The 72,089-nt window shown below is 44.5% G+C and overlaps 1 protein-coding gene across 3 annotated transcripts; it reads right to left on the bottom strand.

Moving 5' to 3' along the window:
• Positions 1-24,676: 24,676 nt before the first annotated feature.
• Positions 24,677-56,164, bottom strand: C2H16orf72 (chromosome 2 C16orf72 homolog). Of its 3 annotated transcripts, XR_006733347.1 has the most exons (6): positions 55,229-56,164; positions 54,520-54,600; positions 44,710-44,985; positions 32,180-32,576; positions 26,416-26,637; positions 24,677-25,020 (listed from the first exon to the last, which is right to left on the bottom strand). XR_006733347.1 is itself a non-coding variant. In XM_045542561.1 (4 exons), exons 1-4 carry the CDS (start codon positions 55,992-55,994, stop codon positions 32,332-32,334), a joined length of 1,368 nt encoding a protein of 455 aa, XP_045398517.1. In that variant the 5' UTR covers positions 55,995-56,164; the 3' UTR covers positions 30,168-32,331. The 3 variants fall into 3 exon arrangements, 1 of the variants encoding a protein (XP_045398517.1); XR_006733348.1 differs by lacking the exon at positions 32,180-32,576; XM_045542561.1 differs by lacking the exons at positions 24,677-25,020; positions 26,416-26,637 and having other exon boundaries at positions 30,168-32,576.
• Between the last annotated feature and the right edge of the window lie 15,925 nt (positions 56,165-72,089).

Genomic DNA, 72,089 nt, shown 5'->3' with positions numbered 1-72,089 from the left:
TGAGAAAGTCCCAGGCAAACCAGGACAGGTTGGTCACCCCTAGACATAATCCAGGGCAGTGTTCCCCGAACACCCCTCATTCATACCCCCACATGCCCAACCACTTAGAGCACAGAGTCTGGAGTCAGGGATCCAGGTTCAAATCCTGGCCCCAACCAGTCATGGTCATGGAACTCGGACAAGGTGTTGAAGTCCCTGGGCCTCTGTGCTCCACTGCAAAATGGAGCTAAAAATAGAACCACCTGCAACAGTTGTGAGGATTTAATGAGTTAATAAATAGCAAGCACTTAGAATCATGGCTGGCCCAGAGCAAGCACTCAATAAACCTTTGCAATTATTGTTATTGTATCTGCCATCACCTCTAGTATCTATTTAAATATTTTTTAGATCTACACAATATTAAAAGATTTAAATGCACCTACTGTAAAGTGAAATTATACATCACTATGCTAATTGGAAAGCTAGTCCTATTAGGCATAAATAGAAGGTAACTGTAAACATAAACGCATAACTGTTTACCAAGTAGAAGCAGTTCACACCTCACTAATGGGATGCCGACACCCTTTGGAAACACCGATTTCTAGGCCAGTTGCTCCATAAAAGTGAAAACAGGCTGAGAAGCAGGCACAAGACGAGGCAAAGTTGGGGCTCAGGAGCCTGGTCTACGGACTCCAATCTGGGTCTACACACATCCCACCCCAGGGTCATTTAAAAAGGACAGGTGGGAGACAGTAGTTTTCCATGGGTTGGCCCTGCTCAAAGCAGACATCTAAAATGCCTCTACTCTGCCCTCACCTAGTTTGGTCCTCGGCAAGCCAGTTAGAGTTAGGGCAACTCTCTACACTGGCTCCACCCTTCAGACAAGCCTTTCTGAGCCTCAGTGAACCCTTCTATAAAATGGACATCATAACGCCTGCCTCCCGGGGCAGCCGAGAGGATCAGATGGGATAAAGCTAACATATCTCCCGGTAAACACGTCCTGTGGCTTTGAACACATTCAAGAAACGTTCCCGTTCACCATCTGGCCTTTTCAAATGTAAGACTAAGAATTATTTTGTAAAAGTTTTTTATCACTTGGATGGAAACTGTTTCATTCTCCCAGCCCCAATTGTCTGGATGAACCAGGAAGGATATATAAATCAGAAAGCTCTTTAGAAGGCCAGGGATGTTAATTTTACCACTTTTAGGTAATTGTTCTTTTTTTTTTTAGTACTTGAAAACCTTGGCTCCCACTTAAAAATACTTCAAACAGTGAGCTTGAATCGCAGCATGAACTTCAAGTGACAGGCTCGTAATACAATTAGAGCAACTGCTTATTATCTGCCATTATTGAATAATATGTTCATTAATAGCTCTTCCCTTCATTTACCATAACATTCCCCTGCTAAAAATAAACATAAACACCAAGACCCAGGACGGCTGAGAGCTGAACTTGACCACAGAGTGGCCAGCAGCAGCACTGGGTGGGACCTGGAAGCCAGCGTGCAACGGGCATCTCCAAATTCAGCCTGGGGCCACCCCTTTGAGCTGCTGCTGCAAGGGGCCCTCGCCTGCCAGGAAATAAAAGGCCCTGCACGTGTTTTTTTGTTGTGTTTTGTTTTTTTCTGGTATCATCCTCACGATATCCCTGCAAACCAGGTATTATTACAATGTCTTCCCTTTCACAGATGAAGAGAATGAGGGTCAGAGAGGTTCCTTGACTTTCCCAAGCCACACAGCGAGGAAATGTCAGAACCAGGATGCAAACCCCACTCACTTTGACTCCGTTACACTAAGCCCAGGGCTTTCAAAGAAAGATTTTTTTTTTTTCACTTCCCTTTGATAGGTGGTCTTGATGGTCCAAACAATCCTTTCTATGCTTTGCAAATGTGTGTGTCTCTGCATGTATGTCCTTTTTACAAAATAGGTAATCATCTGCATCCTTCTCCTCCTCCTCCTTCTCTCCTTCCTCTTCTTTCTTCTTCTCTCCCCCTATTCTGGGCACCCAAGGCGAGAAAGGGTGTGTCTTTGTAGGATTATGGGGACCGTTTATGTCTATGTGCTCAGGGTGACTACACAGGATGGCTGTGCTTTCTCCCTTCTGGGGCTGAAATCGGCTTCGTGAAAGAACTGGGAAGTCATATAAATAGCTCTGGTACATGCCAACAACCACCTTCAAGCCCTGATGTTACATTCTCCTCCCTGAGATGACTCAGGAATTCGGGGAACAAAAGGCCTCAATGTTCAGGCTCTTCTGTCCCACAACAGGGCGGATGCTCTGCCTAGACATTGCCTTCATCCTTCTCCCGAGCTCTTCCTCGCTCATCCATGGTTCATCATTCCCATTTTATAAAGGAAAAACTAGTAGATCGAGGCAAGTTCTGTCCATTTAACAGAGGAAGAAACTGAGGTCCGCAGAGACTGTATCAGCAAGTGTGACGGTTAACGTTAGGTGTCCGCGTGGCCGGCTATGGTGCTCGGTCGCTTTGGTCAAACACTGATCTAGATGTTGCTGTGGAGGTATGTTGTGGATGTGATTCACATCTACAATGAGCTGACTGTAAGTAAAGGAGATGATCCTCCATAAGTGGGCAGGATTCATCGCATCATTTGAAGGCCTTAAGAGCAAAAACTGAAGTTTCCCGAAGAAAAAGAAATTCTGCCACAAAAATGCAATCTAGCAACCCCACCTGCACCTGCAGCCGGTCTGTCCTGTCCTGTGGATTTCTGACTCAGGACTGCAGCATCAACACTTACCGGAATGCCTGTCAGCCTCCCCTGCAGAGTTCAAACTTTCCCGCCACCACAATTGTGTGAGCCAATTCCTTAAAATACTTTCTCTTTCTCTCTCTCTCTCTCTCTCTCTCTCTCTCTCTCTCTCTCTCTATGTATCTCCAGGTTCTGTTTCTCTGGGGAACCCTGACTAATACAATGAGTAAAGGCAGACAGAGTCCCAGGGGGTGGAGGATGAGGGGACTCGTGAACAAAGCACCTACTATGCACCAGGAGCTTTTGCATGTGTCACCCCGTTAAATCCTCACCCACCACCCATAAAGGCAGTTTTTGCCATTTTCCCAGGATTCAGAGAGCTTAAGTGACTTACCCAGGGTCACCCAGCTGAAAATTAAACCCATATTATCTCCAATATCCATACTTTTCCCATCACTGCCAGCAGGAAGATGGTACCAGAGAGTTGGAAGTCTTCGTTTCTTTCCAGAATTCCCAGGGGAATTCTTCCTCAAGTCCTTCTAGTGATAAGTCATTGAGATCAGAAACCAAGATGCACTTTTTTAGTTGCAAAGGATGGAAAACCCAACTCAAACTCCCGTAGGCAACAAAAGGCACATCTTGATTTGCACGTGGGGGGAGTCCGGCGGTAGATCCTCGCACCTGGCTGAGAACAGAGGTGCTAACAGCATCATGAGTGTTCGGTCTGTCCCCACGTCTTCTCTGGGTGGCAGCCTTCTCAGCCTCCCCCTCTTAGCCCTGGAAGCTTCCAGCTTTCATCTCCTGAACTGCTAGCAGTTTCTATGGAAAGAGAAGTCCTCCCCTGTAGTTCTAAGGTTTGGGGTTAGAACCATGGGCCTGGCTGGGCTCTCTTCTCTCTTGCCTGAGCTAATTGAGATGCAACGCAGCAGGGGCCACGCTGCCTGGGTTCACACCCTGCTTACCTGCTGGTGACCATGGACAGTAACCTGAACCCCTCTGTGCCGCCATCCTCCCTTCTGTAAAACAGAGGTAATGACTGGACTTCCCTCAAAGGGTCGTGATGAGGATTAAATGGATGAACATGCGTTTATAAAATGTTTGCAGTGATGGCATCCTCAGGGCACACAGTATATGGAGGTGACTGTTTGTTAAATTACTGGAACTAGGGATGGACAGGCCTGGCGTGTACACCCTCCCCTGAAACCTGGATCTGCCCCACCCGAGCCGCAAGATTAAAAGAGGCAAAGCGTAAATCTCCAAAAGGAAACAGCTGTGCTGTTAGCAAAAGAAAGGAGAATAGGGGGAAGAAAGGCCCACGCAGCCGCTGTCTGGCAGAGTGGCCTCGATGAAATGCCACGATATCTCTGATTATTTTCTCTCCCATTAGGTACAAACCTGAGGTTGCAACTGCCTTACATTGGGAAGATAAAAAATACCTTAATTATGTACAAGAATAAAATGGAGCAGGTCGTCTCGTCCTGCTGCAACAGCTCTCTTTGTGTTTCTACCCGCCAGAAACAAACCAGGAAAATCAAACGCCTTGACTCATTCATTCACTCTATAAAAATTTAATGAGCCCTAGAGAAGGATTTTCCCTGAAGCTTCAGGGGCCCTAACTCTATCTAATTTGATATCTGTAATTCTGTATCCTCTTACTTAAGGAAGGCTCCCGAATTATAGAAGCCTCAGGCTCCACAGAACCTAGATTTGTCCGCACGAGCTCCTATTAAGTGCTGGGCAAAGAGGTGCTGAAGGTGCCAAGATGAACGAGAGACGGTCCTGGGGTGCAGAGCTCCGGTTACACACGGTGAATGAGCCCTACGGTACAACAAAATGCCTGTAGCTATCGATACTGTAGTGTATATTTTAAAACTTGGCAAGGGGGTAAATCTTAGGGTAAATGTTCCTATCACAAAATGATAATCATATAAATAAATAAATAAGGCAGGAGGACACTTTTGGAGGTGATGGACGTGTGTTTGCGGCATTGATTGTAGCAATGGTTCCATGAGTATGTGCTTATTTCCAAACTCATCAAGTTGTATACATTAAATACGGTTTTTGTACATTGAAGAAAATGTACAAACATTTTTTTTTCTTTTTTGAAGAAAAAAGAAGCTGATTTGGGGGGCGAGGGAAGAAGAAAAAGAAAAAAATATTCCTGTCTTCCAGGAGCTGCCCTTCACTAAGGGACTGAGAAGAAGCATGCAGAATCCTAGCCCTCTGGGAGGCCGAGGCGGGTGGATCGCTCCAGGTCAGGAGTTCAAGACCAGCCTGAGCAAGACCCCATCTCTACTGAAAATAGAAATAAATTATCTGGACAACTAAAAGTATATATAGAAAAAATTAGCCGGGCATGGTGGCACATGCCTGTAGTCCCAGCTACTCGGGAGGCTGAGGCAGTAGGATTGCTTAAGCCCAGGAGTGTGAGGTTGCTGTGAGCTAGGCTGACGCCACGGCACTCACTCTAGCCCGGACAACAGAGTGAGACTCTGTCTCAAAAAAAAAAAAAAAAAAAGAAGAAACATGCAGAGCATTTCACAGGCAAGAAACCCACGTTCTTTTCTACACCAGCAACAGTGTCAACTGGTCAACCTCTTCACAGCACAGGAGAGGACAGGGAGGGCTATTTCAGACTGATCACTGATTCGGGCCAGCCTCGGCCCTGATTTCAAAATCATATTTGCTTGATTCTAAGACACCGTTTCCTAAAAGATGCACCTGGGTTATAATAACAGCTTTTCCAGACTTTAAAAAAAAAAACAACACTACAGTAAGTGTATACCAAAAGCATTCTAATTTCAGATATGTTAAAAGATTTAAAAGAAAGCATCTCAAACTCCAGACGATATGGCTTTGTCCTGCTGTCCCCATAAGAACACTTGTACCCTTCTGACCCTCTGTCCCAATTTGGGTTTAGAAAATAGAGTTATTTTGTTTGAAAATCTGTTCTGGCTCACAAGTTCTGTGATTTTCTATTTCCTTGCAACATCTTTGTCATGGCAACACGATGCACATTTGCATTTCAAAAACTACCTCTGCCTACTTCGCACCTTAAAACAAGAACCAAGATCCCACCTCGATATTTTAAAATAGGCAACTTCAGCCCCTTTGTATCCAGGAACCCTTCCCCTAGGCAACAAAGGGGCCACCGTTCCTTGTTCCCCATTTCAGTATCTTTAAAATGCACATTTATTAATGAGATGCGTCAGAGCCTGGCTAATTTTGTTACAAGGAGAAAGAAGGAGAGCTAACGTTTATTAATGGACTGCTGCTTCCAGACGCTGCGCTAGTGACTTCAGATGTAGCGTTCCATGCAATCCCCACAGCCACGCCACAAACAAAAGAAACTGAATCTCAGCGAGGTTAAGTCACTTGCCCAAAGTCACATAGCTGGCAAGTTGCAAATCTGAGATCACGTGGGTAAAATCTCCTACTGTCATACCCAGCATCTTACCAGGGCTTAATAAACACAAGAACAAAGAGAAGAGAGAGGGAAGAGAAAGAAAAAGGTAAACCGATTCCATCCCCAAAAGATCTATCCACCCCCTAATGTTGGACCACCTGATGTTGCTAAGAAACAAGGACACGTGCATTCTACTCCCCAATGCCTGAAGATAGAGACTGGATTACCACAAGAAAAGAGGAAGAAATTTTCCCTTTCCTTTTCTGCACCCATCTCTTGTCCCCTTAAATATTCTACAGCCAACATCAGCCAACCAAACTCCTTTGTTTTGAGATAATTTTTTTTTATCTGTTCTTGGTCAATTTAATTTAGCATGTCATTTTTTATTAGTATTTTCCTTTCTCCTCCAGTCTGGAAAAGTTTTAGAGAGTAGTAAATCTGGCCTCTCTGTAATCCTACATGAATCTCTCAGACTTTGCCTTTCCACTCTGGGATAATAAAATAGGCGGCTATCTGTTAAGCTGCATTGACACAGCTGTCGGGGAGGCATGGTCTATATGGGGCCACCACGGATGCTCCGGGCCACCCCAGTCCCCAGCATCTGTGCAATCCCTTGTAATAATTCCACCCTTTGGGAGTCATTCCTTTGGCTATTCAAACATCATCTATAAAATCAGGCGATCCTGGGAAAAGTGACACATACCAAATATCCAGTGGTTCTTAACCTTTTCATGGTTTGAGAATGGGGAGGGGGGCATGAGTGTATGGACCCTCTTCGTAGAAAAACACAAATAGACATAAAACTACACACATCCCTTGGACCCCACTGTTTGAATCTGTTACCAGCTGATACCTCAGGAAGGGGACGGAGGGGAAAGGATTATTTCACAATTGACTTCAAGTCAACTGATTGTGGACGTGAACCATAGCTACAAAATACCTTCACAGCAACACCTGGATTAGTGTTTGATCGAATAACAGAGGACAGCCCAGCCATGCTGACACATTCAACGATGACATGTGGTTGTTGATTTTTTGTAAGGCAGAAAAGTGGACAAAAGGGGTGAGAAGCCAGATGTGAAGCCCAAGATCACACCAAGAACTGGATGCTGAGAGTCACCTGTCAGGTGCTTTAACTGACGGGCTGTGTGTGTCAGCTTCCACGCCTCATTAATCAGATCCTTCCGGAGCTGAGCAGAGGGTAGCCTGAGGTCGGCTGGGCTGTCGGATGCAAAAATCCAGTCACCGTCCCTAAGCTTGTGAGCTCTTATCCTCTCCTATCCCCTGGGAACAGCCCGGGCTACAGCCTGCCCCTCCCACAGGGGGCAAGGCAGGTCTCCCTTTGCCACCGGCTAGGACTGCCCTGGCTTAACAGGACTCACCCCTCCACTAGGTCCCCACGGGAGTACTAGTCAAAAGCTCAGTGACGATTTAGGAAAGACCTGGAACCCTGGCTGGAGGAGGGTCCACTGAACTGTCACACCGGGTCAGCTCCTTAGTGCAGCCAGCCAGGACAGCAGTGGACACACCATGGGCAGATCTGGGGTCAACTTCAGTGGACCCATGGGACCACCCACAGAGGGAGGATGAAGGGCTAGATCTGTCAGGCTCCCAGCAGGACACTAGCTGGCCACGCCAAAGGCGTGAGACAAACTCAAGATGGGATGAATAAAGAACTATTTACAAGGGCTATGCAGGGTCTCAGAAAACCTCAAGGGACAGCGCAGCATCCTGGGACTTGTAACCATGGCGCAATTAGCATACTTAGGCCCAGACGGGTGAGGAGGAGGAAGCAGTTCCACAATCTGGACCCAGAGAGTTGCGAGTAGGGGACCCTCACACAGGAGTGGGGACCTTCCATCAAAGGGTGCAGCTGACCCTACTCGACTCTGCAAGGAGGGGACAAAGAGAGTAAATTTCTAGAGCTCATCCCCGTCAAATGCACTTTTACTGTGATCATTCCCACTTGACAGATGAGGAAACTGGGGTTCAGAGGGGACCTGCAGAGCTGGAGGGCGGCACAGCCGGATCGGAGCCCCACGCCTGCCTGGTTCTAGATCCCTGCTCTTCCCATGGCACCAGGCTGGCTGCTGACATCCACATCGGCTAGAAGTGAAGGTCGGTCCCTGCATTGGCTTCCATGCAGCCAGGCCAGCAAAAGCCTCTGCCTGTCTCTGGCAGAGGCTTCCTACAACCCGTGAACAAGCCACGGGACGCTCACGAAGCCCCCACCCAGCCTCTCGCATCATTAGATTCTCATTTCCTCTCCCAGGCCTGCCGGTGGAGCCCTGGGATGCTCCGAATCTGTGACAAAGGGGAGGACCCCCTGTGAGTCTCACCTGAGAGTCACAGCCAAGACCCCCTCCTAGACGGGAAGGAGCCCCAGATTCATAATTGGGGCAAAGGAACTCTGGCCACAGGAGCCGGAACCCTGTACCCAACTCTTAACTGTGGTCCAAATGTCCCCATGAAACACTTCCCTTTTCTTTCCCTTTTAAAATTTATTTTTAACATTTTTCCATTGATATAGAGTAGTTGTACATAGTTTGGGGGAACGTGGTATTTTGATGCATGTAAACAATATGGTTGAGGTGATGGATACTCCGATCCCCTGACTTGATCATTATACTTTCCTTATCTTGACTTTTCCCTTTTCATAAAAGAAGCTCTAACACCCTATGGCATCACCTCTCTGATCTTGGTTGGCCTTTGTTTTCTCATCCCTTGGGTGGAATGTAAAAATATGCAACTGTTCACATCACGGAGATGTTTCGGGGCTCAAAGGGATAACGGGCAGAATCAATGTCTTTGTCAACTGCGATGCGCTATACAAATGGCGGACACAGCAGAGCCTTGTCACCGGTTGCTCTGTTTTCCCAGATGATTCTCGGGTTTTAGCAGTTCCAAAAGCTTGATTCAATGCCCCAAAACTCAACCGTCTTTTATGTGCACTGTCTCAGATGCAGAAATGCTCCAGAAACTATCTGCCCACACTTGATACTCATTTATTTTCAGGCTATAACCTGAGCTCCTTTTTATGAATTAAATCTTTCTGACACCTGGAATATTCATCAACCAGCCAGCTAAAAATGGCACAAAGGAATCAGCCACAGCTCAATCATGTGGCACCCAGCAGATGCCCAGGAAATATCAGATTAACTGGACTGACTCCCAAACACACAAAGTAATCCATTAGATTCCTTGGCTCTTTTTGGCTTGGCAGTATCCACAGAGGGAATTTCCTTTTTTAAAAAAATCAATGCAAAACCCAAACAAGAATGTATGCTCTTAAAACTTAGGAGGACAACAAATGACTCCATGTGTCTACAGTGAGAATGGTGAAGTTGAGAACAGGACAGAAGCAAAACTCATAAAATACATATTTGCATACACTCACGCATGCAGATATGTATACAGGTATACATCCAAATACCCATAAATACCCAAAGTATACGGCGGGATATTCTGGGAAAAATCCTTGAGCTCTTTGAGGCACTGTTTGAGTGGGTTCAAACCCCAGATCCACCACTTCTCAGCGGTGGCTTTTATCACATAACCTACCTTTCTCGCTCTCTATGAAGCAATGGAGCAATGATATTGCCACCCTTTCCTCAGAGGAAAAACACGATAATTGTTGACAATGTGATAGAGTTGTCAAAAGTGTGGCAAACCAGCTTTATGAAACAAGTCACATTTTTGTTATACTAAAGTACAGAATATACATTTTCTCTCAATAAGATAGACAAGAAAAAAAATTAAAAAGGAGAAACTATGAGCGTTTTGAGAACACTCATCCCATCCTTAGGGCCACACCTGCGTGACCTCGTCTAAGCCTCACTACCTCCCACAGGCCACCACGTTGGGGACTAGGGCTTCAACATATGAACTTTGACACAAGCATTCAGCCCATACATCTTCCCTGACCACTGAGCCTGGGTGGTCCCCCAATACTCACCCCATCCTAGCTCTGATCATGCTGAAATGTAACTGTCCCTTGACTTGACAGTTGCTCCCACAGGACTTGGAAGTCCTGCAGGGCAGGGGCTGTGCTTTTTGCTCACTGTTTGGCATGTTGCCCCACTGCCACCCTCTCTAGTGCAGGGCAAGACCCCGTTGCACCAGTCTCCTTGGCTGCCCTGGGGTCCTTGATGGCCAAAGGTTCTTACGTGACAGACTCGTCCCCCGGCAGGGAGGGCATCTTTAGTTGTTGCTGTGCTCTCAGCTGCCTCATTTCCAGTGCTGGGGTGACAGATGCCACCCTTGAAGTCTTGCTGACAACTGTTATTTCTATGGCCAGTGTCATCCTGCCTCATTCCCCATTCACCTCAGGCACTGCCAGAAAGCCAAGGCTAAGTACAGCATGATACTATGACTACCAGTGCTGTGTGTGTACGTGCAGTTTGCTCACAGGGTGGATCTTCCGTGTTCTCACCACACACACACACACACACACACACACACAGCTAACTATGTGAGGCAATGGATGTGTTAACCAGCTTAATCATGGTGATCATTTCCTATACCTACATCAAAACATAAAGTCGTGCATCTTAAATATATGCAATTTCTATTTGTCAGTTATATCCCAATAAAGCTGAAAAAGAAAAGAAAAGGAAATCCAAGTCCTGCTCCTTCCCCAGCTGCTCTGTGCCACCCCTAATCCGACCCCATCCCAGATCCATCCACAGTGTCCACGACCTCAGTCTCCATCGGCAACCCCCACGTGGCATCCTCAACCTGCCCTCTGATTGCCCCTCACCCACTTCCTCGCCCCGGGACTAGGCAGACCCCCAGTGACAACAGAAATGCTTGTATTCAGAAAGGCCGATGTTCTTCTCAAAAGAAATGCTCATGTTCAGTCTCTTCCCCGCTTGCCTCTTCAGTAGATGCAGTTTTGCCCCCACGCCCCTGGAGCTGGGCCCTGGACGAGGGATGAAAGGCCAGCGTTTACCCACCCCATTCTCACACCCAGGCTTTGGGTCTTCTCCCCTGTCTCATAAGCCACAGCTCCTGGAAAGCTCTTGTCCTCCCAGGTCACCAACTCTCTGTGCTGTGTGTCTTGAGGGTGAATGAGAGAAGGATGCTCTCTGGCTCTGTCCATCCCAGCCATCGCCACGAGGTGGCAGCACCAGGCTGCCGTGAGTCGCCCGTGGCCCGCATCCGGGCTTTTCGGGTCTAGAGCTCTGCACCCTGCCCGGGGGCTGAGGACCCCTTTCCCACCCGGCACTCACAGGCCAGGCTGGAGGGGTGAGGAGGCACCGGAGTGCTTGTGAAGCCGGCCCAAGGGGACACAGCGTGGCTGTGTCGGAGCCGAACTGGACCCCGGCCCCTCAGCACCCTGTCTGGGCTCCCTAGTCCTCTGCCCGAGGATTAGCTGACTTTGGGGTTCAGGGCTCCTGGAGGACTGGGTGTTTTTATTTTTTAAATCCCTGTACCCCTCAAAATAAGGCCTGGCACAGAGGGGGAAGAAAGTGGTTAAAGTGTGGGCTCCATCACTCCCACCTGTGTGAGGAAGAGGAAGACACACCGGAGCTTGGTTCCCCCTTTCCCTCTGCCCCATCCCCACGTGAGGACCCAGAGAGAAAATCTTCACCTGCAAGCCAGGGAGCTCCTACCAGAACCCTGAACTCAGACTTCGAGCCTCCAGAACCGTGAGAAAAATAACTCTCTGTCGTTTAAGCCACCTGGGCTATGGTATTTCTGGAGGAGGTAACATCTGAGCCGACACCTGAGAGATGAATATGCATAAGGCAGTCAAAAGAGGGGGAACATGACTCCATCCTCCCACCAGAATGGCTAGAATTAAAAAGACTAACCATGCCATGTGTTGGCAAAAATGTGACGCAAACTAGAATTCTCATGCGCTGCTAGGGGGAGTCTGAATTGATATAAGTACTTCGGAGACTGTTTATAGATTTTTTTTTTTTACAAGGTTAAACACACGTCTATCCTATCACCTAGCAGTTCCACTCCTGGCTTACATCCTACAAAATGCACCCACACACTAAGATGTGCACACTTTACACCCACTGTTATGCTTCAATAGAAAAGTTTCTTTAAAAAGAGGGACCTAGAGAATATGTCCCAGACAGAAAAGCCATGCAAAGTCCAGAAGATGAAATGAGTCTAGTGCATTCTCAAGTCCATAGACACTTCCATGCTGCCGGTGCTCAGAAGGGGAGTGAAAGTGTGCAGAGATGAAGTTGTTAGCACAGAAAGCTCTGTTGTCACAGATCAATGTTGGATTTCTCTGTAGCTTTTTACCAAAAAATCCCAACAGCGGAGCTTCCAGCCTTCGAGAGCTGCCACCCAGAAAGTTTCCATCAGGACAATTTCTTGGAGACTTCATCCAGCAAGGTGCACAAAGGAAATAATGATAAGATTTAGGATCAGGGGGCCGGGAGCGGTGGCTGACGCCTGTAATCCTAGCACTCTGGGAGGCCGAGGCAGCAGGATGGTTTGAGCTCAGGAGTTCGAGACCAGCCTGAGCAAGAGCCAGACCCTGTCTCTACTGAAAATAGAAAAAAACATTAGGCAACTAAAAATAGAAAAACATCAGCCAGGTGTGGTGGCACAGTCCCAGCTACTTGGAAGGCTGAGGCAGGAGGATCGCTTGAGGTCAGGAGTTTGAGACCAGCCTGAGCAAGAGGGAGACCCTGTCTCTACTAAAAATACTGAAAATTAGCCGGGCATGGTGGTACGCACCTGTAGTCAAGGATTGCTTCAGCCCAGGAGTTTGAGGTTGCTGTGAGCTAGGCTGATGCCACGGCACTCTAGCCGGGACAACAAAGCGAGACTCTGTCTCAAAAAAAAAAAAAAAAAAAAAGGATTTAGGGTCAAGAGCTTGGAGGGAAAAGTGCTGAAGATGGCAACAGCAGGTAGACAAGGGGTTACTCGGTGACCCTCTTGCTTTGCATCATCTGACAAGGGTGACTGTCCGGAGGCAGAGAGAAGGGGAGGATGAGAGAGAAGATGACCCTTTGTGGGAAGGTGTGGGCAGCTCAGTGGGAAAGCTAATGAATGTCTGTCTCATCCCATTACACCGCGGCCCTTTTACACGGCACATAAAAATCCAGCCAGCTTCCCCCCGACAGGAGCTCTTTCTGCTTGGCCTGGCTCATCTCTGCACAACTCTGAAGTGGCAGAGCAGCATTTTTAATTAACAAGTTGTGTCTCCATCTCACCGTACATTTATTTAACTGCTCAATGCACCAACCAGGTGCCTTCGGGGAAGGAGGAGAATTTTAAGAGGGTGGGAAGTAGGGGGTGGGTAACGAGGAGCTGCTAAAGGTGTCAAATGAGCAGGTGCAGGCTTGTTAGTCACCGCGAATGCATAAATCTTCGCAATTAATTTCACTGATGGTTCATTTTTTATTAATGTTTTCCTGGCCATAAAAAAAGTAACACTCTATTCCCCTGCACCTCAGGGGACAAAGACACATTCTTGGGAAGAAAACTAGACTCATGGCCAGGCACGGTGGCTGACGCCTGTAATCCTAGCACTCTGGGAGGCCAAGGAAGGAGGACTGCTTGAGCTCAGGAGTTCGAGACCAGCCTGAGCAAGAGTGAGACCCCCATCTCTACAAAAAATTGAAAAATTAGCCGGGCATCATGGTGTGCACCTGTAGTCCAAGCTATTTGGGAGGCTGAGGCAGGAGGATCGCTTGAGCCCAGGAGTTTGAGGTTGCTGTGAGCTAGGCTGATGCCACGGCACTCTAGCCCGGGCAACAGAGTGAAACTCTGTCTCAAAAGAAAAATAAAAAATAAAATAAAATAAAATAAAAATACACCCTCTATACCTATTTATACATATAGATATGTCAGTATCTATACATGTATATCTTATCTATAGCTATGTCTATCTGGGTCTGTCTTTAAATCTGTACCTACATGTCTATGTCTATATTTGTCTATGTCTCCATCTAATCTACATCCATATATCTCTACCTGTACCTCTCTGCATGCCTACACCTACATCCATATTTATATAACAGTCTAAGAAAGGAAATGTCAAGAGACAAGGTGAGAAACAACTTTCACTTTTGACTCTGGATGTTTCAGTGTTGCTTGAGTTTTTCATACATGTGCACTTTACTGATGTAATTTTCAAAAATCAAATGCTCCCAAGCCCCACCTTGCCTCTTAGGGAAGAGGTCTTTCTTCCTGTCCCGGGACCCCCCTGCCCCCAGCCACGATCGCACCCAGGAATGCATGGGTCACCGCGGTCAATCCTGGCCAGGGTCACAGGAGAGACAGAAACAGGAACGTGTGAGAGGCCCATGCAGGAGTCAGTCCAGGCACACGCTGGCCCCGAGTTCTGGCTGCCCCTACAGCCCAGAGTCAGCTCTGTCCCCTGAAGGGAGACATCCGAGCTGGTGCACAGAGTGTGTGGCGAGCTCTCCAGTGTTCCTGAAAGGAGCCCAGAAGTGGTGGGCGGTTCAGAGAGCTTCAGTGCGTTCCTCGGGCCCTTGAGTGTGCAGGCAGAACGGCTGAGCCTGGCAGCAACCGAGCCAGAGCTGGACCAGACAGACGATGCCACGTTGACCGAATGAGCCCCAAAACCCACAGTCCAGAAAGAAACAGAGACATCTCTCTCGTCCTGAAAAGACAAAGACACACACTCGTGACCTTGCCAGGCTTTGGATCCCAGAAACCCCTCTGCCAGAACTTAGACACAAACCCAGGGAGAGGGGCAACGGGGGTCCCCACAGACAAGAGAGACTGTCCACCTGCCCACGGGCCAAGGGCTCTGCACAGGCAAGACATGATCAGAACATGAAGTTTCCTTCCCTGCACACCGGAGGTTGGGAGCTGAGGTCTTTGCACACACAGGCACACACGTGCACGTGCACACGTCCATCCCAGAGGTCAAGACTTGCCAGGGCCTCTGTCTCAGAACAGACCATGAGACGAGAATTCAGGTGCAAGGTGCTTATGTAGGAATTTGATCCCAGGAAACACAGGGGCAGGGGCAGGGAATAAGAACAGAGACAGGGCAGTCGATACAGGATGTGCTGTCAACAGGTCACTCTGGGAGACAGAGCGCCCCATGTGGAAGGCCAGGGAGCTGGAGTAGTTCCCACCAACCCCCATCAGCCACTGATGGAAGGATGTCCCGGAAGGCAGGGTTGGAGATTGGCCCCTCGATTAGCTCGCTAGGGCTGGCATAAGAAAGACCACAAATTGAGCGGTGTAAACAACACAAATTCATTGTGTCACAGTTCTGGAGGCCCACGATGAAGGCTGTGAATCTGTCCCATGCCTCTCTCCTAGTTGCTGGTGGTGGCTGGCCACCACTGTCCTTGCCTTGTGGCTGCATCACCCTGGTCTCTGACTCCATCTTCACATGATGGTCTCCCAGTGTGTGCACGTGTGTCTATCTGTCTCTGTGTCCAAATTTCCCATTTTTATAAGGAACATCAGTCAAATGGGATGAGGGATGACCCCAATGACCTCATTCAATAGGATCATGATCCTATTTCCTGGTAAATTCACATTCATGGGGATATAATTCAGCCCATAATCCCCCCATACACACTCCAGCACTTCCAGCCACACCCAGGCCAGCAGGGAAAGCCCAATGCAGAGCAGCACAAGCTCACAGACGGAAGATCCTGGGACCAGGGGGACGTGGGCAGGACCCCCATGGCTTCTGCTGTGGCCTTTAAGCTCAGGAGTGTATGAGTGCATTCTCCTGGCTACACTTCGAATGCAGAGCAATCGGGTTAAAGCCGAGAAGGCCATCAACCCCTCAAGCATGACTAAAAGATTAAGAGTTGGATCTTAAAACCAAAAGCCAAACCTTCGTTCGGGCCACGGCTCCGGCCAGCTCAGCTGCCAAGAAGTTATGGGTGCAGATGAGCTACCTAATAACAGCAAGTGCCTGCTAATGGCCCTTCAAATCATTTCATTAAAAGTTGCAGTGATGTCTACAGCTGAATCCGAGTCCTGCTGGGAAGGCCATTAGGTTAATCAAAATAGGAGGACAGCTCACCATCTATTCTTAATTAGCAAATTAGGTCCCACTGCTGACTCAGCAAAACAGCGAGCTGGCCGGTGACCCTTGGGGTGGTCGGAATGCTCAGGGCACGCTTCCATCCCTGACTGCCACTCAGGGCCTCCAGGGGGGTTATTCTCACTGTAAGTGAACTTGGATAGGCTCCAAGGCGGCTCTCTGACCAGCAAAATACCTGCCACGCTCTCATGTTTATCTGTCTTCCGTGCTAAAAGGCACGTTCTGTTGGGTGACAGATCATTCTTGTTTGCTCAGGACTGGAGGGTTTCCTGGGGTGCTGGACCTTCACCCACAAAGCCAGAATGATCCCAGGCAAACTAGGACAGTCCGTCACCGCCCTAGCTCCACAAGAGCTGAGACTTGGTCTGTTTTGATCACAGCTGTTTCCCCGGGGCTAAAACAGTACCTGGCACAGAGTGGAACCTCAAATAATATTACTGGAATGAAAACATGAATGAATAAATGAATGAGTGGCAAGGTAACCAATTCAAACAGCCTGGCGAATATTCTTCCATGCTTGGCTTTATGCCCACAAAAACACACACAAGTGAGTATACAATACACATAACATGGAACCTCTTTTCCTCTAAAGAGAAAAAAAAGAAAGAAATCATGCCACAGGCACGATTCAGCAATTTACTTTTTCACGTAACAATATGTTGTACTTCTCTTTCCCGATCAATACACTATCGATCCACCTAATTCTTTTTCATGGTTCATGATGTTCCATAATACTGAACGTGCCATAATTTACTCTATTATTTACCTATTGATAAAGTTGCGTTTCCAATTTTTTCCAGGGCAAACAATGCAGCAATAAATATCTTTGCACACACGTCTTAACATACTGGTGATTTTGTTTGGATCAGGATAGATTCCTTGACTCTGGGCATTTTTATTTAAACAGACAGCAGGGCTCACCAACATCCAACAAGGCAGAGAAAGGCCGCCCCAGCCCAGCAAGACTATAGTGTAAGAAATCCAGTGGCTCATCTCAGATGCCCACTTCCCCAACTCTCCCCTAGGGGCGTGTCATAAACAAACGATTGATTGTTCCCTGAGGATGCAGAGAAAAATATGCTGCAGTCCTTGCTCTAGAAAGTTCTGCAGTCCAACAGAAGGGAGCAGAGAAGGGGAACCACATGCTCGACACCTACTGGGTGCCAGGTATTGTTCTAGGTGCTTCTGTCCGTGAGATGCTTACACACGTCACTCACTCCATCGTCAAACAATTCTGCAAGGGAGGAAAAATCATCCTGACCTTACAGAAGAGAAACGGTGGGTCAGAGAAGTGCTGCGCCTTGCCCGGGGCCAAATAACTGGTAAGTGACAACGCTGAGATTTGAACTTGGGTCTGGCTCACCCCAAAACCATTTTCCACGGCACAGGTGGGTTTTGACCTTGGCTATATTGGAATCATCGTGACTACAGTGGCACTTTAAAAACACACACACACACACACACACACACACACAAAATTACAAGCACAGAGCCTATAATCGGTCTGATGTAACTGGTCTGGCTGCACTCCCCACATCAGGGCTTTTAAAAAGCCAGGTGATTCCAATGTGCCGCCAAGGCTGAGAGCAGCCGCGGGTCCCACACTCGAGAAGGCATCAGACCCACCTGGAGGGCTGGTTAGGGAGCCACTTCGGGCCCCCAACCCCAGGGCGGTTCAGGAGGGCCAAGAGTGTGCATGTCTGAGAAGTTTCCAGGCCCTGCCGATGGGGCTGGTCTGGGGACCACGCTTTGGAAACACCACCCCACACCACAGACCTGTCTGTGACCTTTTTTCATCCCTGTTTCACAGATGGGATGAAAAAGTCTTCACTAAGACTAAGCGTCCTGGAGCAGAGCACAGCCACCACCTTCCAAGACACTCGGGTGGCCCCACTCTCGGCTTTCTTTGAGGTTCTAAAGGTTCTAAAAGGCTAAAAGGATGTCATTTGCGCGTCCTCGGCGTCCAAGCCCAGACCAATAGGATCATTTTCTTTCTGCCCGGTATTTATCACATGTGTAACAGGCCTGCCTTCAATTAAAGAATGCCCTGGCTCCCCCCGACCACCACCGATTAATTCTGCTGTAAACACACACACACATACACTAGCCAACAGGAGTGATAAACAGAACACGACGAAACTCAGGACAACAGTCACCTGCAACATTGCACTTTGCTTTTCTTCCCTCTCCCAAGCAGGGGGGCCACCCCTACTGAGCTCCAGGCAGCCCATCTCCGTACCTGCCTCTGCAAAAAAGAACCAGGATTCAACAGGCAGAAGACACTCGGAGGTCACCGGGGCCATCTCTCTGCATCTCGCGTCTCCCTGCAAGGCGGTGGCGTTAAGGCTTCGCAGGGACCGGGACGCCCAGAGGAACGCGGTTCCCCGGCTCCCTCTGCTGGTTGATTTGGGAATGACCGAGAAGTGAATTCACCTGAAAATACAGACAGGTTCAAGGTCTCTGGCCACTCTGATTACCCCCAGCTCTCTCTAGCTCCCCTTGCAAGATGCAAATGTCCCTGGAAGACAAGTCAGCCTTTCCAAAACTGCGGTAAGTATCTGCAGAATGCCTGTCCACGCACATACATGTTGTCAACTAATTCCCACAATTGTATCTCTGACAGTCGGTCACTGGCCAAACGTCCACTGGGCACTACAAGGCGTCCGACTGTGCGTAAGGCACTGGGAATATAAGGAAAATTATGCTCAAAAAAATGATATTAATGGGCTGAACGCGGTGGCTCACGCCTGTCATCCTAGCACTTTGGGAGGCTGAGGCAGGAGGATCACTTGAGGCCAGGAGTTCAAGACCAGCCTGGGCAATGCAGCAAGACCTCCATCTCTAAAACAAAAGGAGTAAAAAAGAAAAGAAAAAAAAGAAAATTTCTCTTAGGGAAGCGTTCGTGTTCTTACTGTGTTGCCCAGGGACACAATGCCGCCCAAAGTAGAGTACGTTAGGGCAGGCAGTGTCCCCTGGCTGGGATTTACCACCAGTCGCTGGGGTCACTGGAGAGAAGACGCCTCACCCACGCCCCCTGCGGGGAATCCAGCTCCGGCTCAGCATCCTCACCCAGAAACACAACCACAACCACCTGCAGAGGTTTGTTAACCCCGGCCCGAGCCCTACGCCCAGAGACTCTGATGCCCCGTCCTGGTGTGGAGTTGGGAACCACCGCGGTATCTGAGCCAGCGCGTCTCCCGCGACCCCAAATACAGATCTGAGCCGAGAACTACCCACTCTCAGAGAACGTTCAGTGTCGCATCCTGCGTGGCTGTCTCCAAGCTCCCCCCCACCCCCGGCACCACAAGCGGGGACACAGGAAGTGCCGTCTCCAGTCGCCTCGCCCGGTTTCCAGCCTGGCTCTGGGCCCCTCAGCCAGCACCCACCTGATCCCCGCCTTTCCTACCCTCCCCCGGTGCATGGCCTCGCCTCTGGTTCCGTGCGCCGTGGGTTGAGGACCGCACTCTGGCTACCCTACCCTTGCTGCTCTGGGGGTGCATCTCAGCAGGGTCCTTTGCTGGCAGAGGGTCACCAAGAGGTTTGGGGATGAGGACCAGGACGGTGAGGGCTGTACTGAGTTGAACAGCGTCCCCCCCCCTAAAATCCATGTCCACTTGGAACCTCAGAATGTGCCATTATTTGGAAATAAGGTCTTTGCAGATGTCATTAGGTTTAGATGAAGTCATACTGGATCAGGGAGGGCCCTAAACCCAACGACTCATAGGAAGATAGAAATTTGGACACAGACACATAAAGAGAATGTCGTGTGATGGCAGAGGCGGAGATTGGGGTGATGCTGCCACACACCAAGGAGAGCCCGGGATTGCGGCAGCCCCTGGAGTCTAGGAGAGAAGCGTGGGACAGATCCTCCTTCGGCCTCTAGAAGGAACCAGCCCTGTGCACGCCTGGATTTTGGACTTCTGGCCTCCGGAACTGTGAGAGAATAAATTCCTATTGTTTTAAGCCGCCCAGTCTTAAGTCAAATCATTGGCATCCTTGTACAACTGAAGTGTTGATCCCAAATGTAGAATTTATACTTGGCCAACAAACTCAACTACCTGAAATAAGTGGCTATTTCCAAGATATTAAGGTTTCCCTACTCTTAGCAGCATAATTAATTTTTCAAATATAATAAAAAACAAATGTGTGAACTAGCATTTAAACTGTTAAAAAAAAAAAAGAATAAGAGGCAAGATGAATAGGAATTTTATTTCATGTACCTTAATTTCCTATTTTAAGAAAAACATGGCTATTTCAATAAATGAAGCTAAAGTTTCTCCTAGACCCCAGCACTCAGACCACATTTTTAAGTGTGTCATTCAGCTATGTACATAGGCTTGTTGGGTTAGCTTAGGAAATGTTATCATTTTACTATTTTCCACAGAGAAAATATTTTCCACTTTACATATCAAACAACTCGGTGGACTTTAAAAAACACTTACAAATTGAAGCTATATGTACGGCAGTTTCTCTATAGTTGTACATAAAATATTTTCTCTTTATGAGTCAATATATAAAACACTGCTTTATCCTATAATCAAAATATTAGTACTTACTGGTTTTTATTTTGTTGTTGTTGTTGTTGTGTTTGTTTTTGTCACAGCATCTTCTCCGTCTCCCGGGCTAGAGTGCAGTGGTGTCATCACAGCTCACAGAAACCCCAAATTCCTGGACTCAAGTGATCTTCCTGCCTCAGCCTCCCAAATAGTGGGACTACAGGTGCGCCCCACCACCCCTGGCTGATTTTCTATTTTTGTAGAAACCATGTCTCGCTGTGTTGCTCAGCCTAGTCTCAAACTCCTGGCCTCAAGCAATCCTCCTGCCTTACCTTCCCAAAGTGCTAGGATTACAGGCATGAGCCACTGTGCCTAGCCTACTTTTTAAAAACTATATCAATGTAGAGCACTAGCAGGCATTATCTTCCCCCAAATGTGATATTCAATAATGTTAAATTTTTGTGGTTTATTAAACATTAAAGAGGAATTCTCTTGATTTTTACTTTCTTTTTCCTTTCATCGGTTGATAATGAACCTTATAACAATTTTCCCTTTCTCCAATTTTGCTGTTCTTGTTCTTTTTCCCTTGGGATTCCTTAAGAATCAAAGTTTGTGTTCTGAAGATTGGCAACATTTTGCAGAATGAAAGAATGTGAGAGCTAGACGGGATCTCAGAAACCATCAACATTTGTGTCAACAAACATTGATTGGACACAGGAGATACCACTGAATGTTTGATACATGGATCACCCATACAAAGCACAAAGTTAAATGAGGAGCATTGGCTCTTTAAAAAAAAATGTCCCGACATATTTTTGAAAATGGAGAAAGCTAGGTTGAAGAATGTGACTAAATTGTTTTGAAAGGCTGGGGTTCAAATGTGGAACAATTGAGCTGTGTGTTTGTAAACACAGCTATTTGAAAGAATGACTTTTCTTCCAATTATTATAAAACACCATGCAAATGTGTATTGTCAGCTAAAAATAGTAGACAGGAGAACAGAAGAGCTCAAATGATATCATTTCTAGTTGCATTCATTGTTTACAATTAGACCATTTTCTTTTTTTATCATTGGAACCAAAAAAAAGGTAACACAATTTTTTTTTTTTTTTTTGCCACTTGAACTCAATCCACATGATCTTGATCATTTTTCTTTCCAGAATTCGTCTCGAGAGCTCTCATGGGGATGAGGGACAGTTATTATAATTAGATGCTAGAGAAGTTAATGGTAAAAAGCCAATGTTCACGGGATGTTTACAATATGCCATCACAATATGCACTTGCAAGAGGCAAATTGCATACCATAGCTCTTTTAATCTTCCCAAGAAATCTATGAGGTAGGCTGGGTGTGGTGGCTCACGCTTGTAATCCCAGCACTCGGGGAGGCCCAGGCAGGATGATTGCTTAAGCCCAGGAGTTCAAGACCAGGTCTCCACAAAAAGTTTAAAAATTATCAGGGCATGGTGGTGTGCATCTGTAGTCCCAGCAACTCAGGAGGCTGAGGCAGGAGGATCGCTTGAGTCCAGGAGTCTGAGGTTGCTGTGAGCTGGGCTGACGCCACGGCACTCTAGCCTGGGCAACAGAGCAAGATCCTGTTTATATATATATATATATATATATATATATATATATATATATATATATATATATATATGGCCAATAAACACTTGATCGTTGGTGGCCTCATTTGAACCTTGGGTTAAATCAGAGAAGAGACTCTTTTTTTTTTTTGGAGACAGAGTCTTGCTCTGTTGCCCTGGCTAGAGTGCTGTGGCATCAGCCTAGCTCACAGCAACCTCAAACTCCTGGGCTCAAGCAATCCTCCTGCCTCAGCCTCCCAAGTAGCTGGGATTACAGGCATGTGCCACCATGCCCGGCTAATTTTTTATATATTTTTTTTAGTTGTCCATATAATTTCTTTCTATTTTTAGTAGAGACGGGGGTCTCACTCTTGCTCAGGCTGATCGCGAACTCCTGAGCTCAAACAATCCGCCCGTCTCGGCCTCCCAGAGTGCTAGGATGACAGGCATAAGCCACCGTGCCCAGCCAGAGAAGAGACTCTTAACTTCAGTCCATGGACACAGGAGTGAGCCTCAAAGAGTCCAGAAACCCCCTGAAACGTATCTATGTGTATTTTTCCAGGGAGAGGGTCTGTGCCAAGCCCACCATCACCAAATCATGAAGTATTTCTGGTCCAGGTCAATGGTTCTCAAACTTCAGCGTGCACCAGAATCACCTGGGAAGTGTCTTAAAATTCATTTATTTACTCTTTCCCGCCCCCATAAAATTTAGATATTCAACATCCCTTCTCCCCCCTGCACGGTCTGAGTCAGGGGCTAGGGAATGGACCCTAAAATCTTTATTATTAACTGTCTCCCCCCAGATGACGCTGATACAGGTCCAATGGCCACATTTTAAGAAGCACTGTCCCACAGGCTTCCTCGATCCACCTAAGGATCTTGACACGCGGCATTTTGAAGGGTCTCTCTAAAGTTGACATTCTCAGAGGCTTCCAGAAAAAAATTGGCCTTTCCAGGGAGCGGCATGTGCAGTGATGAGGGGACCCCCTCTCCCCCAGGGGGCTGCAGCCCAGTGTTGAGTGAGGTGCTGGAAGGGGCAGATGCGCTGTGGTCCAGGAGCCACGAGATGGCAGTGCCGAGCCAGAAACAGCCGGCTGCAGGCCGCGGGGGGCGCCGAGACGGGAAGGAGGGCTTCTGTGAGTCCTGACGCCGCTCACCGGAGGGCAGGGAGAAGCCCAGGGACCACTGGCCCCACAGCCTTCCCCACCTGGCTCACATTCGTGCAGCCAGACAGGGACCCCAGACGCTGGGATATTTGTCAACTGAGTGATGAACGGAAGGAAGATCGTTTGAGAGTTTCAACGACCAATACTAATGATAGTAGCTAACATTTATTCTCATCATATTATGAGCATGTCCCCATGAGTTTTGGGGGGGCTTTTTCTGTTTTTTGTTTTTCAGAGACAGGGTCTCGCTCCGTCACCCAGGCTGGAGTGCAGTGGTGTGAGCATAGCTCACAGCAACCTCAAATTCCTGGGTGTAAGCAATCCTCCTGCCTCAGCCTCCCACGTAGCTGGGACTACAGACGAGCAACACCACACTCTTAGTTTTTGTCGAGTTGGGTCTTGCTATGTTGCCCAGGTTGGTCTCGAACTCCAGGCCTCAAGTGATCCTCCTGCCTCGACCTTCCAAGCACAGATGTACTTGGTCAGGTCAACATGGTCTGTTTTTAAATACGTGGTGTTGAGTGTCCTTAAACAGATGTGCATTCTGCAAATCAGTCATCTCCAGCTGCCAGGTCGGCTCACTCACCTGTCCCCGCCAGCATCTGGCAAATGACTCTCAGTCAGCCCAGGGTATGGTCACCCAGTTCCAGACCCGGCAGAAACTTTAACAAGGTTAGCAAGTAAGGTCCCTGCAGTATGGGTCCTTCTGGGTCCAAATGGCCAACTGACCAGGATTGGACCCTAGTGGGGAAGGGAGTGGCTCCTTCAGGTAACTGAAAATCGGGGCGTCTCGACTGGGATCTGGCAGCAGACTCCCTGGGTTCAAACCCTGGCTGCATTTAGGGCCCACTGGTCAGCACCCCACCACCACCACCAGGCACCTCCCAGGACAAGCCCTGCCAGGCAGGCCCCGCCTGTCCCCAGGGAGGCCCAAACAGGAAGTGAGTTGCCACAGGAGAATGTAGGGTTCCCAGCCTAGGGCTCCAGGCTGACCTCAGATGCCCCTATGGGAGCCAGGCTTGTGGGTGCATGGCCCCCTGGGTGGCGGGAGATTTCAGCATTTGCTCGTGTCACAGAATGGTGTGGAATGAGGGAAGGCCTCAAACTCAACCCAGCTTCATCTGAGTTGACCAAGGTCAAGCAAGTCGCACGGGAATCTTTTGGTCAACTTGGGCAGTGGCCCAGTGCCCACGCCGGGGCCTCACGAAGGCTCTCTCAGCTAAACCTCAACCTCCTCACCTGGTAAACAGAGATAACAGCACACTCAGTAATTGTTCGCCCTTTTCCGTGACAATATTCTTTACATAATAAAAGATCCAGATCTGTGCAGGCCGGTAAGAGAAAGGGCTCTGATCTATTTTAATTGGGGGAAAAAAGTGCAGCGCACAGTGTGTGTGACCCCTTTTCTATGTTATTCCGGAATACAGTATATCTGCATAGGTACAAGCATTTTGTGAAGTATGACTGGTAACTCTGGAATGGGTAGGAAGATGTGGGGTCTGCAGCAAGGTGGGCAGGAAGCTGCTCTGCTCAACAGGACTCCAGCGCAGTTCACGAGACGTTGGCCGAGTTTCAGGACCAAGGATCTTGCCGTTTGCTGAATCCACCTGCCTTGACCTTGGTTGTGTCCCCCGGTGGTTGCAAGACGCCGCAGTGGCTCCAGGCTCACCTGCACATGACATCCAGAAACAGGAGACCCTCCAAAGACTTATCTGTAACTTTCTGTATAATTACCCACCCCCCCCATGTAAACAAACAAATAGGTGGTAGGACTTGCAACCTTGTTTTCTTCTTTTATTTGTCCTTTTTGGGGATACCTTGTCCTACCTAGCCAGAACTTTGGATTCAGTGTGTGTGTGTAGGTGGCGAGTCCAGGAATCTGTATGTTCAACTTGCTCGAAGGTGACAAAGCCCCACCAGATTCAGAAAGACATCTCCTGGGCATAGCTGCTGGGTCACGCCTGGTGGGCCATGACTCACCATGCCCTGGGGCCTGTGGGTGCCAAATTCCTCCTGCCAAGCCCAGAGGAAAGCTATGACCGTGCTCAGACTTCCTCACAGCCTGAGGGACCGCAGGTGGGTGGCAGGGGGCCCCAGAGGAACGGCTGAGTCCTCTGACAGGACCAACTGCCCTCAGCCTCAAGGCTGGCCCCAAGGAGCCCAGTGCCATCAGCCACCTACCCAGGTAACACTCTGGAAAAGAGCCAAAGCAACAGTCCCCTCTGCAGCACACACCAGAGGTCCCTGGACAGTGGTTCTCTACCGGTGAAGCTTAAAATATCTTGGTGCCTGGGCCCACCCCAAGGAGTTCCATCTAGTTTTCCCGGGGTACACATCCATGGCTGATTCTAATATGCAGGAAAGGTTGAGAATCACAAAATTAGAGAGAAGAGACGAGACAGCAAGAAACTGAGGTTGCAGGCTAGTGCCGAACCCAAGGGAGAGCATCCCTGACTGAGAAAGGAATTCTGTCCAGCCGGATGACAGCAATCTAATGGCTAACACCCATTAGATTGGGCACGTGTGCACCAGGCATCCTCTGCTCACCAGAGCCCCAAGGCAGGGCCCCAGGAAGGCAGGCCAGCAGTGGTAAAGCTGGAATTCTCCCCTCTACCTCACTGACCCCAAAGTCCTGGTCGTTATTAACCACACATTAATTCTTGACAAACTGAAGGCCCAAGAGAAGGAAAAATTGGCAGTTTTTTGTGAAACCTAGAAAACTGTTTTTGCAGAAAGAGTCTGGCTGTCACCCAGCCTAGAGTGCCGTGGCATCAGCCTAGCTCACAGCAACCTCAAACTCCTGGGCTCAAGCGATCCTCCTGCCTCAGCCTCCTGAGTAGCTGGGACTATAGGTACACACCACAATGCCCAGCTAATTTTTCTATTTTTAGTAGAGACAGGGTCTTGTTCTTTCTCAGGCTGGTCTCGAACTCTTGACCTCAAGTGATCCTCCTGCCTCGCCCTCCCACAGTGCTGGGATTGCAGGTGAGAGCTACCACGCCCGGCCTAGAAAACTTTTTCAACCTACCTTTGATCCACTCATTCAAGAAATGTCCATGCTTACCTTGTGCCAGCTACTGATGCCCAGAGAGCCAAGGGTTTCAAGCTGGTTGTGAAATTAATGCAGTTGGTCAAATACAGCATACTGTCCAGCAGAACAGCAAGAAACTCTAAAGTGGAGTACATCGTATACAGAAAGGTGAGGACTGCTTTCTGAGACTTGTTTCGGTTATGCTGTGTGTCTATTCACAAAAGGTTTCTTACAACGGATCGCAGTCCAAAACATCTGAGAAACAATGAGACGGACAAGAGGCAAAGCCTTCACATATCAAATGTAATTGTGTAAGCAAACACAGTTCTATACAACATTTGTTAACCTAAGAGGCCTCAAACAGCAAATGAGAACCTTTTCATAGTTACAAATTTCTAAATACACCCTGAAATCAACACAACCATTAATTGTGATCTGGACATTCACCCTGGGGAGAAGAGACTGGAAAAAAGTGATCAACCTCTTCCCACTGCACTCAAGGACAGTCAGGTTCAAAGGTGATACCATCTCCCCCCAGGGAACCTCAGCCCTGGCACCACCACTCCTGAGGAAGAGGTATCAATGGTCTAAGAATCTTTCCTCAAAGCTCAAAGTGACAGTGATACATACCTTGGTGGATTTTATGGAGGACCCCTGGATTATGAGTCCAAATGCAAATACCACTGAGGTCACAGGGCCCCAGGGTGCTAAAAGCAGCCCAGGGAAACCAGTGATGGCTGGCTGCCAAGTGCCCCCCAAACCCTTCTTCCTTAGTCAGGCTGCAAAACTCTGTTCTCATCCTGCTAAGCCCTCCTCGTTGCTGAAGCTGGATAAAACCTGAGACTCCTGAAACTCCCCAAGGCAGTTCCACACTTCCAGCAGCAAAGAAAACACGCACACCAAACCTAAAAACCAAAGAATTGCCACAGCCCTCACAAACAACTGCAGTCGTAGCTGCAGGGCCTGCAGCCAATGCCGTCACGATGCACAGCACACACACCAGCACCCTTTGGGGAGGGTGAAGGAGAGGACAAGCCAAACGCGCCTTTACATTAATGTCTGCCTTAATTTTCTTCATAAAAATGTACATGTGAACCAGGTGTGGTGGCTCATGCCTGTAATCCCAGCACTAGGGGGCTGAGGTGGGAGGATCGCTTAAGGTCAGGAGTTGGAGACCAGCCTGGGGTGACATGGCAAGACCCTGTCTCTACAAAAAAATAACAAAAATTAGCTGGGCGTGGCAGCAGCACACCTGTAGTCCCAGCTATTTGGGAGGCTGAGGCAGCGGAAGGAGTTTAAGGCTGCAGTGAGCTGTGACCACACCACTGCATTCCAGCCTGGACTACAGATCAAGACCCTATCTCTATAAAAAAATTTTTTTTTAAATTTTAAGTATATGTGTTCTAATTTTTCAATGGCATGTTGAAATAAACTATTAGCCACATTCCAGAGTTCTCAAGGGCTCCATTGATGGAATGAGGATTACAAATACAGATGTAAAGGTATCCAATGTCCAAGAAATTCAAGTCATTTTAGTTCCCAAGATCTTCTTTTCTATTATTTCACACATGATGAAACTGAGCCCAGAGAAGTAAACTTACCTAAGTTCCCACACCTAGTGGTGCAGTGTGCATTCAAACCCACATGGTATCAAGCAAAAAAATATTCCTTCATAGGAGAAGGCAAAAAGAACATTAAAATCATTAAGATCACATCTGCCTCCAAGAAATGTAGTACCCAACACTGGCTAAGATGTAGGGACATTCTTATGAGCTCAATGATCCACCCGCCTCGGCCTTCCAGAGTGCTAGGATTACAGGTCTGAGCCACCGCACCCGGCCTAGAGGCATTCATATGACCATGTTGATCGAAGTGTTAACCAGCACCTTGCAGAAGGAACTTTGGCAGGACCTACCAGTATTTCAGTATTAATTCCTTTGACCCAGCAATTTCATCTGCAGAAATTTATCCTGTAAAAATGCAAAGAAATCAGAATATTCACTGCTGCACTACTACTGATTATGGAAAACTGGGACCTACACGAAGGCCCATCCATACAAGAGCATACTATTCAGTCATAAAATTTCACCATGTATATCCGATACAGCAAGATTTGCCTATACTACAAGTCACTGTGCAGCTAAATTTTTGCAGCTTTAAATATTTTTTAAAGCACTAAATCAATATAGTTAAAACAAGGGGCCATCGTAAACTCAGAATAGCATCAATAAAACCTAGTTTTGCCAGGTCACATGCTGCCATCTACTGAGCTTCACAAAAAGCATGCAGGTCCCATCATAAGAGGTAAACCTCACCATGCCAAACACACCAGTACAAAGTATGGTATGACAGCCAGCCTGAGCGCTCAGGCCTGCGCCTCTCTCAAATACTGTCACCCACTAAAACATCACAAACCTCAAATATTCCAGAGGGGAGTCTGGAAGCTGGCCTTACGGGGTAAGGTCATCTGAACTATCAAAGCTCTGACAGGGTACTATAATCATCTGATCAGAATAACCTCCTTCAACTAAACAGATGAACCTTAAGTTTCTTTTAACTTTAAAGATTTCCTATGGCAGCACCTTTCAAGTCACTTCATACCAGGAGTCCAGAACATCTCTCTGAAGATTCCCAAGATTCCCAACCTCACCAAAATGAGATAACTTCAGTAATTAATCTAATGAGTGCCAGGTTCTAACAGACGGTAGCAAACAAAATGCAATGAGATTAATCTAACATAGTCACCAGTACTGATAGCAGCCATGCCAAAAATGTAATGATTCTGTTCACAATAATCTCCTAAAATTAACTGTGCTGACCATGTCCCCAACGAAAGGCCCCATTTCAAATCTCTTGGCATCTTGTACCTTAACTACTGTCTGAGGTTGACTAACCCTCTAGGTCACACACTGGCCACCTCCTCTTACCATAAAGGAAGCTAGCCCAGCTTTCATTGCTGAAGGGAAACCTTCAGGCCCAAAGCCAACAATTATTTAAGTTTAATGAGTTCCAACGGAACTTAAGAAAAAAATTTAGAATGCTAATTTTTTTAAAGCCTGAACTTCATTTGATTTCATCAAACAGTCATGCGGATGTGATGACCAAAACAAAACTGCAGACAAGTCCCATAGGTTTTTTTGGGGGTTTTTTTTTAACGATTTATTCATTTTATGATTTAAGGTGTGCATCACTATTCCAGTTGTGTAAACCACATTGAAGAATTTGACTGCAGGTCTTTAGATTCAGCCAAAATGCTTTCCATTAATTTCTCTCTATAAAATATTAAACATAATTAACACTTCAGCCATGCTCAGAACGCTGCCGTGTAAGGATGAATTCAACCTGCTCATGCCAAGTTAGGGTGACAGGAGCAGCACCAATGAGCTACAATGCCCAAAAGAATCGGAGAACCTCGGAGAACCTAGCTTACAACGAAGAGAGGCCCTGTTCCCCCAGACTAAACTGCTCGGTTGTTAGATTCAGCCTACACTGTTCTCAAGTGACTGAAAAAGTCAGCATCATTTTTAAAGAGTACCACACAAGGATGCAATCTTCCATGATTTGTTTTGCATCTAAACTAGCACAAAGAAATCCTTCAATAATCTAGCCGTCAGAACTAAGCTTTCCTAAGATAAATCATTTCCCTTTCCACTGGTGGGCCTTGGGTGACTGCACTGGGGGTACAGGAGAGAGCAATGGGACAGAGGAGGAGAAAAGCTATAATTAGGCGACAAGTGCATTGGGTGCATTTGAGATTAAATGCAACAGAAAAAAGTAACAAATGCTAAAGTTTTTTAAAAGTTTAATGGAGCCAATAAGGCATATAAATTGTGTTCTGGCAGACATTAAGACCTGCTTTCTTACCAAAGAAAATGGCACATGTTTTATCAAAATTTGACAATTCAGAGTAAAGGGTACTGAGATTAAGCTTCAGAGCACCAACTTAAACAAAACAACCAAAAAAACTGTTATTCAATTTGGAAAGAGGAACTAGAACCAAGGCATAAAAAGGAGATTAAATATGTGTTCCTCAATCTCAAAATCCTTCAGGAACAGGAGTTCTGGCCACTTGTGAGCAACACATCACACCACCAAAACCCAATTCCAGAATCTAAATTTACAACGATTGAAAAACCAAAGGTAACTCCAAATGCATTTCTTGGTATATTCCAAAGGGAAGCTTGAAAGTATTCATAATACATAGGCTTGTCCGTTTCAGGTAAAATGACAGATCACTATAATTCTTCCTGCTATTATATTCAAACAAAAAAAAATGATCCACTTTTGCAAAAATTTAGAAATACCTCACTTTCATTCCTAGTTTTAGTATGGAGTTTACTTTTTTAAATAAGGGCTATAATCTATAATGAATACAGAACCTCAATTCACACAACATTTCTAACATTCCATTCACATCCCACCCAGTCAATGAATATTATGGTTAACTTAGCCAAGTTTCTTCACAAAAAGATACTAAATGGCTGCGGAAATTGCAAACTTTAACAAAGTGCTGTGAGTAGTTACTGGAAAAACCCTTACACTGATTTGCAATGGTCTTTTAAGGATAAAAATAGGAAGTAACTGATACTGGACTACAAGTTTGCAAGGAAACATTTTTCACTGTCCTACTTGATATATAATATAATATGATAGAATAAATTACAGTACCTGGCAGGCTGACATCAGTTCTTCATCTAAAAAACACTACCATTCAGTTCAAGATATTAAAAATGAAGATGAAACATGCTCTAAAACATTGTAGCTACAAGAGGTCTTATATTTACTCAAAAGAGGAATCTACTGAGAACTTTTATTTAGGTCTACCTAACATCTAGAGAACCTCCATGCGATTCCATCTTTTTTCCAGAATGAGATTCCAAACTGCACCTTTTAGGAGAGGAACTGTAGGGACAGGGGGAGAGGGGTTTTGCTGTTGAAGTTGTGATCACATTAGTAGATAAAAGAGAGCTGTATCATCTTCCACACATTCCATGGAAACTACATAAAGCAGGGCATCCATGAAAAACGTGAAACGGGTTATGAGACTGGAATACCTACCCCCACCATCCATCTCCCTCTCACTAACACTGAACCAAAAAGGAAGCCCATTCTCAAAGTTCATGACCTCTCTACTTTAGGTCACCTTGAATGCAGTCTACATGTTTACATTTACCATAAGGAAAGTACCCAGCATAGGAAGTAGTACTTGTCTTAAAACTGAATATTTCAAGCCTACAGGGTTAATCTGGGGGCAGTTTAATAATATTGCTACTTTTAGAGCACTAACACACACAAAGTGAATCCAACAAAGTTCTGTGTATTGATTCAATATTAAGTATTAATTGCATGACCATCATAGCACCTCTTTACATCACACAATCACCAGAATTAGAAACTGCTTTGAAAACTAGATAGGGCACAGTCCAATAATTAGAAGTTGCACACTGTTACTATATAGAAACCAGGTGCATGGTACAGTACTACTGCAAAAATGGAAGCCAAATCATGTTTTTAGACGATTTTAGGAACCTGGCAATACTGTTGAAGCAAAATACTCAACACATCAGGAAATGGACCAAAAAAAAAAAAAAGAAAGAAAAGGCATTCTATAACCAAATAAACATCTGATATTTCCTTTCCCTTTGAGAATAAATACAGTTAAGGTCACTTTTAGCCTTGGAACGGATATATGTTTGCCTATGATGATCTTGCTAACGACTACACGATATCTGATATCCTCTGCTAGGATTATAGTTTTAAGAAAGCCATAGTTACAAGAGGCATCTACTGTAAATACCTAGAACTTCCTTTTATGGCAACCACTATAGAATTCACTTGTCTTAAACAGTGAACAAGGGAAGATGGCCTCATGTTTCCTTTGCAATAATAGTATATGTTGAGGATCAAGTGGCTTTCAAGCAGCATGGTGGGTGTGAAAATGTTTGCAGTTTAGATCATTCTGTTGCGTTTATGGGTTGGTGAGTCTGTAATGACATCGCCACACTGGGCTGAGGTACGCTTTCTAGTTCCACCATTGTCCAAGTGGAGTGCCATTTCTTCTGATATGAAAGTGTTCAAATCGACATCATGGAGTCCATTTCTCCTTCGACTAGCATTCGATCCACTGCTTACATGTGTAGGAGAGCCTGGGGTACTCGAACGCACGCTTATACTAGCCATTGCACCACTAAGACCTAGGAAGAAGAAAAAAGGTTTTAGAGTTGCTCGATTATTTAACCCTTTTGAAAGCAACCCACTCTACTTTCCATGTTGTCATAGTGCCAAAGGATGTCTGCCTATTTTCTTTGTAAGGGGTCACTAGCAAGCAATCAGGTTTTACTCTAGAAAAACAAATCATTTGGCTTTGACATTTAAAATGTTTTATTGGTACTACCAAGTATTTCCAACATTGGTAATTACCAATTACTGAAAACTTACTGAGTGTCAACCACCATGCTAGGTGTACAAATATATCATGAAATTCCCCCATCTATTAGGTAGGTACTGTATACAACTTACAGATGGGGACAGGAGGTGCTTATCTTAAAAAGAAAGACAATTTGGGTATCCAAACTCACCATTCCAACAGATTCCTCTGATGAGTGTGTGTGTGGTGTATTCAAGGGAGCAAGAAATCATTTCCAGACTTGGGTGGGCTTGTTCCAACATCCCCTTCTAGATAAGGTGACCATATAACTTAACCAAAATAGTACATTGCAAACCCCAAAAAAGGGTCACTGTTAAAAATTATGTTGGAACATCAGGTACAAAGTAGGTCTGCACTGGACAAAGTGGGCTGTTTGATCACCCAAGGTCTAAACTGTATTCGGTAGATACCCCTTAGCACAGCCTAAATCAATATCATCTCTAATCCTTCAGAGAAGGGGAGGGAGGCTGTAAAGATCCTGCTGCTTTGCTTTCATTTCAAGGTTTAAAGTTATTGAATCCAGAATATACTCAGCACTCATTGCTGGACACCATTCCTTAAAACTCTTCAATAATCAAGGAGCCAAACTTATGTTCCAATCATAAAAGTTCAGGATAAATCTGTGAAAAATGCGCATGAGTCCAGCCAGGAAACATAAATCATACCATCAAATTTAAAAAAAAAAAAAAAAACGAACCGTCACTGACAGTGGATTATCTGCCTTATGAATTTCCCCTTCCACTATTCTAGCCCCACCTAAGGATTTTGCAATGACTAAATTTGTAACATGATCTAGTACAATCAGTTTTCAAAGAATAGGGCTTGTATCTTAGATTTTAAAGTAAGTTTAGGTTTGATCTCTGATAAGGGTTGTGTGGTTTAAATTTGAATTTTAAGTTGAAACAACGATTCTCTGCCTCCTACCACATCAAATCAACCTGTAAATTCCCCTTGCCATTGCTCTCACTCCGCCAGGAACTCTGAACATTCTCAAACCCACGGCCTCTACCATAATGTTTTCTGGCCCACACCTCCCTTCTAAAGTACTCAACTCCCTAACTCTAGCTGCCTTCCACTCTTCCTTCCGCACTAATCCAACCAGTCCCCTGGCTGATCTTGCAGAAAACGCCTGCTCCTTTCCTGCTGGTGGTCAGGAAACCTAACTGTATCCCTCTTAGCCTCTAAGCTTTTCAAAGGCTAGCACCTGTTTAAAAAATAAGATGAAAGAGCTAATGTTAGAGTACTTCCTGCATCAGGTACTCTATTAAGTACTTTCTAACTTAATCCTCAAAATAACCCTATGACACCTGTATCACTTCCATTCTGCAGATGAAAATCCAAGTTTAAGGGTTACATAATCCACCCCAGGTCGACAGATAGTAAACAAGAGCTAGGGCTCCTGCTCAAGTGTAATCTGTAGGGTCTAGGGCCAGCCTGCTTCTTAGAAGGCCTCATCTCTGAACAGTTTATCTTAATTCCTGCCCTCTTCACCCCATCCTAGGACTAAATCATGCACTACCAACATCAAACAATTTGCAGCTCTTTAAAAGTCAGGACTGCATGTCTCTAACATTCACTCCCTGAGTGAAGTCACTAGCTCCCCCCTTTTAGTCTCTGGCTGGCTCCTCTTCCTTCCTGCTTGAAGTTGAAACTCTCCACTCCTCCTTTCTGCCATCCAGCCTGCCAACTCCTTCCTCAGTGGCCTTTGTGGGGTTCTCCTCTCCCCGACAGGCTGGTGTCATCAGGGTGGTATCCTTGAGCTTAGCTTACCCACAGGTATGAATGTTTTATAGGAGCAGATACTTCTCCTGAGCTGAAGGACACATCCAGATTGCTAGCTGCCTACTGGGCCATCTCAAACGTATCATCAAAAAAGGAACTACACTTTTTCTCCAACCCACACAGATTTTTTTTAAAAAGGAGAAAAAGATAGACCTTGGGCTATTTTTATATAACATGGTACACTCAACCGTCTCGAGAGTGTCTTTTCATCATCTAATGAACGCAACACAGTGCCTGGCACATAATTCTCATTCAATTCTGAAAAAGAAAAATACTTTAAAATCCTACCCCTCATTTTGAAATCCATGAAATCCAAGGCTCAGCTGTTGATGTTTATTCACCTCTCCAGTGACAGGAATTAACTCAGTTGGCTCCCTCCACTTACAGCATCGCCATTAAGTTTAAAACTCAATTGCCCCTATTGTAGGCATTTTTAAGTTCCACACCAAGACTATGAGCTTCTTGAGGGGAGAGCTGTGCCTTTTTTCCTAATCACATAGCCCATAACATACTACTAAAAGGTACTTTAACAAAACTTTTTCATACTTGTTTCATAATGCAAAAGGTTCTAAGGTAATCATACTGCAAAATTTGGGCATTCAGTAATAAATTGGGCTACTTATTAGATTCTGGATTCCCTTTATCATTTCAAAGGAAACAAAAAGAATTCCAAAACCCTACCCCAGTGCCCTTCTTGTTTACATAGGAGTCCCGTGGCAATATGTTTAATACCTAATGACAAATATCGAAGGCTCATAAAAACACTACATCAGAAGTGAACTGGGCACTTCAAGCAAATGTATCTTATTGTTCCTCCTATTATTCTTCATGAAAAAGAAAATACTGTAGGCATCAATTTGAAAATTCCCCAGTAACTTCTGGAAAATCATCTTTTTCTATTGGGTGTATGACTTAAGGTTTAGCTTGGCAGCTCAGGTAAAATCACAATGTGCAACATAACCTGCTACCTACTCTGATAGCAATGAAAATTCTTTTCAAAATTTGCCTACCTCATCTTACCCAAATTTATTATCTCCTCTTACCAGTGAAAAATCTTTTCAAAGTTTACCTACCTAATCTTCCCCAAAAAGATTTTTCAGTGTCAAAAAAAAAAAAAAAATTAAGATTAACAACCAAAAAATATATGCATTTTAAACAGCCCAAATTTTATTTTATAAACCAATGACAGCTACTAGAAGATGCTTTAGGAAACCTTAGCTAAGCCACATGAACAATCAGGCCTATACAAGTACAGAAAAATCTAAACATGCTTCAGAACTAAAAAACTAAGTTGTGTGTCCTAAGGGCACACAACTTAATTTCTACCCAAAACACACTTTTTCAAAAGGGCTATGGGAATATCAATTAACAAAACCAGAACAAATAGCATGATTAGACAGAAGTCTTAATTGCTCAATACAAGATAAACTTATCAGCTTTAAAGTTTCTGCATCGATTTTAAATGATTAGTGCAGGAGTGGGGGGTGGCGGAAGATTAGGATGATTTAATCATATTTTGAAAAGAAGGCTCACAATGGAGCTGAAACAAATTTACAGTCCAGGTTGTAAGAATCCAAGTTACAAAGCAAATTATTAAAAGTGGCACATAGCTATTAATGTCATACCAAGTTCATGCTTAGGGTATCAAGAAAATCCTGTTTGCAGCATTAATTACATGTAATCCCAGTTTCCAGGCACATAGTTAGGTCACACACAGGCAGAGAAAAGAGCAAATGCCAACCCAGTCAATCTCACTGACTCCAGTGGCCTGGGGCTTGTCTACACTCTCTACTTGATTCTCAGCACCTTAAGCCCCTTTGAGAGAACAGGGACAGCCCCGGAGGTGAGAAGGCACACTGTTGATCCCTCAGCACAGGTTCAGAGCCCTCTGCAGATCTGCTCCAGTGTTATCTCCCGAAGAAAAGGGGGATTTGAAATCCCACAACTTGAACAAAGTGGGTAACATCCTGGCTAGGAGCCCTAAGAAACTGGCATTCTTGCATTGGAAATGAATTGCACTATTCAGATGCACAGCACTCCCTTTGCACAAAATCGTGTGATGAGGTGCCAGGCCACACAAGCACTTGTAGTGTCAATGTAGTGTTTTAGATGTACCAGGGGAGTTCAAATATTTAAAAAAGGAAATCTACTAAGAAGATTTTGGTAATTCGAAGTAGATACCACTCCCCACCCCAATCTGTAAATTGTAATACTGAATTTTTATTGAAGTAAAGCACACTAAATCAAACCAATTACAAAGATACATGTGTCACACCAAGAAAACATTTTCAATTATGCTGACAGCCCAAAATGCTTTTCATTTTTCAAAGACAGTTTTTAATGCCATGGGAAGAATGCTCACGACGTTAAAATGAAAAAAGCAAGATACAGTACCACATATGCAGTATGATTCTCAACTATGAAATTATTTTAATATTTATACATTGAAAAAAAGACTAGAAGAAAATGCACCAAACATTTAGCTGCAGTTATCTCTATATAATGGGATAACAAGATACTGAATTTTTTAATTTATGGAAATTTTCAAATTTTCCAAGAAATTAGTATTTATAAATCAGAAAATTAGTGAGAAAATTAAATTCAAATATTAAACTGCTTAAGTAAGTACCAGGATAAATAAACTGGCTTTGAAGCATTGCTACATGGTTGCCTTTTTCACTGCAATGAAAAAAAAAAGTCCAACAGAATTTTATTGCAGGTTCAAGACAATTTTGCATTACCGATGTTGGAAGATTTAGAAGTCCTACCTCCAGACACTTCAGTAGCTAATATCTAATCTTAATAAGAAGAAAATGCCCACTCTTCATCAAAATTTTTAATGCTATCTTAATTGCCTTAATTTTTCTTGTTTTCAGAGGCTGGTCTGAAACAAAGGGCACAATTTAGAAATTCCAGCCTTCACAGAAATTTAATTGAAGAGGATTCTCTGGAATTTTAAACAATTATAAGATTGCTTTGGTGCATTAATCTCTTACATTGTAATTTCCATATAAGTTTTTTAGACATTTTACTGTTAAATAGCTATCAACAGTTCTGTTATTTCAAGAAGATGCAAGACTGCAACATTCAACAAGCATTTGTTAAGAATCTGCTGTGTGCCACACACTGCTAGCAGTGTGGGTTTTCTCAGAGGAGAAAAAGGATTCTGAAAGACGGATGGATATAAATCCCCCACAGGTCAGTTCTAATTAATCCTCTGCAACAGAAAATTGCAAGAGTTTCTTTCATACTGTATCACCGGTTTAAAAATACTTAAACACTTGTGTCAGATGTCAAGATATATTCCTAAATATTTAGCTATCTTAAGGGATGGAAGAATGATAGGGAAGACGGAGAGACAGAAAACCAAACACTAATTAAATTTCTTCTTAAATGTACAGGTTATCAACTGCCTAGGAAATTTTAGCAGGAAAGATATGTTCTCACAAAATTTGGTACCTTCCCTTCTATATCACTCTGGCACACAGAAGGCCAATGAACGTTTTGACAAAAAACCAAAAGCTACAAAAACCTGTGCTCAGGAGAAAGAAAGTCCTATTGGGTCCAGGCTGCCTAAAGCCAGCTTCCTTTTTCTAGAGAAAAGGTAGAAGTTTTATGCTTTGAGTGTAATTAGGAATTTGTCTTACTTTTTTTTTTTTTTTTTTTTTAGGTGAAATTCCAATCCAACCTTATACACCTGAATCTGATTTCAAATGTTTAAATTTTTCTTACAGGGCTTTACATCCAGTTTCTCCAGATCCAATAATCTGTCAAGCAACTCAATGATTTAAGAGAATAAGGATTTCCATGTAGTCCATAGAAAGACTCTGTTAGGCAAAAAAAAAAAAAAAGCCAGAAATGGAGCCTACTAACTCCCAATGCAACTGTGCCTTAATCTGATTCTCTGGGTTTGTACACTTTAAACTGTCTAACTCCATTAGGCCAGAAACTCCTTGAGGAGATTAGCTTATTCATTTTTTAATCACCTGCCCCCACCACCAGCCTCTCTAATAGAGTGCTTAGTATTCACTGTTCAGTACATGTAGGGCAACAGGAAAGGCTACAGCATGACAATGTACACTTTATTTTTAAACAACTATACCTTCTGCAGAGGACTTTAACTGCAGAAATCAGAACTCATAACACCAAATCCACAAAGAAAACAAGAGTTTTTTAAACCAAAAAGGCCTCAGCCTTCAACACTAAGGGGCTGTTGTCTTTAACTCTGAAAGTACTTACATTAAGGGAAAAAAAAAATCCTTCCTTTTTTTTTTTTTTTTGCTGTTTCCTGAAATTCTCCTATTGAAGGTTAGACTGAATTTGCCCAAGTCCCTCTCAGCACTTATGGCTAGCAAATGCAGTAGCCCACTGTCTTTTAAACATGGAAGGACTTAAAACTGGGAAGATTATTTCTTAAAGCCAAATGCCAATGACAGTAATGGCTCCCACCAGTGCCTACTGTCACAACAAACCCTGCATGCTAGAGGCCCCAGTCTAAAATAATGTATAATTTTTGTGGAGACAACCCAGGCCCAATGGAGTTAATTCTGAGTCCTGCAGTCAAGAATGTCATCGAGATCACTTTTGAAAGTAAAGCGAAGTGTCTGATCTTTATGGAACAGCCTGAATCAAGGTCAGCAACCTACAAAGACCACCTATGAGACGATGTGAGAGTGTGTCTGACTCTGCATTCGGCTCCCCCTCCCTAGAACACATGCTCCATTCTTACTCTGGACCCTTCACCTACTCCCCATGCTGACAGACATCCAGAATAAGGAGCCCGCATTTCAATCTGAGGCTTTCCAGACACAGCACTAGTGTGGGCAACTAACTCTCTCTCCAGTGAGTGGAAAGAGAACATAACCAACTTCACTCATTTGTCAACATGAAACAAGCTCAAGATCTTAGCAAGTAATATTTAAGCAATTAACAATGAAGTTTTAAATTATCCCTTCCTCCAGAGTGATATCTGCAATTTAAAATGTCATCCTTACTAAATAGGGAGGCACAAAGTATCCCAGCAGGCAAAGGCGACTGGGGCTTGAGATCCTGGGCTCCAGGTCTATTTTTGTAGTAACACCATCCAGGGGCAAAGAGGGCACTGCACTCACAGGACTTAAGAGTCAACCGGCAATCCTCGTCTCAAGGCAAAGAATACCTACAGTGTTGTGCTACGGTTAGTAATCTGCTCAGGTTCTCATTTAATTTCGCCTTATTATCAAATATCAAAGTACATCTCCTTTCACAAAGGAGACTGGCTTGGAACGGTTAGGCATGTTGCCCAAGGTTACGAGGGAACACAGCCTATATATAGAAAGCCCTATATATGCTCCCTACCACAGTGAACTAGTGATACAGTAGGTCACAAACCATTGATCTTCAAAGCCTACTTATCCAGATTCCCTTACAGGGGAAAACCCCAGAAAGAGATACAAAATTCATGTATTTTCTGATGAAATTCAGAGAAGAAAAGCCTCAAGATCTTTCCTACACCACTCCCTACGCCCTACCAAGGGGGGTGGGGGAGAGGTGATGGTGGACAAAAACCCTAAATCAATATAAGAGGTATGCTGATTTAAAATGCATTCTGGAGCCAGACAGAGCTGGAGTGTCTACTCTACCACTTACTAACCTATTCCATCTTAGCCAAACAAGCCTTTCTTCATCACTAAAGTGGTAATAACCCAGGGTAAATGTGAGGATTAAATGAGAACCTCCTTAGCATAGTGCCAATACAAAGTAAACACTGAAAAAATAGCTCTAATGGCATTATCACCATAAGGCCCAGTTGTTCTAATCTGAGATTACTTTGCAGCACTCCTAGGTATACAGCTTACATTCTACCCTAATTACAGTCACCTGGGGATGCTAAGCCTCAACTTTTTCTAGAGGTTCTGGGTCCCCACCATGTTGTATTCATTCACTCAACAGACCACTGTATTAACCCCTGTAGTAAACTCAGAACACACTTTTACCAGGTTCTTTGCTAAGCTGTTAAAGCCAAAAAAGACAAAGCCAAAAAAGGACAAGAGGTGGCCCCTGCTCTAATGCAGCCCCAGTCAACTTGGAAGAAACAGCCACGGAAACAAAGCAAGTAGGAGAACAGATGCACAGTTTAGGAAGGCTGTAGGGAACCAGAGACCTGAAGGAAAGCTGTGTCACAGAAGTGAGGTTTGAGCAGTCTCAAAGGATGAAGGACAGGTGGCAGGGGAAGGGGCAGTGGTCAAACAACATAGAGGTATTCAAGGGTCCCTGCAATGCAATGCTAAATTCAGACTTCGCCATGCAGAGAAACTTTAAGCAGCGATTAAAAAAAAAAAAAAAACCCAGCCTGAGCAAGAACAAGACCCCGTCTCTACTAAAAATAGAAAGAAATTAACTGAACAACTAAAAATATAAAGAAAAAATTAGCCGGGCATGGTGGTGCATGCCTGTAGTCCCAGCTACTCGGGAGGCTGAAGCACTAGGATTGCTTGAGCCCAGGCACTCTAGCCCGGACAACAGAGACTCTGTCTCAAAAAAAAAAAAAGAAATCACTCCAGTGGTCTCATCAAAGATGGACTGGCAACTGGGATAGCCCAGGACTGGGAAGCAAGAGCTACAAGGAGATTCACCCAAGAGCCCAGGCTCACCTTCTCCAGAGGGCCTGCCCTGAACCCAGGGCCAGAATGCATTGTGAAATGTCCCTTTCTGCCCCCAGAATATCTTACACATACCACATCTGTGACATTAAAAGAAATTATTCAAATACATGTTTGCCTTAACAGAAAAAGGAAGCACTCTATATTCCACTCTGTATTTTCAGAGAGAACACAGAATCTACCACATCAGAACCTGCTGAATGGCTAAGTGAGGAAGAGATCTGTATTTGCTGCTGTTGGGGCAGAATGGTGAATCCAGTCTGAACTTCACCTGTGACAGATGATCCATGGGGACCCCCTGGGGAGATGTGCACCAGGACAGTGGGATAGACGTGTCTGGCAGCCAGGAGAGAAGGTCTACACGAGAGGTACAGAATTGGAAGTGAAGAGAGACATGGCCCTGAAGGGCCTGCAGAAGGCAGTGATTAGGGCCCGAATCCCGGGTAACCTCGGGCAGTTGAAGAAAGGTCAGGAAAGCTGAAGTGGCCGCAGAAGAGAGGCCAAGAAAAGGAGAGGCTCTAAAGGGAAGAGATGCAAAGAAGGCTAATCAGAATGGTAGGCAAAGAACCACAAAGTGGTCCAGATGATTTTTGGTCTATCTGAAGTATTCTGTTTACATAAAAAAGAGTTGCCAGTTATTAATTCAGCTCTCAGAAAATTTACAATAGTGTTCTTATTTTAAGACATGGATTAACAAGGCAAACTTGGAAATCAATTCAGTATATGCTTGTGTACCCTTGAGTCTAATATCCAGATGACTAGATCCCATAGTAGACAGAAAACAAGCAACATATTGCAGACAAGTGTCAGAGCACTGAGTTAGTCTTTAAGCCTTGCTAACCATCAAAGTAGTTTTCATTGAAAGTGTTTACATAAGTCCAGCTAAACTTAGGCTCTAAGGCTGATGAGGGTATCGATCAGGGGATCTTATTATTTTATTGTCACACCCTGCTTACATGAAATGCTCTACAAGAATCTCAAGTCTCTTCCATTTTTCTTCAAATAAAGGGCATGTTTTAGGCATCTATCAGAGTGCTTGGTGGAGACAGTGGCAGGCCGGTGTTTAGGAGCTGATAAAGAAAAAACTGTGGGGGAATACTGTCCTCTCTTATCAAGAGATAGGACATGAAGAGGAATGTGAGTTTACATTAACTATAAACTCAAGTCTGCCTCCATCAATTCTTTCCCCATACCCCTTTATGCTCCAAAAACTTCATGAATTTAGACTCTCCCTTCAATGTAGAACTCCAAAAACTTCAATTTGACCTCACTTATACTTCATAATTTGACTAAGCAAATTACATGTAAAGGTTAATTCTGGCATTGAATTTACTCTAAGATGTTTCCAAATATATTTTAAAGATTACTGTAATAGTCTTCATTTCAATTTATAGACTATTCAACAAATCAGATAGGAACATCCAGTTAAAGTCATTAATCTATATTACTATTTAGTTAACAATGCCCTATTACTGGAATCATTGAAATTATTCTCATGAAATTACTCAAATTAGACTAGAATTCTCCATACACTGATGTTCTCACAAACCACAAAAGCACAAAACTCAGTATAATTTGTTTCAGTAGAGTCTTTCAAAGGGGCCTTATTACTTCACCACAGAAGTTTCCAATTACGTGACTTACAAGTATGAACCCTAAGAAGAAATAAGAGTTTCCCATATATACTGTATTAGTGCTACATTATAAATTTATTGAAGGGAAAGATTATTTTTCTACATAAAGCTTTATATTTAAGCTTTTTAAAACCCTCACAATTTAAACACAAGTCAAAATTATCAACAGTCCTTTCCTGTATCATCACTAAAACTCCCAAAGTTCAGAAAAATAATAAATCACAGTTGAACAGATTCAATTTGAGAACATGTAATGGGAGTTAAGAGGATAAAGCAGTTTTTCCAGGAAGTGTGTTGGCTTGCCCTTTTTACTACTATATACACTATACACACTAAGATAACAAGCATGGCTTTTTTGTTTCTTAAAACTATCCTCTAAAGAAAGAACAGTAGTATAATACAGAAAAAAGATCTGTTAAGTATGGAATGAATCATAAATCCACTTGATAGTAAAGGAGGAAAATCAGAATGCACGAAGAGAAGACAACTACATCAAACACTACCGTGCACTAAAATTAATCTGACAAACTATGTACACCTCTAAGTAACTGTTTCCAAACTTGAAGAAAGATGTGAAATTCTGTAATAGGAACAGGTCAAGCTCATTTTTGCCTGAGTTTCAAAAGTTCTGATAGTGCAACTATTCCCTACTGTATGAGAAATACCACGCAGTTTTAAGTATTGCATCCATACAACAGGGACTTTTTTTTACAATTTATGTTTTTGTTTTTAACCTGTCATAAACAAACTCACAATAAGAGGGAAAAAAAAAAAAAAAACACTTTCCAATTCCATGTTCTAATTGGGGTTTTAGGAAAGAATAAAAGTTTGCCAGAGAGAACAAGACTCTCTACTGGCATTAAAGTTTCAATAACACAAAAGCCCTTAAGCCCTTTATATATATCCCACTATTTCTTATTACCAGGTTACTTTGTTTCAGATGACCTACACTATAGCCTAGAAATGTTAACTTTTAACAGGACTCATGACCTAACCCACTAATTACCGTCCACCTGTTTAGTCATCTTCATTTCAAACAAGTCTTGTTATTTTGTTGGGCTTTTTCAAAACAGCAGTATTAAATGTTGCTACACAGAAGGTAACTCTCCCTGCTCTACTTGAAGTCTGTATTAGAGAGCAACAAGCAACCAGACTTATCACTGACTACATTCCCCAGGCCTCTCCAGTAATACTAAAATCCATTAGCCAAGAATGCCTTTCTATGACAGGTCTAGCCCGGGGACATGGTGATGAACCTGTCCACTGGCTGCACCTCTGACGGTCCTGTCTACCAGAGGAGGACCTAAGGGACAGGAAGCAAAAGGAAAGTCAATTTTCTATCTGTCCTTTCCCACTTAGGTCGTCAACTCTCACCCTCTACAGCACACTAGAGGGTGTCAAAGGGAGTTCCCAGTTCCTATGAGAACTAACCCAACAATTACCTGCCTTACTTGCCTGTCATGGACCAGACACCATTTAGAAATGTGACAGAATTCTTAAGACAGAAGAACTTCCTCTTTGACTCAGAAGAGTAAAAAAACATGTACAACGTTATCAGTTTAAAGCAATAAATTCTAATCAATGTTATGGAAAAATTCTGTCATTGTAACACCAGTAAGCTCAAACTAACTTTCTAAAAACATTTTTTAGCATAGGCTAGCTGACAGTCAAAAACTGCCTGTAAGTCCTTAGCTTACATTCTGTTTAAACATTTCTATATCAGGTGTTTACTGTAATAGACAAAAAACAGACAATATATCTGGACCTAAACCTAAACATGAAAATGGGTCCACAGGCACACTCTTAACCATTTTTCCAAAGAAATATGTTTAAACGGCTTTACCATGCAGAGCTATGGCTTCCCGGAAGGGTTGCAAATCAGTCTCTACAGATGAGCTAGTTTCCGTTGAAGTAGCTCGGTTAGGGGACACTACAGTCAATCTTGGGGGAGCTCTAGAGTTTCGTGGTGGAGGAACTTTTCCACACAGGAAGCTGATCAAATCTTCTCTACGAATAGTTCTTCTGCGTTTTTTAACCCAAGCCAACACATCCTTATTGCGTCGCTGATAGCCAATCTGAATTCCAATATCAAAACTTCGCTGATGTGTATCCACGCTTTCTGTTAGAAACAAACAAAAAGAAAAAAAGTACATGATGATCATTGAGCTATACTGTATTCCTTCTAAAGAAGACCATTTTACAAGAGAACCAAAATGAATATCATTAATACCTAAGACCATCAGTAAGTAGTCTATTAAACCGAAATTATTTCAGTCATGTTGGAAATATACATGACATTTAATCTAAATGGTCTAAATTCAGTGTTTATTCATCACAGTCCTAGATCTTGCTTCTGTCTTGTTCTCTAAAAAAAAAAAAATTTTTAAAAAGAAAGCAGACTACTTATCTTTATCCAAACTACCTAAAATAACTTGCTAGCTTTAATCTAATTTAGTTTAATACTAACAACAGCTAAATTATCAATCAGAAAGGACATAGCCTGTGTCTACCTTGAGACAGGTACTACCGTCCCCTTACTATAAGTTGGGAAACAGAGGTACTGAGCATTGAGTAACTATTGAGGCCACAGAACTTATGGAAAAGGTGGAATCTTGCTCCACAGCCTGTGGCCCTTAACCACTAAGCTCTATTGATCTTCAGAGGACTGAATTCTCAGGAATTCTAAGAATTCAACAGATGTCTAAATCTTACACGACTCAGGCCATGTTCACCTGCTATTTACCATGTCATTTCAATGATGCATTCCTACTGACAGGTTCAGCATCAAGAATTAGGAACACACTGAAGGCAGTAGCAAACATTTTAGAAATAGTAAGGGAAAATTAATCCTGATTGATTACTCAACACTAAAACCAAAGAGCAAGATGGAAACAAAATACTTCATTTATTTCCCTGGGTATATTTTCATTCTACTTCCAGTTCCCAACAGCTTTCTGTAACTTGTAACTATTCCCAAAAGATTTTAATCTCCCAGACTGGACTCCTTGTATATTCTGAACCTGAGTGTTCGGTAAAATGATCCCTACCTTTTAGAGGGTTTTATCTAGTTGAAAAAAATATTTGAAAATTTAAGTCACTGCAATTTATTTTTAGTTGAGCTGCTGTGCTAGCTGAAAATCACCAGCATGTCTTTAATGACATTAAATAAGATGGTTTCTTTATCCCTGGACCTTTTGTAAAAGCTACAATACTTCTGTAACACAATGATATATTTCCCTATGACACTTCCTGGCTTTATTTTAATTCCTCATATACTACACTTCGAGTAGACTCTGAAAGGAAGAGCAACAGTCAAACAATTAAGAGCTGTGTCTCAGACACAAAAAAAAAAACAACAAGTATCCAGACATCACAAAGGATCCCAAGCTGACCGAACTTGCATTATTAAAAAAGACGGCAGGAGGGCAGCAGCACAAGCAGAACATTGTAATGAGTCCTACTCCTTAGCAAATGACCAGTCTTTACTGCTAAGACTAAAAAGAAAAATGGAGATGTTGTCCATGGAAGGTCTTTTCTCTCAGAAATACTTTAGAATACAAAGGACCAGCACTAGAATTCAACATCCATTTAAAAACCTGTGGAGATCCTATCTACCTAACAGTGAAGATCTCCATCCCCCCCCCCAAAAAAAAGGGAAAAGAAAAAAAAATAAAAACTTGTGATATGCCATGAACTGCATTCCCATCTTCTCATTTAAACCCCATCACAACTTAGAGAAAGTAGATTCTAATTTTACAGATAGAAGCAGCAGCTCAGGAGTGAAGTATTTTCTCCAGTGTCTCACTACTAGAATAAGGACCAAGTCACAATTGTGAATCAATAACCTGATTTCTCCTTTCACCATAAACAAAGCAAGCATTAACTTCATTTTAAACGTAAACACCATTCGAAAGGATAATATGGCACTTTCCCATCTCTTTGGGAAAAGACTTAGATGAAACCAACCTTAGAGAGGTGGATAAACCTAAAATGACCTTGTAATGCCTTATCTAAACCTTAAATGATTCTGAAAGCACTGGAGGCAATTTAAGGAAAATCAAGTCATCAAGCCAACTAAGAGCCTATCCCATGGGACCAGAAAAAGGATAATGTAAAATGTGTGAACGTAGAAGCAATCAAGTTTTCACAAACCTGTCCTATCTACAAGAACTATTTTTAATCAAGCTCAAAACTGCAGAAGTTCTTGTTTCCAAACAGAAATTTTATTTTTAAAGAACCAAACGGAGGTAAAATCAGAACTTGGAAAAATAGAAGGAAAAAAAATTGAAGTATGAAAAGGATATAAAGAACAAGTCTGAAGCAGGCTTGGAGAGTGCAAAGAGGGATGAAGCAGGCATGTAAATGTACACCTGACAAACCAGACAGCAAAAAGCAGCTAAACTTGATACAAAACCCAAGAGCCAAAGGGAAGGGGTCATGTGAGGTGGTTTTAAAAAACTGACTATCCTGGGGAGAGAGAGTTTGGCCAAGTTTTGGGTTGTTTTGATTGAGAATGCCGTATGTCCCAACGGTCAAATCTGCAAGGGGCTGACGCTTTCATCACAGATTTGGATACTGAAAAAACTCAATATTCACTAGCGGCCTGATTTAGATGTAAGACAGGTATGTGACAAGTTGTGAACCTCTTCAAAAAATTATTCAAGTGACCAATTGCATCATCTCAAAAATTATGACCATGTCTGTACATCAGAACCAACCAAGAGCACACTAAAAATCATGTATTTTATAAACACTGACTTATACACTAGAAAGTACTGGAGGAAAAAAAGCAAATACAACATTTAAGGTCTTAAGGTACAGGTTTTTGCACTACTTGGGCCTAACTTGGTTTTGTACCATTAACACCATATTCTGAAAGCCAAGTCCAATTACTTTACCACCCAAATTAACCTAACCTCAATTATGTCCCTAAATAGAAAATCTAATATAGATGCTAAACATTTAAATAGAGTCTTTTGTCTTTAAAACAGTTACTTGCTTAAAAATAAAACCCTCCTCTTACTTTGACCTAAGAAGGAAGAGAACTGCATGCTTATTGGAGAATCTTAGGCACGACTAGACTACATTTTAATGTAATCCTGGGACAATTTAGGGTCCAGTGGATAATCTCACTCTCAAACACACAGACACAAGGATGGCCTCCTGAAGGCTGGCTTTCAGCCAAAGGCTACTTTGAACACATCTGAACCCTGACAACTAGACACCCAATTTCTACAAGTGTGGGCTTCGGAACCCTAGCCTAGAAAGGCAGAACACAAAAACTGTGGGGACAGTCTTTTGTCCAACATTATTTTTTCAAAACCAAAGCCACTATTTAAAAAGGCCATATACTTGAAGGTTAATCGAACCCCAAGAGCATCAAAATGTCAGCCTAACCTTTAACCACAACACATTCATTTCCTTATTCAAAAAACAAACTGATTCACACAACATTCATAGCAAACATCCCAAGTTTCATATTTTTTAAAATGTTTTTATATAAGCATCTGAAATTGAATTAAAGAGATTTTAGAAAACTAATCTTCCTACAACTGCCAAGAGTTGGGGGTCAGGGTGGAAGAGGGCAAACGGTTTTTTATTCTTTTTTCTTATTTTCGTCATTCCTAAAGCACCAGAATATTGATTCTGAAATAAAAACCAAATGTACAACTTTCTCACATAATAGACAAAATTAATCAGACTACACTATTGCCAGCCTTTTGATACTTACAAAACTTAATGTGAGTTAGCCAGGGCAGGTGTCTCAATTCATAAACAAGGAATCTGAGGTTCAAAGGGCCTAGTGTCCAAAGCTGGGTAAGTGGCAGAGTTCCTTCTACTATCTACCTCTTCCTCACCAAAGAGAAGCATTTCTCATTCTCCCTAGAGTCTATAAACCGTAAGAGCACACTGCTAGATGAAAGCAACACTTCCAAGGAATACTACTGACTACAAAATATTTGAGCTGAAAAGAATTAAATTTGCACTAATCAGTCTGCCATAAGAAAAAAATTTAATGTTTCTTTAGGAATATAAAGATCTGAGTGACAGCCAAAATAACAGTTTTCCAATTGCCTTGAGAAAATAATTCCTATGAATTCCCTAAGCAAGCAGTATCCAAAAATAAGCACTACTTTCTAGCTAGTTACATATTTACTTAATCTTTACCTAGTGTACGGAACAAAGGACAAGAACCAGAGGAGAATGATAGCAGCCACCGTTTGTTGACTGCCTGGCATCCAATCCTTGTCTTCGCTTTCATAAAGGTACTCCAAGTTTTTTGTTTGGATAGTCAACCACTTCTCTGAGGGAAGCTCCCTCCACATTTGCTCAAGGGGTGGAACTGTGGCTTAGTCCTAACTAATCTGCATAACTCCATACCTGGACTATTTATTACTGGTTCTAGGTAAGCAAGTGACCCAATTTTGGTCAGGAGACAGAAGTCATTTCAGGCTCTTCTAAGCTTCAGAATGGTCCTAAAATGTGAGCTACAAGCCATTCTGCCAACATAACAAAACTAGCCCAAAGACAAAGTGGCACATGAATACTAGGGAGAGATCTACAGACCAGGGGAACCTGAGCCATTGAAGTCATCAATCCTACCAAGGCCTCCAAGTCAGACGGGCCAACCCACATACACGCTGCTGAAGCCAGTCTGACTTGTTTTCTGACACTTGAAGTCAAAATATTCTTTCACAGAAAAGTTATACATAAAGACTTTGTCTTCTATAAAAATTTACAGACAATCTACAAACTGGAAATTACAAATGACTGAGGGTACTGCTTCTTATAATTAAAGCTGAATAAAATTCAAGGTTTAGCATTTCTAATTGTAATCTGCACTAAGGTATTTTGGACAGTCTCAAAGGACAGTAATAATTTTTTTCAGCAAGGTGAGTCACAAACCAGCTCCATCTGTCTCCAGGTAGAATATGTTTTCTCTGGAATATGCTTTCTCTGACCATTTGTTTATACACCAGTCAGCTGCTACTTGGCCCACAAATTTAAAGTATGTTCAGTTCCCCTTCAGCTTACAAGTCAGTCCAAAATAGCCACATTACAGTGAGAAAATATAAAGAAGGCTTAGCATCAAGATGTATCAAAAATAACGACTTAAAAGGCATCATACTATTTTTTCTCACCTATCAATTCTATTTACATTTACCCCTTTTAGGGAAAGAAGATGAGGAAAAGAAGGAAAGTACACAACAAGATTTATTCTGACACAAGAAAAAAAACTGAAGACAAAAAATAAACTACAATTATTTCCCTTCATCTTAAGCACTGCCCACAGTGAGAAACATTCAAAAAGTTAAAACTTGACCAACACAGTCAATACTTAAGCACTCGCTACATGCTGGGCACAAAACTAAGAGCTTGTACTATAATATGTGGGCACTTATCCTCATTTACAGCTAAGAAACCCAAAGAACACAATGGTAAAAATACCAGCTCTAGTATTTGTCTCCAGGACCATACAGCTAATTAACAGAGTCAGTATCTGAACTCAATCTGGCAGTCAGTGGACTCCATGACTCAATGATGCCAGCCCTCTCCGCACGAGCACTTCTAGAGTGCAAACACCTAGGAACAAATGCTGTTCAAGAAGAAAACCAGAAAAATCTTTAAGCAATAATCCAGAGAAGCTCAACATATGTGGCAGAACTCTATATAACCAATGCTTCAAACGCAGTTCTAAAATGTGGGAGGCAAAGAAAACAAGACTCAAAGAAGAATAACATTAAAAGCTGAGAAAGAGGCCAGTCGCGGTGGCTCATGCCTGTAATCCTAGCACTCTGGGAGGCCGAGGCGGGTGGATCGCTCAAGGTCAGGAGTTCGAGACCAGCCTGAGCAAGAGCAAGACCCCGTCTCTACTAAAAATAGAAAGAAATTATCTGGCCAACTAAAACATATATAGAAAAAATTAGCCGGGCATGGTGGCGCATGCCTGTAGTCCCAACTACTCGGGAGACTGAGGCAGTAGGATTGCTTGCTTAAGCCCAGGAGTTTGAGGTTGCTGTGAGCTAGGCTGACGCCACGGCACTCACTCTAGCCAGGGCAACCAAGTGACACTCTGTCTCAAAAAAAAAAAAAGCTGAGAAAGAACAATTAGAGAAGGGGCAGTACAGGGTGTGACCACACGCTGGCTCACACGGGCTGCTGAAGAGTGAGGACACCAGTGCCCAGCTCAAACTGCCCAGCATGCCCTTGCCCTAGAAGACAACCACTAGTCCAACCTCAAACAAGGAGCCCCAAGCACTAGGAATTTAAAATTAGCTAAGAATACTTCCCTAACAAGGAAACAGGAGACGGAGACTGAAACCAGTCACCCAAGGAAATGGGAGGTAGATTTAAGAAGCAGATAGGCTGGGCTTTATCAAGCATTTTCCAGGTAAGTACCAACCCTGGCTAGATTAAAACCACCTCAGCAACTTTTCACTCCCCTTAGCTGCAGATTATCAAAAAATATACTAAGCTTAAATAAAATAGAATATTATTTGCTATAAAAAAAATATACTAAGCCAAGAACACTACTGAATACTGAAGAAACACCATCTTCTTTTGATTTATCAAATTATGAACCAGCAATTAGAATTTTTCTTCCCCTTCCTAAAAAAGGAAGCCCAAGTCTGACCCTACTTACTATGTGGAGAAGGAACCATGCACTCCATTTTACTGAATTCTGTCCTCACCGAGGGGACAATCCCAACTTACATTCTCTTCCAAACCCTTCCACAGCCACACAGAACCAGCATTTCAAAAAGCCCACTGGCAATTAAAAGGGGTGTCTGCTAAGTTTTTACCTCAATTCTGACCTTCCCACGTACTCATTTTAGCAGTTATTAAGAAGCTGTTAGGAGTGCCAAACTCTCTGCAGGCTGAAAAATGAGCCATTTTTAGTTTGCCAGAAATGCTTACGTCTACAAAATATAGGAGTACTGTCCACTTGAAAGGATCCCCCAAAAATCTTCCCCGCCAAAATTACACTTATAATATTTTATCACAACTATGAACAATCTTATTTAAATTTACCACTATTTAATGCTGCATGCACTTGTGATACTACCTTGCTAATTTTATTGGTTCTATTTAAGGTAACCAATTATTCTCACAGCTGTATGCCAATTCTCCAAAGACCACACCCTGAAAATGAGGAAAAGTGGGAGGATCTGCAGAGTATTATCCACCCTCTCCCTGAATCTAATAGGAAAAGAACAAGATGTTACTACACTATCAAATTCCACAAAACAATTTACCATTCCTTTTTAGTAAGAAGGGATGTGTTTCTTTTACAGAAACAGGACACAAAAATAAAACTAGTTCAGAGAAACAATCCAACATTTACAATAATCCAAGAATTCCGGGCATGGTGGCTCACGCTTGTAATCCTAGCACTCTGGGAGGCCGAGGCGGGAGGACTGTTTGAGCTCAGGAGTTCAAGACCAGCCTGAGCAAGACTGAGACCCCATCTCTACTAAAAAAATAGAAAAAAATTAGCTGGACAACTAAAAACATATGGAAAAAAATCAGCCGGCCATGGGGGCGCATGCCTGTAGTCCCAGCTACTTGGGAGGCTGAGGCAGTAGGATCGCCTGAGCCCAGGAGTTTGAGGTTGCTGTGAACTAGGCTGACACCACGGCCACTGTAGCCCGGGCAACAGAGTGAGACTCTGTCTCGGAAAAAAAAAGATAAAATTAATGTCCCTCATTAAGTCTTCTGAACAAAGAAAACTAGTTAATTATAAGCATTTTCAAACTGAAGTAATCAGAGTTCAACTTCTGAGCCCATCTTATATGAAGAGCTAGCACTAAAGAAAACTGCTTAGTCCTGAAGGAATACATTCCACAAGTACACAAGAGCACCAAAGCCAGAGGACATTCACGTTTGTACATAACCTAGGCTAAGAACCTGGCATATGGAAAAAACACTGAAAATGACCTGCCTTCCCCTTTGAGCAGAAAAATAATTGCAACAAAAGCAAAAGGATAAACCTCCACAAAACAAAATACTACTCAGCAATGAAAAGGCACTGAACTATTAATACTTTCAATGTGAACTCAATGGATCAACCTTAAAAACATTATGCTAAGTGGAAGAAGGCAGACACAAAAGGTTACATATTGTATGCTTATATTTACGACATTATGGAAAAGTAGAAACTACATATACAGCCATCAGATCAGTGACTGCCAGGGGCTAGGGTGGGAGGTTAGATAGATTCTGTTTGCTGTATAGTATAGCTTAGTCAAAATCAAAGTGTACACCTTAAAACAGTGATTTTACTATAAGTGAATTACACTCCAAGAAATCTGAGTTTTTAAAAAATTGAAATCAAAGTGTATTTCCCTTTCTGGATGAAACCAAGAGCCATTCCAAAGAGAATGTTCAAGACCTTGCTCAAGACCCTCAAGCACTGACAGACATTGAAGCAATTTACTCACTAGTCAATATTTAAGAAACTGAGCTACATGAAATCCAAGTTAACCAGTGGGCGCCATTTGTTTCCCTTCTCTCGGTAAGGCTAGACTATTATTAGTGCCTCGCTCCCTAAAATAAACGTTCCTAAACGTTCACCAATTTGTTAACAATTCTCAAATTGTCACAAAAAACTGTGAAGTCTAAAACAAATCTCACAATAAGGGATATTATTCCCACAGAATGCTGTCATTTGCACATTCTTACACAAAAATAAGAATCTGAGAATCAGAAAGATACTCCACTCCCTGTTACAATCTATTTTGGTATTTTCGAAATGCACAAAATTCCATTACTCTAACCAGCAGCTCTTAAGTTTGAAAGCATTTAATTACATTTTATTAAAATTAAAAGTCAAATTCAAATCCCTTTTCCATAAAAACCTTGCCAAAAATCAAACCCAGATTTCCAAATCTTCAAAAACACTAAGACACAAAATCTAAACCCACTGTTACCAATATAGCATAATGAGCAAGATGGTTTACTTACATGACTTCATGTCATCACAGAGGTGGAAAAATCAACTTCAGAAAAGCACCACCATAAAACACAAACCTATCAATTCAGAACTCCGATCACAGACTTCCTGCCAACGACTCACAATCAGACAGAAGGTAGTTTTGAAGGAAAACATTTGAAGAAATTGCTAAAGAAGAGCAGCATGTTAATACGACACAGATGATTCCAAGCAAAGTTTTCTAAGCACTTAAATGCTATCTAACTGCCATGCTCTAAACTGCCAAACTCACGACTCTTTTCCATGAGATCCGTCTCACCAAAACATCAACTCTTCTTCCCTTGATGTCTTTTCCAATGACAAGCACGTCTCACCCGTCTTCCAGCTCAAGGCTTCTCAACCTCGGCACTACTGACTTTTGGGGCTGGATAATCATTCGTTGGGGGCTGGGGTTGGGGGACTGCATGAGGCACTGTAGGATATTCACCAGTCCCCTCTAAGTGATCACAACCAAAGATATCTCCAGATATAGCCACATGTCCCCGGGGGGCGAAGGGAGGTGTCAAAATCACCTCGGTTGATCCAGCTAGAACACCACCAGGATTCTCAAGTTGCGAGATATTCAAGGTTAGAGCAGAAAACGTACTTGGAACACAAGACAGACACCCTGACGCAGGCCGCCCTTCCCCTTAACCAGCAATGCAGCAAGGTTATCTTTACCTTTGTAGAGGTTGGTGACGGCGGTGGCTGCATTTTGGAAGGGGACCCAGAGAGAAAGTCCGGGCTGCTGACACACTCGGTCTGAAAACAAAAACCAATATAAAGGAAAAAAACAAAAAAATAAACACACCACATAGAAAAAAAGAGAGAGAGAGAAAAAAAGAGAATGTTATTTGGGCGTCAATCTCTCCGGAACGGCCATATTAGGTTTCGCCATTTTGTTCAAGGGTTTCGGGATCCCAAACCGGGCGGGAGGGCGGGAGGAAGGAGGGTCGCGGCGGGTGCAAGGGGGAGCCGCGGGGCTCGGAGGCGCGGCCGGGGGCCGAGCCGTGGCGCAGGGAGGCGCCCCCCTCGCAGTCCCCGCCCCGGGCCGGCTCCGGGGCACAATAGGGCCGGCCCCGCCGCCTCCCTTCGCCATTTTGTGACTTGGGGGCTCCTCCCCTCCGCTCCCCGGTCCGGGGGACGCCGGGCGGCTCGGCCCGGGGAACCAGAGGCCTCTCGAGCGGCCCCAAATCGGGGCCGCCCCCCACGCCAGCCCCAGCCTCCCCCGGAAGGTCCCCCTCCCGCGTCGCCATCTTGCTGGGAGGGGGCAGCGGCGACCGGCCGGCCTCCGGACTGCCGCCCCCGGCTGGCCGCGGAGAGTGCGGGCCCCGACGGGGGCCGCGCCGGGGGCGGCCGGGCGGCGCCAAGATGGCGACGGCGGCCTCACCTTTGTAGAGCTGGGCCACGGCGGTGGCCGAGTTCTGGAAGAGGTGCCACAGCTTCTGCTGCTTGTGTTCGGGCTGCGCGGCGGCCGCCGCCTCCTCCTGCAACTCGGGGGACAGCTGCTCGTCCTGCTCGGCCTCGGCCAGACACTGCCGCTCCCACTTGGAGAACCAGTGCTCGGGCCCGTGCTCCTGGATCTCAGCCTCGCCCTCCTCCTTCCGCTCCTCCATCCTCCGCGGCCTCCCGCGGCCTCGCCGCCGCCGCCGCCGCGTCCTCCTCAGGCGGGGCCCACGCGGGAGCGTCGTCGTCAAGAGGCCCAGCGGCGGGGCCCGGCGGCCAGCGGCGCCTCCTCGCAGCGGCCCAGGCCTCCTGTACCCCGACGGCCGGCGAGCCCCGCCCCGCGGCTCCGCGCAGCCCGGGACGACCCCCGCCCCGGGCCTCCCCACCCCCGGGCCTCGCCGAAGGTCGCCGCGGGCCAGATGACCGCCGCCGCCCCTCGCCTCGCCCGCCGGAGCCCTTCTAACGCCCCCCCATGGCGCCGCGGCCTCCCTGGGGCAGCCGCCGCTGACAGCCGAGCCCTGCGCGCAGCCCGGCCCGCGCCGCCGAGCCCACCCAGAAGACTGAGCAACGTCGTCGCCGCCGCAGCCGTCGACGCCTCTGCGGCTGCTGGTCCCCGCCCTCCCCCGCCCACATGCTGACCGGGGAAGCGCCGCCCACTCCGCCCCGGCTCCCCTGCCTGGTTGGGGCGCGCCCGCTCCGAGGGCCTCCATTGGCCCGATCTGACCGGTTCCGCGTCCCGGCCTCTGAACACAGCGTCATGATTGGTTCATCGGCCTGTCTGCCTGACGTAACCAATGAGCTGGGGGAAGGGAGTGAATGTCAGGAAGGATGAAGAGGGAGAGGGAGGGGAAGGAGCTGACAGTGGTTGCGTCCGAGCCTACGGGGGAGGGGGAAATACAAAGGGCTGCGCATGCGCTCTTGCTCGCTGCCCCCCCAGCCCCGGGGCGCCCAGGAGGAGGTCACATGACCCGGCCCAGCGACCGCACCCCGCGGGGGTTTGTCCGGCGGTTCCAGGCCCCGGGGGAACGCAAAGTCGAGACCGACGACCGCGCTGGGGACACGGAGGGGTGTAGTGGGTGGCAGCGTGCTTACTGCAGCCCCTCGGGCTTCCATGGGGAGGACGGGAGTGGAGAAAGTGAATAAAACGCGCGACTGGCGTCCACGGTTGCAGAGCGCTCTCCGGTGCGTTCATTTCGGAGACCCGAGCCTCAGGCGGGCAGGGTGAAGGGCTCCGGAGAGCCGGGCCTACCTCCCGCCGGCAGCCTGGCGCTCCTCCCGAAGAACGGGACCGCGAGCGTGGCGGCCCCCGCACCTGTCCCGAGAAGCACACTCCCGGGCCACGTGCGGCCGCCTGCGTCACGCGCCGGCCTCGGCCTTCCCGGGCCGGAACCCGCGCGCCGGCGCCGGGGGCAGGCCCGGCTTCCCGGGGCAGAGCGCGGCGCCGGCCTGCGGTGCCACCCCCGCGCGCCTCGCCGAGGCACCCCCTGCGGCTCGGAGCCGGCCGAGTCGGGAGCTCCCCCGAGAGCGGGGTCGAACAGGGGGCAGCCGCGAGCACTGGCGGTGACCTCACAGAGGCAAAACTGCCCGGCTGGTGGCGGGGGCACGGGCCCACCTGGGCTGTGGAGGTGCCCCTAGGGCTCTGGACGCCCCCGCCTGCAGGAGCGCGCTGGTCCGAAGCGGTGCGGCTTTGGAATAAAGCCTGATCTCCTCGCCGTGGCCTGCAAGTCCCTGCAGGGCCTGGCCCTGCCTCTTCTGTTTTCATTGCACATGATCCTCTGCTCCCTTGGGCCGCCCACCACACTGGCCTGCCTTCTGTGCCCCCAGGACACCAAGCTCTTTTCTGCCTGGTCCCCCTCTCTCTGTAGGCTCTGCTCAAACTGCCCCTCGGCAGGGAGCCCTAGTCAGACCACCCTAGTTAAATACGTAGCACTTCCCATGCTCTCTCCTATTGCCTGCTGATATTTTTTCATAGCATCTGTCACCATCTAAAACGATCTATTGATGTGTTTACTTATGCGTTCCCTCTCACCAGAAAGTAAGTTCCAAGAGAGCAGAGAACTTGTCAGTCCTGTACCTGGTTGACTCCTAAAAAAAATAAATAGGGTTTAGGAAGAATGGATCGTAGGAGGATATAGCAGGACGGACATGCCAAGCAAAAGGAGGAAGAATGCAAAGGCAGGGAGGGAGTAGGGGGACTAAGGAGACCCCAGATTCTTTAGGCGCGCCAGAGTGCGAGGGAAGCGACAGACAGGCACTTTGAAGCACAGGGCCTGTTTTGCACAGGCCCTGCAAAACACAGTTTATTGATTCTACAATATGAAAAAAAAAATCGTTTTTTTAATAATGATTACAACAGAAAAAATATGAAAATCTTCAGTTATTTTTACAACAAAAAAAAATTTAATGTGAGTGCATTTTAGTATGTTTTCTGTGATGATAAGTCAGATTTTTCTGGGCTCTACCAAGGTCGTAAATGAATCTCAATCTCAAACTCTCTCTCTGTTTCTCTCTCTCTCTCTCTCTCTCTCTCTCTCTCACACACACACACACACACACACACACACACACACACAGAAAATGACTCTGAAGACCAAGTCAATGCCAGAGGATGATTTTATAAAATTCTAACCTACCCTTATTAAAACCTAAGCAACTTTATCACACATCAACACCTGGTGGATGCTCACAGCCTGCCTGCGAGAACTGTGAAAAGTAGCATAAAGCATGTACCACATGCCACAAGGGCATAAAATCAGATTTGTGAGGGGGATTAAAAAAAAAAAACAAGAGTACTTCCCAGTGGTGGGAGGGCTTCCTGGAGGAGGAAGCATCTCCACTAGGTGATGAAGGACATATGAGGATCCCAGAAAATCAGACCCCTTGGAGCAGAGGGGCATGTAGATTTAAACGCACAAATGTGGGAAAGGCTTAAGGAACCAGGAATGATCTGGTTTGACTTGAACCATATTTTCTTTCTTTCTGGTGATGAGACTGCCATCTTACTACTGTGCTTTCTGAATAATTGTACAGGCATTTCCTGAGTGACCTCAGGCAAGTTACTAAACCTCTCTGAGACTCATAAATGGAGATGATGACAGAAACTCACTCTCAAGATTAACTGAGATTAGGTGGAAAAGAACTAAGTACCATACACAGCACACAGAAATGTCTCAATAACCACCAGCATTGCAGGGACCTAGGAAAGTTCTCCAAAATTAGCCTCCAGCCTCAGAATTGGGAGGCCTGCATGAGCCACAATGAATATGACGTCTCTCAGCTATGATCTGGAAATTTCATGTCCATTTAAACTTAGTATGCATTTAAACTTTGTTGAGCTTAACAGCTCAAGAAAATAGGGGTTAACATATACTTTCAGTTTTAACATCATTCCATACTTTTAAATATGTATATATAAACACTTTTTAACATAAAAGATATTATGCAACTTATTGTGAAACCTACCTTTTATTTTCCCTTTTATAATATCTCTTGGGAATCTTTTCCATGGCAACCAAACTGCTTCATTCCTTCTTATTAACAGTCACATAGCATCCTGTTGCATGGACACATCATAATGTTTTTAACAGTTTCCTACTAATGGGCATTTAGGTTGTTTTCAGAGTTTTAATACCACAACAAGAAGTACTAGCATCTTTGTACATTCATCTTAGCACACTTGTTCAATTACTTCCTTTGGATAAATTCCCTAATGTGGAATCACCTGGTGAAAACACTGTATTTTTCTCTATTCACTGGTTCCATTATTCTTAATACAAAAGTCCTCCATGTTTCAATTTTAAGAATTCTAATTGCAGGGAAAAATATAGAGTGAAAAGTGAAAGTCATTATACTTCACGTCATTCCAGATTCTCCCAATCCTATTCCCAAGAAATAACTTGTAACCTTTGAAAACTGAGTCACATGTATGTCATGTGTGTGTATGTATATATGTGTGTATCTATACCCTTTAAGGAAAAAAAAAAGGTGTTCACTTTATGTGTACTATTCCATACACCTTTTCCCCTTAACGTAATTTGGACATCTCCACATTGGAACGTAAAGACTTATTCATTCTTTTAAAATATTGGAAATGGGGGGGGGCTTTCAAGGGGGAGAGAAAAAGAAAGTAAAATAAAATATTGCAAATTATTTCATTCAATCCTTCCACCTCAGCTTTCTGAGTTCCCAAGTAGCTGGGACTACAGGTGTGACCCAGTGCACCCTATGTCTGTCTTTTTTATTATAGCCATCCTAGTGGGTGTGATATGTCTCATTGCAGTTTTGATTTCCATTTCCCTACTGACTAATGATGTTGGGTGTCTCTTCATGTGCTTATTGGCCATTTTGTTAATTTTCTTTGGAGAAATGTCTATTCATGTCTTTTGCCTATTTTTTAATTGTGTTGTCTTTTTATTATTAAGTTGTCAGAGTTTGCATGTATTCTAGACACTAGTCTCTTATCAGATATATGATTTGCAAATATTTTCTCCCATTCTGTGAATTGTCTTTTCACTTTGTTGATGCTGCCCTTTGAAGCACAGAAGTTTTTAATTTTGATGTAGTACAATTTATCTATTTTGTCTTTTGCTACTTATCATCACTTGCTTTTTAAAACCGAGGTAAAATTCACATAACATAGAATTAACCATTCCGTACACATTTCAAACAATAATTCCGTCACAAAAATGCAAGTAGCATCAAAAAAAAAGAAAGAAACAAACAAAGAGGAGGAGCGCAATGATCATCCCTGTAATTCCAGAATTCCAGCACTCTGAGAGGCCGAGATGGGAGGATCGCTTGAGGTCAGGAGTTCCAGACCAGCCTCAGCAAGAGTGTCTCTTTAAAAAAACAAAAATTTTTTAAAAATTTAAATAATTTATAAAGTATAAAAATAATAAAAAAGAAAAAATTATGAAAAAGAAAGAATGCTGGGAGTGGGGACAAAAAAAAAAGAAAGAAAGAATGCCTAGGAAAACATTGAAAGCTAATATTGTCGCAATTTGGAGAAAAATGATTGTGATTATCATGTATTGAGTGCTAACTAAGCACCTTGCACAGAACTAAGTAATTTATATCAGTGGTTCTCAACAGAAGGCAACTTTGCCCCCCTCCCCTTGGGGATATTTGGTAATGAATCTCTGGGGACATTTTGGTTGCCGTAACTGGGGGTGGGGGTGGCATCTAGTGGATAGAAGCCAGGGAGGCTGCTGAACAGATGAGGAGACTGAGACATCAAGAGGTTAAATAACTCATGTAAAACCACACAGTTTGTAGATGGAAGACCCAAGATTAACACTCTGTGAAAATTAATCCAGTCTTGCAAGAGCAAGAATTCATTCACTACCAAAACAGTACCAAGCCATTCCTGATGGATCCTTCCCCATAACCCAAACACTTCCCACTCAACCCCACTTCCCAAAACAGCCACATTGAGAATCAAATTTCCACATCAGTTTTGGTAGGGACAAATAAATCATCTCCAAAGCATAGCAGCAATGTCCAGTGTGTTAGTTATCTATTTCTATGTAACAAGTAACCCAAACCGAGTCTGAATTTCATTAAAGTGAGCAACGTGCCCATTCTAAGGACTACGTTTCCCAGCCTCCCTTGCAGCTAAGGGACGATGATGAAATAAGAAGAGGAAGTCATTGGGTGGGGCTTCCAGGAAAGCTATTTAAAGGGAAATGACTTAGCTTGCCCTCTGGCTCTTGCCACTTCCTCATTCCTGCTGCCCAGAACACAAACAAAATGTCCAGGCCTGCAACAGCCACCCTAGGCCATGAGGTAAACTTGAGGAAGGAAGCCATGTGCCAAGCATGGTGGAGGAAAGGAGGAAGTCCCTAATGAATCTGTGGATGTTCCTGGGCTACCTACCTCTAGACTGTTTTTGAAAATAGAGAAAAATAGGCCTGGGCGCAATGGCTTATGCCTATGATCCCAGCACTTTGGGAGGACAAGGCTGGAGGATCCCTTGAGGCCAGACTTGGAGACCAGCCTGGGCAACATAGCAAGACCCCATCTCTACAAAAAATTTTAAAATTAGCTGGGTGTAGTGGCATACACCTGAGGCCCCAGCTGCTCAGGAGCCTGAAGCAGGAGAATCCTTTGAGCTCAGGAGTTCTAGGCTGCAGTGAGCTATGATCCCGCCACTGCACTCCAGCCTGGGGACAGAGTGATACGCCATCTCAAAAAAAAAAACAAAAAAAAATTAAGTAGAAATAAACCTGTAGTTTATATAAGCAGCTGTGGTGAGGTCTCTGTATCAACTAAACACAATTCATTCCTCTAAACACAATTCATTCCTCATTTTATGTAAATTTCGTGGTAATTTGCAGATTGCTACATATATGTGGTATTGGGCAGTTTGAGGAGATTCGAGCCTGTTGCTTGCGTTTGCTTTGCTTTCACCTACTGTGTTTGTGTAACTTTTCTCCATTCCAGAAGCATGTTCCTTCCATGGCTGGTCCTCGGCCTAGAATTGCAGCTGCGAGTTGCTGCCGGTTATCAGATAGGACTCAGGATAAGAATGGGATCACTCATCCTGACTGCTACCTGGTGATTGAATCACAGACAATTAAATGCATTTTCAGAAAGACTGCCTGTGGCCATCCCGACTGGCAGCCACTCTGTGGGTGGCTTCCCAAGGCGGGCTTGAAGGTACACTTCACCAAAATGGTGGTGGCACCTAGAAAGATGCCTCATGATAGAATGTTTCTCCGACCTCCCGTTTCTGACGACTAAATGGTTCCTTGATTTTCCTGAAAACTCTGTTCTAAAAATGGCAAGGCTTTAAAAACAAAAACAAAGGCTCAGGCCCACTGGCCAATGCAGGGATCTCAAAGAGATCAGCTAGCTTCTCAAGGAAACAAGACAGGGACATGATAGAGCCACACTGTCTGACCACGACCTGCGTCCAAAATAGCAGTAGCACAGGCCCTCGGATTCCAGCCAGAGTCTGGTTCTGTAGGCCTGGGGGAGGGGGGCGGCGAGAATCTGCATGTCTAAGGAGCCCCCAGTATGCCCATGCTGTTGGTCCACAGACTGCCTCTTTCTTTCTTTGTTTATTTGAGACAGGGTCTGGCTCTGTCACCCAGGCTGGAGTACAGTGGTATGATCCTAGCTCACTGCAGCCTTGAACTCAGGGACTCAAGCGATCCTCCTGCCTCAGCCTCCCAGGTAGCTGGGACTACAGGCGTGCACCACAGCGCCTGGCTAATTTTTCTATTTTTAATAGAGACAGGGTCTCACTGTTGCTCAGGCTGCTCCCTAACTCCTGAGCTCAAGCGATTGTCCTACCTCGGCTCCCAGAGTGCTAGGATTGCAGGCGTGAGCCACTGTGCCCGGCCGAGGCATTCGTCTTAATGACTGCGTAACATTGCTTGTGAGAATATTATTCTGCTTTAGGTAAGCAATCCCCTGTAGTTCAGGGTTTCTCCACTTGAGCACTATGAACACTTTGGGCCAAATAAGTATTTGCTGTGGGGGGCTGGCCCATGCACTGTAGGATGTTTAGCAGCATCTCTGGCTTCTACCCACAGATGCCAGTAGCACTCCCTCCCTCTGCCTCTGCTAGTAACGACAGCCAAACATGTCTTCTGAGGACAAAATCTCCCTGGTTGAGGATCACTGCCATCGTTGGACATAGACAACTTTCAATTGGCAGATATAAGATACCAACAGAGAAATGCGTCTCAGAGTGTGGGCCCTGGACCACACAACATCAGCACCATCTGAGAAATGGTTAGAAATGACAATTCTCAAGCCCATCCCTTGGTCTATAGGATCAGATCTCTAGTGGTGGGACCAGGCAATCTGCATTTTAACACACCCTCCAGGGGGTTCTGATGCATGCTCCAGTGTGATAACCGCTGCCTTGGGGGCTGAGAAGGTTTTAGAAATCAAAATAGTGTTGGAGACTGGTTAGGTCCTGCAATGTGTGATTGTGGTTGCATCGTAATGATGTTTTCCCCCCTGGCTAATCCATGGAAGTGTAGATGATTAGCACAAATTAGCTGAGTTCAGGTGTACTTTTGACTTAAGTACCACCTTTCAGCTCAGGATTACCAAATACCACTTATTTTTACCCCAGGGAGGCTCTGGGAGGCTCCTGGGACCAGAGAGAAAGTTAAGAATAGAAAGCAAATGGGTCATCTGACTCCACTCTCACCACCACGTTGTGATTCACCACTGCATGTAAACCTTGGTTCTTTAAATAAAGAGCATTTTGGTCTTTGCAGAACTGAAGAACCAGGGAATGCAAAGCCAAGCCAAAGTGTACCATTCATAGCCACATCTCCTCTTGTTACCATCGTGTAAAACGGCGTACCATGAATTCGGGTCAGAATATGGGTTCACATGTTTTCCTTGGTGAGGTTCCAGACATGCTACCCCAAAATATGGCACCTTGGCATTTGAGAAAAGACTAGAGGCAGGAAGCTCATTCTCACCTTCCCCTCCGCTTCTCCCCTAAAGCAAGCCATCCAATGCGAAAATGATTTTCTCAGGTCAGAAGACCTGCAGGATGTACCCTCCCTATACCTGGAAGAAAGGAACGTGCTTATCTCTGAAGACTCAGGGACACAGAGAAGACCCACAACAAACAGGCCTCGCTAAATTCCTGCCAGTTTATTACCATGAGGTCGTAGCCCCTTTGTCCAATCAGGCTTCTCCGGGGCTGGCCACTATTCATCAAACCTAAGCATAAAACTACACAGGTGTCCCTGTTTCTTTGGGTCTTCATTTCTGAAGCCTCCAACGTCACATAAAACATACATTAAATATATTTGTCAATCTGTGTTTTGTTACAGAGGCTTCAGCCATGAACCAATGGATGAGAACAGATATCTTTCCTGCCCAAGCACGGTGGTTCATGCCAGTAATCCCAGCACTTGGAGAGGCTCAGGTGGAAGAATCCCCTGAGCCCAGGAGTTCTAGGCTGCAGTGAGCTATGATCGCGCCACTGCACTCTAGCCTGGGCAACAGAGCGAACCCCTGTCTCTAAAATAATAATAATAATGATAATAATTCATTAATTAAAAAAATAATATTTTTCCTGTCCTGTATCTTCTATGGTTCCTATATGGGGGCTTGTCCTTGCCTAGCGCAGGAACAAAAGAAACGCTGGTGTAGTGGTTCTCGGTTGTGGCAGCACTGCCCCAAGCCAGGTGACATTTGGCATCCCAGGTAGCAGAGAGGGGCCGTTGGGTTGTCACAATGATTGTGGCCCTCTGGGCATCTAGTGGGTGACTGCCAGATTGCCAGCACTGTTAAACATTTTGTAAGGTGCCTCTGGGAATGCAAAATGGTGCAATTGAAAAATAATTTGTGAGTGACTTTAAAAATTCAACATGCACTTACCGAACGGTCCAGCCATTCCCCTCCTAGGTATTTGCCAAAGAAAAAAGAAAGCCCGTGTCCATACTTGTACACGAACGTGCGTATCAGCCCTGTTTGTAATCACCGAAACCTGGAAGCGGCCCAAATGTCGATCAACAGGTGAGCAGATAAACACTGTGATACGGTCACACGACGAATATGTAAGAGGGATGGACACGTCGTACGTAGTACAACTCGTCTCAAAATAATTATGCCAGTGAAGGAACCCAGACAAAAAGAGCACATGCTTTATGACTCATTTCCTTTACGTCAAATGATAGAAAGTGCCAACTAACCTATAGTCACAGAAAACAGATCAGACAGTTTCCCTGGGGAGCCATGAGGGAAGAGAAGGAAGGATTACAAAGGGGATTCCATTCAAATCCCCTTTGGGAGAGGAAACAGTTCGGGTGAGAGTTGTGTTAATAAATTCTCCACGTGGCAGCTCACAGCAGAGGGAGAGAGCAGAAGAGGGGGTCCCAGAGTCGGAAGCCACAGTTTTGTATAATCTGCTCTCGGCCGTGACGTCCATCACTCCTGCCATATTCAGTTCCCACGAGGCAAGTCAGTAAATCCGATCCACACTCACGGGGTGGATATCACACAATTCCAAGAGCCAAGGATCTTTGGGGGCTCTCTCAGAGGCCGCCTACCGCAAGTGACAGATGCAAACACGCAGGAGCAGGAGAGAGCAAAACACACGCGTCGTTCTCCGGCAGGTCGGAACCACTTCACGAAGACATTTTCTTTCCTTCTTAACAAAACAGCGTCATTCCTCCCACTGCCGTGGTCATAAGAGCTGGTGGTGCTGACACAGTTGGCAGCGTGTGTCTCTGTGGTTTCTCCAGCAGCTAAAGCAGCAGCTTGTTAGAGGCCAACAGGAGAGGCACAGAAGTGTGCTGGAACGCAAGATGCCAGAGGCAGTGCCCTGGATCCCCCGAACAGTCTTGAGTTATTTCCTGGGAACATTCATCGACAGGTCGTACTACGCGGGATAGGTGATGGTTCTATAAACGAACAAACAAAAACGACAAAAAGATTTAATTGGCTAAACACCGCAAAAGTTTATTTCTTGTTTGGGGAAAGCCTGCTCTGGGTCCAGGAGACTGTGGAGGGCTTCTGTCCTCCACATGAGGACATGCGGTGACTCAGGGATCCAGGCGGCTTCCAGCTTGTGACTCCACCCTTTCAACACAAGGCCTCCTCCACAATGGGGAAGACGAAGCCCGGAGAATCTTGCAGGGGCCTTTGGCTGCCTCGCTAAGTAGGAGAAACATCACTTCTGATCATATTCTATTGGCCAGAATTAGTCATGTGGCCCTGCCCAACTCAAGGAGACCGGGAATGGTATTTCCATAAACTAAAAAGGGAAAGGAGAACTGGCTCTGGGACAGTGTGACTATCAATTACATATGGCAAGGAGGAGATTCAACGCGGCATCTTTCCCTGCGTGTTAAAGCTGGAGAACCAGGCTGCTTCCAAATTACTGACAACATCTTAACAGAGGGTCCCCCCACCACACATAAAATCCCACACATTGTTGTATTTATGGTAAGTCCTTTGTGTGTATTAACTTGTTTGATCCTTACAGTTCCCCAGTAAGGTTGTTTTTTTTTCCCCTATATCACAGGATATCAAGTAAAGGTGGGTATTTTTATTCCCACTTTATTTTTTATGTATTTATTTATTCATTTTGAGACAAGGTCTCACCCTTGTTGCCTGAGTGAAAGTGCAGGGGTGTCATCATCGCTCATTGCAACCTTGAACTTCTGGGCTCAAGCGATCCTGCCTCAGGCTCCAGAGTAGCTGGGACTAAGGGAATGCCCCACCACACCTGGCTAATTTTTCTACTTTTTTGTAGAAATGGAGTCTCACTATGTTACTCAGGCTGCTCTCAAACTCCTGGCCTTATGCAATCCTCCCACCTTAGCCTCCCAAAGTGCTAGAATTACAGATAGGAGCCACCATGTCCAGCCAGGTATGGGGTTTCTTACAGAGGTGATGAAAATGATCTGGAATTAGTTAGTAGTGACGGCTGAACAACTTTGTGAATATACTAAAAACCACTAAATTCTGTACTTTATTTTTCAAAGTTATTTATTTTTATGAATTTTTAAAAAGATTTTTTGTAAAGACAGGGCCCCACTGTGCTGCCCAGGCTGGTCTCAAACTCCTGGCTTCAAATGTTCCACCCGCCTCAGTCTCCCCAAGTGCCAGGATTACAGGTATGAACCACTGCTCCCAGCCCTGAATTATGTGCTGTAAAAGGGTAGATTTTTTTTTTTTTTTTTTGAGACAGAGTCTCACTCCGTTGCCCTGAGTAGAGTGTCGCGGCGTCAGCCTAGCTCACAGCAACCTCCAACTCCTGGGCTCAAGTAATCCTGTCTCAGAGTCCTGAGTAGCTGGGACTACAGGTGCACATCACAACACCCTACTAATTTTTCTGTTTTAGTAGAAACAGGGTCTCGCCCTTGCTCAGGCTGGTCTCGAACTCCTGAGCTCGAACTCCTGAGCTCAAGCGATGCTCCCTCCTCGGCCTCCCAGAGTGCTAGGGTTACAGGCGTGAGCCACCGTGTCTGGCAGGGTGGATATCATAGTATGTGAATTTTATCTCCATTAAGACAAACCAAAATGAAACAAACAATGTCACAGCCAAGAGAAACCTAGAGAGACACGATGCCTAAATGTCATGTGACAATGTGGATGGGATGCTAGAACAGAAAAAAAGACATTAAGTAAAAACCAAGGAAATCTGAATAAGGTATGGACTTTAGTTAATAATGACATATCAGTATTGGTTCATTAAATGTGACAAATATCCAGTAATTAGGTAAGATGTTTATAATATGAAAACAGCATTGGGAAAACTGGGCATAGGTTATATGGAAGCTCTGTACCATTTTTGCAACTTTTCTATAAATCTAAAACTGTTCTGAAATAAAACATTTATCAAAAAAACAATCAGGGCACACCCAATCATAATAATTTTGGGCCACTTTAAAAAAACACAAGTGATCTTACCTCTGGCTGTAAGGACACAAGCTATTCTGATTTTATCACCAGGAAAACTGCCCATGAGCAAACTGAGCCCAGCTGTGGCACTTGGGGTTGCCAGGGAAGCTGTTGGCTGAGCTGAGAATAAACACCAGCGATTCTATTCTCAGTGAGAGGTTCTGACTGCTTACCATCCCTCCTTCCCTTCAGTATGTCTGTATCATGTTTGGGCCTGAATCATGCTGTCTTGAATCTAGGAGACTTTTGGTGTTGATACATTCACTATTGGCAGATTCCAGTGGATTTGCCTGAAAATAAAAATCAGACTTTGTTTTAACAGGTGACTAACCTCAACATTAAGGCCAGTGTTTATGACTAAGGGGATCAGATGATGCAAGGCTAAGCAGGAGTGTCAGACTTCCAGATGACATGAGACTTTTTTTTAAATTTTTTTTTTTTTATTTTTCTTTTTTGTGGATAGGTCAGTCCAAGACATGAGACTTTATACGACATCCAGGACACGGGTTTGCAAGCGTGCAACAGTGCAGAGCCCTGAGAAACTGTTCTTGCAGAAACCTGGGATATTGACATATGAAATGAAAAATAACTACCCCAAACGTGGGAGTTAGTGTCTTGCAAAACTTTATATTAGGAGAAATTGTAGTTGAGGTTAAAGCCACAGGGAAAAATAACAGCATAGTGAGCATCACAACCTGTGAACATTCCGAGAAATAATTTAAGTTTACTAAAATTATTTTAACAATAAAAATAGCAATGAGTAACATTTTTGCACATGTTGCAATGCTGTTTATTCCCTTTTCTAGAAAACCCTGTGACCCTTCTTCCCATAAAAGTCATGTATTGAGGCTGAGGCTGAATCATTCTGGATAAACCACTTAAAGAGGCTTGACCCAAACCAAATCAAAAAAAAAAGAAAAGAAAAGAAATGAAAGAAAGAGTCAAATTCTTGGCTTTTATGAGTTCCTAAGCAGGCTTTTGAAATTCATGGCAGAAATAATAATTTTGAAATCCGAGGCTTTTGATTTGCAAGATTTGCAAAAAGAGGCTTCCCCACCCCCCTATTTTCTTTTCTTTTTTTCTTTTTTCTTTTAGTTCTCTAAACTTGGTTTTGAGTATCAAAACTCTGGATTCAAAGCAAATCCCTGAAGCAATCTTGGAATAAAGTTTATGCCACAACAAACAATAGATCTACTGCAAGGGAACTGATGAAAAGTCAGATTATCCTGTTCCTGAGACTGAAATTTTTCAAAATAAAAGAAAAAAAATCCCCTGGAGGAAGAATTACAGATTCCAGGGGGTTGAGGAGTGGATGAAGCTGGATTGGTTGTGAGCTGATGAACTGATGATTAGTGAAGCTGGTTCCTTATTCTAGTCACTCTAGTATATATTTTTTATATTTCCATAATAAAATTTTTATTGTTATTTTTCACATGGAAGCTGGGAGACCAGCAAGAAGGATATTGCAGCTGCATAGGCAAAGGTGTGGTACCTTAACTAGGGTAGCCATGATGGAGTGGATAGAAATGGCTGGAGAGAGAAGGATAGATTCAGAATATACCTGGCTGTAACCTGCTAGGTTATTTCAGCATCTCATGTCTCAAGTTTCCATCCATCTTCACTCCTCCTTCATGTCACGTGCTTACTCTGTACCCCTTTGGGCTTTAGTCTGGATGCCATGGGAACTTGGAAGGGTTTTCAATAGACAGTGGCCTGAACTGAATTTAAAGTCGGCTCTAGCCCAGCTACTGCAGAAAGCACAGTTTGGAGTGGGCTGCCTATGAAAGGGGGACCGGTTAGGAGATGCTGCAGCATTCCAAGTATTTTATTTTTATGTATTTATTTTTCTTTAATAGACTAGGTATAGCTCTGCCCAGGCTGGAGTGCGGTGGTGCCATCACAGTTCAGTGTAACCTTGAACTCCTGGGTTTACATGATCCTCCCACCTCAGCCTCCCGAGTAGCTGGGACTACACGCATGCACCGCCACACCCATTGAAAAAACTTTTTAGAGATCAAGGGTCTCGCTATGTTGTCCAGACTGGTCTCAAACTCCTGGCTTTAAAGGATCCTTCCACCAGCCTCCCAAAGTGCTGCGATTACAGGTGCAAGTCACTGTACCTGGCCCCAAGTACTTTATAAACATTCTCATTTACTCCTCAAAGCGACTCTGTGAAAAGGGGACTGTTATCCTCATCTTGAATATGAGGAATCTGAGACCAGAGAGGCCACACAGCAATTCCCTGCAGGGTTGCCAGATAAAATAAAATAAAACATGGCATGGAACATATTTATACTAAAAAAATTATTTGAAATTCAAACTTAACTGAGTGATCTGTATTTTTCTGAGTTAAATCTGCAACCTTAATTGCTGACCATGCCAGAATTTGAGTGACCAAGCCAGGATTTGAGCCCAGGGTCTGGCTCCAGACAGGCAGCAAGCTCCCAGCAAACATTTGTTGAGTGAATACACAGGGGAGAATTTGCCATATCAGAGAATTTGATGTTTTTGGACAATTGAAAATTCTAGTATAGTGAGTCTACTGTAGAGAGTCAGAGCATAGATTGGATATCAACTCCGGGGGTTCAGATTCTGCCACCACCACATACCTGACTACCAGCTAGCTGTGTGATTCAGGGCAAGTCACTTAACCACCCTGTGCCACAGTTTCTTCATCTGTAAAATGGAGGTGACAGTAATGGTACAATAATAGTACCTTCCCCTTAGGTCTGTTATGAGGCTTCCATGAGTAAACTCAAGTAATGCCATGCCTCTTATCGAGGAAGACATCAGGAAAGGTTGGCTGTTCATCAAGAATAAGATAAATAACTTGGCCGGGTGCGTTGGCTCACACCTGTAATCCTAGCACTCTGGGAGGCCGAGGCGGGAGGATGGCTTGAGCTCAGGAGTTTGAGACCAGCCTGAGCAAAAGCAAGACCCCGTCGCTACTAAAATAGAAAAAATTAGCTGGACGTGGTGGCGCACACCAGTAGTCCCAGCTACTTGGGAGGCTGAGGCAGGAGGATTCCTTGAGCTCAGGAATTTGAGGTTGCTGTGAGCTAGGCTGACTCTATAGCACTCTACCCGGGGCAACAGAGTGAGACTCTGTCTCAAAGAAAAAAAAAAGATAAAGAAATAACTAAAGTATTACAAGCCCGCCTCACACCACCAACGACACACAGCAAAATTTTTTCAAGGTGGGAACTGTGTTTTGTTCCTTATCGTCCCCAGCTTGCTACATAGAGCCCTGCTCTCAGTAAGGGGGCACAGCAAATACTGATTAAATAAATGAGCCAGAGGAGGCATTTCTAATGGAACTAGAATTGACCTATAAAAATCACCAAAAACTAAACATCAAAAAAAAAGAACCCCACAAAAATAAAAATTATATTAGAGGTAAATAATTTGAGAGAGGACTCTGGAATGTGACCAGGGGTGAATCAAAGCATTCATTGTTGAAAAACATCACATTTTGAGACAAATGTTTGATTGTTCAGAAAAAGCCAAAAGGGTCTAGGGGTGGCAAGCCACAACAAATACTGTCATTAAAGCAAAATTAGTATAGGTCTTAAATTCCAGAGGTTACAAAACAGCCTGACTGAGGTCATTCATGCTTAATTATTGTGCCTAATAATTACCTTGACTAATTAGAGCAAAGGTTTTGGAGTATGTTTCTATTCCCAGACACTGAGTCACCAGTGACCCAGAATAAATCATTTTGCTCTATTTGTGTCTCGGATCAGCCACATGAAAGCACCCTCGGCCAAGCCCTCAGGGAAATTCCAAAGGCTTCATTAATTAATATTTGGAAAACAGTATAATTTGTATATGGCAGGCCTATGGAAACATGATAGCAGTATGTTTTGTACATCGGGTTCATTTATTTAATTAGTCAACTACACTCCAGGTGCTCTTAGTGTTTATGAAGCTCCTACTCTTGAGCCAGGCCCTGAGCTAGGAGCCGGGGTGCAGTGGAGAACCGGGCAGATGGGCTCCTAGCGGGGGACACAGTCTAGCGGGGGACACGGGTGATAAATATGTAAACCAGATAAAATCATTACAGTTAGGCGCTACAATGGAAACAGAGTCTGTGATGGATTCTCATGGGAGGGGTCTACTTTTGATGGGATGGTCACAGAGCCTTTTAGAAAAAAAAAGAAAATGGTTAATGGCTAACCTTATGTTATGTAAATTTTTACCTTAATAAAAAATATATATATTATATATATTTTGTTTTATACATATTTTTTTTAACTCAGAGGCTTTCCTCTCCGCTGCCCTGGGGCTGGGAATCCTGGCGCCGTGTGTGGGAGTCGTCCACCTTGCATCTCCTCCAGGGAGCAGAGGCCTGTGTGGTCCTGAAAACCACACGGTCCTCACTTCCTAAACCGCATGGAGAGAAATTCATATTTCTTTAT

This window comes from Lemur catta, chromosome 2, assembly GCF_020740605.2.
Source record: "Lemur catta isolate mLemCat1 chromosome 2, mLemCat1.pri, whole genome shotgun sequence".
Taxonomy (NCBI): domain Eukaryota; kingdom Metazoa; phylum Chordata; class Mammalia; order Primates; family Lemuridae; genus Lemur; species Lemur catta.
This window is presented reverse-complemented; position numbering and strand designations above follow the sequence as displayed.

Excerpts from the sequence above, each read along its gene's own strand:
- C2H16orf72 (XM_045542561.1), bottom strand. The coding sequence starts at position 55,994 with ATGGAGGCCCTCGGAGCGGGCGCGCCCCAACCAGGCAGGGGAGCCGGG. Across the intron at positions 54,601-55,228 it reads CGTGGCCCAGCTCTACAAAG|ACCGAGTGTGTCAGCAGCCC; the intron begins GTGAGGCCGCCG and ends TTTTGTTTTCAG. Across the intron at positions 32,577-44,709 it reads GGAAGCCATAGCTCTGCATG|GTCTTAGTGGTGCAATGGCT; the intron begins GTAAAGCCGTTT and ends TCTTCTTCCTAG.